Source organism: Hordeum vulgare, chromosome 5H, assembly GCF_904849725.1.
Source record: "Hordeum vulgare subsp. vulgare chromosome 5H, MorexV3_pseudomolecules_assembly, whole genome shotgun sequence".
Lineage (NCBI taxonomy): Eukaryota > Viridiplantae > Streptophyta > Magnoliopsida > Poales > Poaceae > Hordeum > Hordeum vulgare.
In genome coordinates this window covers 170,225,734-170,297,822 of record NC_058522.1, presented here as the reverse complement: position 1 = coordinate 170,297,822, position 72,089 = coordinate 170,225,734, and positions in this window count along the sequence as shown.

The window sequence follows — 72,089 nt, the reverse complement described above, 5'->3', positions numbered from 1 at the left end:
AGCACATCCCTTGACAGGATATTGAAGAAGTTCAATATCGATAGGGCCAAGAAGGGGTTCTTGCCTGTATTATGAGGTGTGAGGTTGAGTATGACTCAATGCCCGACCACGGCAGAAGATAGAGAAAAGATGAGTACCGTCTCCTATTCTTGAGCCATAGGCTCTATTATGTTGCCATGTTGTGTACCAGACCTGATGTGAACCTTGCCATAAGTTTGGTAGGGAGGTACCAGAGTGATCCCGTTGTGGATCACTGGATAGCGGCCAAGAACATCATTAAGTACCTGAAAAGGGCTAAAGATATGTTTCTCGTGTATGGAGCTGCCAAAGAGGTCGTAAAGGGTTACGTCGATGCTAGCTTCGACACATATACGGATGACTCCAAGTCACAACCCGGATACATGTATATTTTGAATAACGGGGCAGTTAGCTGGTGCAGTTGCAAGAAAAGCGCATGTCAAACGGAGTATATAGCTGCTTCGGAAGCAGCACAGGAAGGAGATTGGACGAAGGAGTTCATCACCGACCTAGGAGTGATTCCAAGTGTGTCGGGCCCGATAACTCTGTTCTGTGACAACATTTGAGCTATTGCCATTGCAAAGGAGCCTAGTTTTCATAGGAAGACCAAGCACATCAAGCGCCGCTTCAACTCCATACGTGGATACAAAAAGGATGGATATATAGATATTTGTACAGTACATACGGATCTGAATGTCGCAGACCCGTTGACTAAACATCTTCCACGAGCAAAACATTATCAACACCAGTAATCTACGGGTGTTCGATTCATCACAATGTAACAAGATTATTGACTCTAGTGCAAGTGGGAGACCGTTGGAAATATGCCCTAGAGGCAATAATAAAGTGGTTATTATTACATTTCCTAGTTCATGATAATTGTCTATTATTCATGCTATAATTGTATTAACCGAAAACCGTAATGCATGTGTGAATATATAGATCACAATGTGTCCCTAGTGAGCCTCTAGTTGGCTAGCTCGTTGACCAATAGTTGATCATGGTTTCCTGATCATGGACATTGGATGTCATCGATAACGGGATCACATCATTGGGGAATGATGTGATGAACAAAACCCAATCCTAAGGGTAGCACTAGATCAAATTGTTCGTCTACTAAAGCTTTTCTAAATGTGAAGTATCATTTCCTTAGACCATGAGATTGTGCAACTCCCAGATATCGTAGGAGTGCTTTGGGTGTATCAAACATCACAACGTAACTGGGTGATTATAAAGGTGAACTACAGGTATCTCCGAAAGTGTTTGTTGGGTTGTACAAATCGAGACTAGTATTTCGCACTCCGTGTGATGGAGAGGTATCTCAGGGCCCACTTGGTAATCCATCATCATAATAACTCAATGTGACCAAGGAGTTAGCCATGGGATGATGTGTTACCAAACGAGTAAAGAGACTTGCCGGTAACGAGATTGAACATGGTATAGGGATATCGACGATCGAATCTCGAGCAAGTATCATATCGGTAGACAAAGGGAATTGCATATCGGATTGATTGAATCCTCGACATTGTGGTTCATTTGATGAGATCATCTTGGAACATGTGGGAAACAACATGGATATCCAGACCCCGCTGTTGGTTATTGACCGGAGAGGTGTCTCAGTCAGGTTTGCATGTTTCCCGAACCCGTAGGGTCTACACACTTAAGGTTGAATGACGCTAGGGTTATGTGGGAATAGTGTACGTGGTTACCGAAGGTTGTTCGGAGTCCTGGATGAGATCTTAGACATCACGAGGAGTTCCGGAATGGTCCTGAGGTAAATATTCATATATAGGAAGTGAGGATTTGATCGCTGGAAGTGTTTCGGGCGTCACCGGTAGTGTACGGGGACCACGGGAAGGATTCCGGGGTTCTAACGAGAAGGGCCACCAGCGCCGAAAGGGTATATGGGCCAAAAGGTGGATGTGAACCAGACCATATGTTGGCTGGTGCACCACCACCATCAGCCCAAGCTGCAAGAGAGGGGTGGTGGGCTAACCCTAGGCGTGGTGGTTTGCCCACCCTAGGGCGCCACCTCCTCCACCCCTTGGCTGCCGCCGCCTTGCCCAATCTAGGTCTGCCGCACCCCTTAGGGTGGGAAAACCTAAGGGTCGGAACCCTCATCCCTCTCCTCCTATATATAGTGGAGGGTTTGGGAAGTTTTTGACACACAATTGCCTCTCTCTTCGCACAGCCCTACTCCTCCTGCTCCTCCTCGTCCTCCGTGGTGCTTGGCCAGGCCTTGTCGGAGTACCACGCAGCTCCAGTGTCACCACGCCGTCGTGCTGCTCGAGCTCTCCCTCAACCTCTCCTCGCTCCTTGATAGATCAAGGCGTTGGAGACATCACCAGGATGCACGTGTGTTGAATGCGGAGGCATCATTGTTCGGTGCATAGATGGAAATCCACCGTGATCTGAATCGCTGCGAGTACTACTCCATCAACCGCGTTCTAGCAACGCTTCCGCTTAGCGATCTTCAAAGGTATGAAGATGATCTACCCCGTTGCTCGTTGCTGGTTTCTCTTAGATAGTTCCTTGGTATGGCGTAGGATTTTTTTTTAATTACTTCGTTCCCCAACAAGGTCATCCACTACGTATGCCAAAACAGATGTCTAGACAATTGTTGCTACATTTGGCACAGGTGCCCTGCACTTGCTAGCCAATGCAGAGGGAAAAATCAGTGAACCGGACTATGGAGCACCTAGTTTCTCTAATACCAAGTTCCTCTATGTCATAAAGTTTTAGTATTTTACTTCTTAGCTGCTCACCTTTGTAGACAAAAGTTGGCTCCACAAACTACTGAAATGGTGCCAAATAATTTTCTAATGACACCGCTAATGAAATGGTAACATTTTTAGATACTATGTAGAAACTGTGACACTGTCTTAATCACATCCAGACTAACATAGCACAGCGATAGTGTGTGAACCACATTTAACAAATGATTTATAACAATGAAAGTGGGTCTAACCTTCTCTTCAAATGCCAGAAACTTCCTCCCATTGTCCATAGATTCAAAAGCAACTAAATTCACACATGGAGATTGAAGGTGACAACAAGCAGTCAATTCTTCAGGCACCCCACTCCATTCGTTGCAACTGATGGTCCTAGGGAGCTACAAGAGGAAGAGATGATTCAAATCGCTCGCCGAGTTAAAATTCTTCATTTCAAATAATAACCCGAGAAAGAGATGCGAGGCATACCCGGAGGGTGAAAGAGTCGTCGTCAAAGGACGAACTGGTGGAGAGGTCATTCAAGAAGACCATAGCAACCGCGGTGGCAGGATGCAAGACAGCGAGAGTGAGTAAGCAAAGGAGAAAGCGTCTATAGCTTCGGAAGGAAGGAAGGAGGAAGTAGGGTAACTGTCACTTGTGGTCGGGGAGAAATGGGGGGTGGGGAGTGGGAGTTAGATATTTCGGTGGTTGGCCAAAAATTTCCAATGGTCGAGGGAAACTTCGCACGCAGAGACGCGGGAAAACGTTCACTTTCAATTAATGTGTGCATCGCAAACGATTCTTCTCCTTTACGTGCATGCGATGAGTTTGATCATTCAAATTTTGGTGGAAATTTCCCTGGCTGGTGTCCTCATACAAGTCATTGCATAATTTAACATCGCTTGCTAATTTCGGCACACAAAAGAGCCTACAACACACAGAACACACTTCCTGAAACAAGCAATTTTAGTAATTAAATAGAGCATGTTGACCCAAACATAGCTCTAACAAGATACCAATGTTATAAGCAAAGGCCAAGTACACATAATTTTAACCAAGCCGTTGCCGCGCTTCCCTATTCCTCGCCAATGCAAGATGAGACATCGATGAATTCTCCTCGCGACATGTCATCATTGGTGGATTGCGCGTCCCCCCGGGCTGAAGTCAACCCCGTCATCGATCCTGTCCTCGTCCTCGGTGCCGCCCGCAAGGTTGTACTACTCATAGTAGTGGTTGGGCTAGACCTTGCATTGGTACTCTACCATAGATTCCTCGATGGACGATCTCTTCTCTAACTCGTCCTCAGCCACGCACAACTCCTCCCCCGGCACTCCTCGATATCCGCCGCCTCCTACATCTCGACCTCATACTCGACAATCTCATGAGGAAGCAGGGGCTCCATGGCCTTCGCTGCCTTTTCCGACGTGGGTTGAATGTTGGATTCTAAGTTGACTGAGATTTCTTGGCGTGTGCGTCCTCGATCTTGGCGTGGATGGCCTCGACCGGGACAGGGCAACATTGATGGAACAGAGGGTACCTCGAGCGCTCTCGGTGTTTGCAGCCATTACCGTAGCAGCTACTACAGTTGTCTCGGCTGCTGATGCTGCTCTGTCGGCTAGCGTAGAGAGCCGCACTCTCGGCGTAGGCAGCCGCACTGTCAGCGTAGGCGGCGTCGCTCAGTGAGGACGCGGCCACCACATGGGCCCTCATGAAGCGTTTCCACGGGATAATTCATTGCAAGAAGGGGTTGCGGGAATTGGGATTGGGGATTTGTGGATTCGGGGGTGACCAACACTAGAGCAGACGAAGCTTATGGAAGAAGACTTAAATAGACCCATGAATTTTCAACACAAACGATTCCTATATCATATTGTGTATTATGTGTGAAATATGAATTTAAAGTACATTGGCAACGAGTGGTGTTTTAAATGTATGAGAAAAAAAGGAATACTAGTTAAACTGTCATGTCAATCTTTCGATCATTTCAAGGGTCATTTGACCTTTTTAAGATATTTAATTGACTTTCTAGCCATTTTATTGTCGTAATTTAAATTTGGACTACATCTACATGCAGCAGCTAACCTTAATGGTTTGAAAAGTCATATTTTTGAACTTGTGTGCGACTTAATTCCATGTGCAATAAATTGATAGAATTTTCAACCATATCAGTGGCACGGTAGGACGCAAAGCATCGAGTTCTTACCATGGAATTTAAATTCTGAAATAATAAAAAATGGTTAGAAACACATGGTACCTTGCTTGACATAATGGCGTGGAATGAAGATGGTCTGGTTAAAAAAATGGCCTGTTCGTCGAAAGTTTCGACACACATCCCTCACAAACTAGAGCAACTCACTAGAAGGCTCGTGGTTCCGAGAGGGCACAATGCATGTTTGATGACGAACCAGCGATAGCTTTCCCTTATGGCCTTAAAAAAAATTCAACACTTAACATGCACTAATACAACTATCATTTCAAGTTTTGGAAACTTTTAGGAGTCATTTGACTTTTCCATCACATTTATGTGATTTGCTAGACATTTAATGACCGTAATTCAAATTTGAACTACATGTACATGCCACTACTAACCATAACGGTTTGAAAATCAAAATTGTGTACTTGTATTTATGTCATGGCTTGAACACAAAGTAAGGAGTGCCCTGGCATTGGAATTCCAAAAAAAATAAAAAATGATCAGAAACGCGTAAAACCTTGCTTCACGTAATGGCATGCCTCCAACATGATGTGCTAAAAAATTGGCATGTTTGATGAAAATTTGGACACACACCCCTCACAAACCTGAGCTACTCGCTAGAAGGCTCAAGGTTTCGAGAGGGCATAATGCATCTTCGATGACGAACCGATGATAGCTTCCTCTTGTGGCCTTCAAATAAATTCTACAGTTAACGTGCACTAATACAACTATCATGTCAAATTTTAGAAAATTCCAGAAGTCATTTGACCTTTTTAGGAAATTGAAGTGATTGATTAGACATTTAATTACAGTAATCAAAATCTGAACTACATGTACATGCAGCAACTAACCATAACGGTTTGAAAAATAATATTTCTGTACTTGTGTGCGAGTTCATTCCATGTGTAGTAAAATGGAAGGAATTTTCAAATATATTGGTCTCACGACTTGGACACAAAACAAGGAGTGCGATGGCATTTAAATTCCAAAAAAATCAAAAATAATTAGAAACGCATGAAACCTTTCTTGGCGTAATGGCATGCCACCAAAAAGATATGGTAAAAAGTTGGCATGTTTGATGAAACTTTGCATCTTTGCTGACGAACATGTGATACCTTCCTCTTATGGCCTTAAAAAAATTCTATAGTTAACATGCACTAATAAAACTGTCATGTCAAAATTTGGAAAATTTCAGGGGTAATTTGACCTTTTAAGGACTTTTAAGTGATTTGCCACCCATTTAATGTCAATGATTTAAATCTGAACTACATGTACATGCAACATCTAAGCATAATAGTTTGAAAAATCATATTTGTGTACTTCTTAGTGAGTTAATTCCATGTGCAGTAAATTAGAAGGATTTCCAAACATATTGGTGTCACGGCTTGGACACATCGAGTGCCATGGCCTTTAAATTCTAAAAACAATGATCAGAAACACATGAAGCATTGCTTGATGTAAAGGCATGCCACCCAAGAAGATGTGGTAAAACAAATTGCTATGTTTGACTAAAGTTTGGACACACACCCCTCACAAACCAGAGCAACTGAATAGAAGGGTCATGGTTTCGAGAGGGCACAATGCATGTTATATGACAAACCGATGATAGCTTGTTGTTATAGCCTTCAATTTTTTTCTACAGTTAACATGCACTAATACAACCACCATCTCGAAATTTGGAAAACTATAAGGGTGATTTGAGCTTTTTAAGACATCTAAGTGATTTTCTAGATATTTAATGACAGTAATTCAAATTTGAACTACATGTACATGTAACAGCTAACCATAACAGTTTGAAAAATCATATTTATGTACTTGTGTGCGAGTTAATTCCATGTGTAGTAAATTGGAAGGATTTGTAAAACATATTGGTGTCACGGCTTGGACACATTGAGTGCCATGGCATTTAAATTCCAAAAAATATGATCAGAAATTCATGAAACCTAGCTTGACATAATGGCATGCCACCAAGATTATGTGGTCAAAATTTGGCAATGTTGACCAAAGTTTGGGCACACACCCCTCACAAACCGAAGCATCTCACTATATAATCATATTTATGTACTTGTGTGCGAGTTAATTCCATGTGCAGTAAATTGTTGGAAATATGCCCTAGAGGCAATAATAAAATAGTTATTATTGTAGTTCTTGTTTCTAGATAGTCGTTTATTAATCCATGCTATAATTGTATTGAATGGAAACACAAATGCTTATGTGGATATATAGACAAAGCAATGTCCCTAGTGAGTCTCTAATTGACTAGCATGTTGGTCAAGGATAGTTAAGGTTTCCTTGCCATAGACAAGTGTTGTCAATTCATAACGGGATCACATAATTATGAGAATGATTTGATGGACAGGACCCAAACTATAAACGTAGCATGTGGTCGTGTCATTTTCTTTCTATTGTTTTCTGCATGTCAAGTATTCATTCCTATGACCATAAGATCATGTAACTCACTCACACCGGAGGAATGTCTTATATGTATCAAATGTCGCAATGTCACTGGGTGACTATAAAGGTGATCTACAGGCATCTCCGAAGGTGTCCTTTGAGTTAGCATGGATCAATACTGGGATTTGTCACTCCGTGTGACGGAGAGGAATCTCGGGGCCCACTCGGTAATACAACATCACAAACAAGCCTTGCAAGCAATGTGACTAAAGAGTTAGTCACTGGATCTTGTATGACGGAACGAGTAAAGAGACTTGTCGGTAACAAGATTTGAATAAGTATGGAGATACCGACGATCGAATGTTGGGCAAGTAACATACCGAAGGACAATGGGTATGATGTACGGGATTGTGTTAATCCTTCACATAGAGGTTCAACCGATAAGATCTTCGTAGAATATGTAGGATCCAATATGGACGTCCAGGCCCCGCTATAGGGTATTGGCCAGAGAGTGTCTCGGTCATGTCTACATAGTTCTCGAACCCGCAGGGTCTGCACACTTAAGGTTCAGTGACATTTTCGATATAGTTGAATAATTGATGTTGGTAAATGAATGTTGTTCAGAGTCCTGGATGAGATCCTGGACATCACGAGTGTCTCCAGAATGGTCCGGAAACAAAGATTGATCTATAGGATTGTTGCATTTGGCTTTTGGAAAGATTTCGGGCATTACTGGTAAAGTATCGAGATTGACGACTGGGTTACTGGGTTTTACCGGGAGGGGCCACCCACCCGGGAGAGAACCTAATAGGGCCATGGGTGGTGCACCATCCATTAGTGGTATGGTGAGGCCAGCCCAATATGGCTATTTCGCCTAGAGCAACAATAAAGGAAAAGAAAGAAAAAAAGGAGAGGAGATGGGTAAGAAGGAAAGGACTCCTCCTCCAGACCGAATTTGAGTAGGAAACCTTCCTCCTTGGCTCAGCCGACCCCTCCTACTTGGAGTAGGAGGCATGGCAGCCACCCCTTGGTTCCTCCTATATATAGTGGACGTTTGAGAGGGTTTTTGCACCTCAACCCTTTGTGCAAACCTCTCTCCCTCCACTACTTTGTTACACATCGTATATAGATCGGTACGGCACCACGAATCTCTGCCGGAGTAGCTCCACCATCATCATCACCACGCCATTGTGCTGCCCGAGAATTCATCTACCTCTTGGTCTCTCTTGCTAGATCAAGAAGGCGGAGATCGTCATCGAGTTATACGTGTGTTGAACACACAGGTGCTGTCCATTCGGTGCTACATCGGGACGGATCGTGGGACGGCGGCGATTTGGATCGCGAAGACGTTCCACTACATCAACCGTGTTTTCTAACGCTTCCCGGTTAGCGATCTACAAGGGTATGTAGATCTGATCTCCCTCTCGTAGATTATCATCACCATGATAGGTCTTCGTGTGCGTAGGAAATTTTTTGTTTCCCATGCAACGTACCCCATCAGTGGCCTCATGAGCTAGGTTCATGCGTAGATGATATCTCGAGTAGAACAAAAACAGTTTGTGGGCGTTGATGTTCAATTTTCTGCCCTCCATAGTCTTTTCTTGATTCAGCGGTATTGTTGGATTGAAGCGGCCCGGACCAACCTTACTCGTATGCTTATGAGAGACCAGTCTCATCAACTCACATGCAGCTTGTTGCATAAAGATGATTGGTGGGTGTTTGTTTCTTCAACTTTAGTTGAATCGGATTTGACCGAGGCGGACCTTGGAGAAGGTTAAATAGAAAATTTCATATCTCCATTGTGGTTTTGCGTAAGTAAGATGCGATCATACTAGATAACCATAGCAGCCATGTAAAACATGCAACAACAAATTAGAGGACGTCTAACTTGTTTTTGCATGGTATGCATGTGATGTGATATGGCCAAAGACATGATACGATATATTGGATGTATGAGATGATCATGTTGTAATAGTTAAATATCGACTTGCACGTCGATACTACTGCAACCGGCAGGAGCCATAGGGTTGTCTTTAAACTAACGTATGTGCTTGCAGATCCGTTTACTATATTGCTAGGTAGTAGCATTAGTAGTAATAGCATAGATAGAACGACAACCTCGATGGTGGCACAATGATGGAGATCATGGTGTGGCGCCGGTGACGATGAAGATCATGCCGGTGCTTTGGTGATTCTGGCCATATCAAGTCACTTATGATTTGCTTGTGATCTTAATCCCTTTATGCACCTTATTTTGCTTAGACAGTAGCATTATAAGTTGATCCCTCACTAAAATTTCAAGATAAAATTGTGTTCTCCCCGACAGTGAACCGTTGCGACAGTTCGTCGTTTCGAGACACAACGGGATGATCAGGTGTGATAGACTCAACGTTCACATAAAACGGGTGCAAAACAGTTGCACACGCGGAGTAGCTCCACCATCATTACCGCCATGTCGTCGTGCTACCGGAGAATTCAGCTATGTCTTCGTCTCTTTTGCTAGATCAAGAAGGCGGAGATCATCATCAAGCTATACGTGTGCTGAACGCGGATGTGTCATCCGTTTGGTGCTAGATCGGGACGAATCGTGGGATGGTGGTGATTTGGATCGCGAAGACATTCCACTGCATCAACCGTGTTCCTTTACGCTGCCCGCTTAGTGATCTACAAGGGTATGTAGATCTCATCTCCCTCTCGTAGATGATAATCAGCATGATAGGTATTCGTGTGCGTAGGAAAATTTTTGTTTCCCATGCAACGTTTCCCACCATAAATTGGAAGGAATTTTCAAACATATTGGTGTCATGGCTTGGACATGGAGTGCCATGTTAACACAAAATAAGCTTTTCTGCCTTATATATAAGGAAATAAAATGTAAATATATGGCAAGACAACCGAGCCCCCCACGATTGACACTTTATTCATCCCTCGACATTTTGAAGCCGAGTGGTGCAGGTTATTAATCAGACGCGGTTCTCTAATGGAAATCATCAGCTTAATAGTACAATACTCATAAATTCCAGCGACCGGCATGTGTATATTCCTGTCGATCTAGATTCGTCCAGCAATCAATACTACCTTGCTCACGTCGTCTCGCATGCATTCTCATATACATCCTCCCCTCTCTCGCCCTCTCTCTCTCTTAAATATGTGCCATGACGCCGCCAATCAGCACATGCACCGACGAGGAGGCACCAGCCCACGAGGACATTTAGTCAAAGAGAGGCGACGAGGAGGACCCGTACAAGCCGCCGGACGAGCTTGCGTCGGACCCCCCATCTTTGGATTAGTTTTTGGGCATGTACATTCTTTGTTTGTGGAAGTTGCTGCCATCGGCGGAGAAAGCTAGTCATGTGGCGTTCAAGAAGGAGATGGTGGAGGAGAAAGCCAGGTAACAGGCAGCGTGGAAAAGAAGGTGTCGGAGCTTTGGGGGTGAGCGCGTTGTCGTGCGTAGGAGGTCTACGTAGACGGGTACTTCGGGAGGAAGGTCAAAGGAGCTAGGTGCCTCATTGCTACATGGAGGTGGGCCGAGAAGTTCCAGCGTACCACCGACGAGGAGCTCCAGTGGGCGCCCAACCGAATGGCAAGATCGTTCGCGCTCGTCTGCTAGCAAGAGGCAGATCGGTATGCCAAGCACTATGAGGCAGAGGGGGTGAATTACTGCCTCCGCGCTGGGAAGACGCCGCGCACCATGGAGCTGGTGGTGAGGGGCTACAGGTATACTGCCCGCAGGAGGGATTACTAGTTTTAGTATTGTTCGTTTTAGATTTCATGCATTGTACATAGTAGTTAAGTATCATCACGTATATGTGATGAACTAATGAACAATTAATATATATTATGGATTACATTGTTCAATATGTTTTCATATACTACTTTGTATATAGTTGTTATCACCCACATATACACAATGGAAAGCATATATACACTCATTAGAACAGAACATATAAGAATGCAAAACAGAGTACACGTATTGAAACACAACAATATTATGATTATTGTGATTACATCGCGATCCATGTCAAAATGACTCAACGAAATAAAACATGTCCATGACCAGCAGACCTTGCCTACGGTAGCCCTTGGCTCCACCTGAATGCGTGCATGCATTCTTTTAAGCAGTTGACACGCTCGCAGTACATTTGGAGCGCGATCTCGAGCTCAAAGTTGGCTATTTCATCAGAGATCACCATCTCGAGGATGCGACGGCCATGCTCCTCTACGGCGCCTAGGTGAACACTGCTACATCTTGAGCTTGCGTTGGTTTTTCCCTTGAAGAGGAAAGGGTGATGCAACACAGTAGAAGTAAGTATTTCCCTCCGTTTGAGAACCAAGGTATCAATCCAGTAGGAGCATCAAGACAAGTCACCAATGTACATGCGAAAAACAAACAAACTTACACCCAATGCTATAAAGGGGCTGTCAATCCCTTCAGGATTATTTGCAAGGTGAGATCTGAAGGTGGAAAGTGCAACAAAGTAAAAGTGTAGAGCTGAAAATATGATGTGAACTAGACCCGGGGGCCATAGTGTTCAATAGAGGCTTCTCTCATGATAACAAGTATTACGGTGGGTGAACGAATTACTGTCGAGCAATTGATAGAACCGCGCAAAGTCATGATGATATCTAAGGCAATGATCATACATATAGGCATCACGTCCGAGACAACTAGACCGATACTGTCTGCATCTACTACTATTACTCCACACATCGACCGCTATCCAGCATGCATCAAGTGTATTGAGTTCATAACAAACAGAGTAACGCCTTAAGCAAGATGACATGATGTAGAGGGATAAATTCATGCAATAGATATAAACCCCATATCTTTAACCTTGATGGCAACAACATGATGCGTGCCTCACTACCCCTTCTCTCACTGGGTGAGGACACCGCACGGTTTGAACCCAAAACCAAGCACTTCTCCCATTGCAAGAATTATAGATCAAGTTGGCCAAACGAAACCCACAATTCGAAGAGAATTACAAGGATACGAAATCATGCATATAAGAGATCAGAGGAGATTCAAATAATATTCATAGATAATCTGATCATAAATCCACAATTCATCGGATCTCGACAAACACACCACAAAAGAAGATTACATCGGATAGATCTCGATGAAGATCATGGAGAACATTGTATTGAAGATCCAAGAGAGAGAAGAAGCCATCTAGCTACTAGATATGGACCCGAAGGTCTGTGGTGAACCACTCACGCATCATCGGAGACGAAATGGTGTTGATGAAGAAGCCCTCCGTGTCTGAATCCCCCCTCCGGCAGGGCACCAGAACGTGCTCCAAATGGGATCTTCCGGAGACAGAAGTTTGCAGCGGCAGAAAAGTATTTTTGTGGCTCTCTCTGGCTGTTTTGGATCTTTAGGGAATTTATAGGTGGAAGAAGTAGGGCAAAGGATCCACGTGGAGCCCACAAGCTTGGTAGGCGCCCCCCAGGCCACGGCTAGGGGGCTTGTGACCTCCCCCGGGGTCCTTTGCCTTGGTTCTCAAGTTCCCTGCGTATCTTCCATTACGAAAACAATCAGTCCGAAGGTTTTATTCCGTTTGGAATCCGTCTAATATTCTTCTCTGAAATGGGTCAAAAACACGAAAAAAATAGGAACTGGCACTTGGCAATGAGTTAATAGCTTAGTCCTAAAAAAGATATAAAATAGGATAATCATGCATACAAAACATCCAAAGTTGACAAAAAATAATAGCATGGAACCATCAAAAAATATAGATACGTTGGAGACGTATCAAGCATCCCCAAGCTGAACTCCTGCTCGTCCTTGAGTAGGGAAGTGATACAGACTGAATTTTTTATGTGGAATGCTACCAAACATATTTGTCCTTTGTAACTTCTTTCTTGTGACATGAATGTTCAGATCCGTGAGATTCAAAACAATAGTTTACTATTGACATGAAAACAATAATACCTAAAGCATACTAGCAAGGTGATCATGAACTTTTGAAATAACAAGGCCAAAGAAAGTTACCCTACAAAATCATATAGTCTGGTTGTGCTCCATCATCCCCACACAACGAATTTAAATCATGCACAACCCGGGTATTGGCCAAGTAATTGTTTTCGCACTCTTACTTTCTCAAACTTTTTCAACTCTCACGCAATAAATGACCGTTAGCCATGGATATTGCACTATAGGTGGAATAGAGTGTGGTGGAGGTTGTGAGGCAAAAAGGAGGAGATGGTCGCATCGACTCGGCGTATCAATGGGCTATGGAGATGCCCATCAATAGATATCAATGTGAATGAGTATGGATTACCATGCAACGGATGCACTTAGAGTTATAAGTGTGTGAAAGCTCAAAAGGAGAACTAGTGGGTGTGCGCCCAACTTGCTTGCTCACGAAGGCCTAGGGCAATTTTGAGGAAGCCCATCATTGGAATATACAAGCCAAGTTATATAATGAAAATTGCCACTAGTATATGGAAGAGTCAAAGTGTGGAAAAAGATAGTAGCACTGTCCCTTCTCTCTTTCTCTCTCTCTCTCTCTTTCTTTTTTTCTTTTTTGGGCTCTTTGGCCTCTTTTCATTTTTTTTGGTGGGCATCTTTGGCCTCTTTTCTTACTCACATGGGACAATGCTCTAATAGTGATGATCATCACACTTTTATTTACTTACGACTCAACACTTAGAGCAATGATGACTCTATAGGAAATGCCTCCGGTAGTGTACCAGGATGTGCAACGATCTTGCTTAGCGTATGACATTCAAACATCTCGCTAGCTATCTTACGATCATGCAATGGAAATATGAAAGTGACGGCAGAAGTCATGAGACGGAACGGAGGGAGTTGCATGGCAATATATCTCAGAATGGCTATCAAAAGGCCATAATAGGTAGGTATGGTGGCTGTTTTGAGGAAGGTATATGGTGGGTTTGTGCACCGGCTAAACTTGCGCGACACTAGAGAGGATAGCAATGGTGGAAGGTGAAAGTGCATCTATACCATGGAGTCACATTAGTCATGAAGAAGTCATATACTTATTGTGAAAGTTTTATTAGTAATCGAAACAAAGTGCTAAACGCATACTCCTAGGGGAAGGGTTGGTAGGTTTGAACCATCGCGCGATCCCGACCGCCACACAAAGGATGACAATCAATAAATCAATTATGCTCTGACTTCCTAATATAGCGGTTCACCATACGTGCATGCTACGGTAATCACTAACTTCAACACAAGTATTTCTAGATTCACAACACCCTACTAACATAACTCTAATATCTCCAAATCCATATCTCAAAACTTAATTATTAGGAATCAAACTTCTCTTACTAATCAATGCACTTGAATATCAAAGTATTATCCTCTTTGGATGCCTATCATCTTTATGACTCTTTCATGGCACACGCCAACTACCAAGTTACTTAGAGAGAGGACTCTCAAAAAGATATAAGTGAAGATCGAGAGTTTTTATTTCTCAAAAATATGACACCGCCGTGCTCTAAAAAGAACTAAGTGAAGCACTAGAGCAAAGTTATCTAGCTCAAAAGATATAAGTGAAGCACATGTGAGCTAAATTGCCTAACTCAAAAGATATAAGTGAAGCTCAATGAGTATTCTAGAAAATTCACGATGAGTGCATGTCCCACTCAAAAGGTGTGCAGAAAGGATGATTGTGACACAAAAGAAAAATACTCCTATAATACACGATGCTCCAAGAAAAACACATATCATGTGGTGAATAAAAATATAGCTCCAAGTAACGTTACCGATGGATTGAAGACGAAAGAGGGGATGCCTTCCCGGGGCATCCCCAAGCTTAGGCTTTTTGGAGTCCTTGAATTTGTCTTGGGATGCCTTGGGCATCCCCAAGCTTGGGCTCTTTCCACCCTTTATCCCATTGTCCATGAGAACATCACCTAAAACTTGAAAACTTCACAACACAAAACATAAACAGAAACTTGTGATATCATTAGCATAAGAAAACAAACCACCACCTCTTTAGGTACTGTAGCAAACTTGATATATATTTATATTGGTGTTATATTACTGTGTTCTCACTTTTCCATAGCTAGTACCCCCTGATACTATCCATAGTTTCATCAAAATAAGCAATCAACACAACAAAAACATAATCTATCAAAAACAGACCAGTCTATAGCAATCTGTATACTTCGTATACTTCTGGTATCCCAAGAATTCTGACAAATTTTGAAAATTCGGGAAATTAGCTCTTTCTGGATAGGAATTAAAAATAATTTAGTGAGCGCAAAGTTGCTGACTTTTCAGCATGATCAAACAACCATCACCAAAACTAATCATAAAGGTTTTACTTGGCACAAACGCAAAAAGAAATATAAAAAACACAATCATAACAGAATTATGATGGTCTGGACACAACAAAACAGAAATCAAAAAAGAAAAGATAAATTCATTGGGTTGCCTCCCAACAAGCGCTATTGTTTAACGCCCTTAGCTAGGCGTTGATAATTCAATGATGCTCACACAAAAGACAAGAATTGAAGAACAACGAGAGCATCATAAAGCATGTGAAAATCACATTTAAGTCGAACATACTTCCTATGCATAGGAATTTTATAGGAAACCAAATTGTCAAGACAACCAATAGTTACCAAATGCAAGGAAGAAGAAAGAGACAATAGCAATCTCAACATAATGAGAGGTGATTTAGTGATATGAAATTTTCTACCACAATATTTTCTTCTCTCATAACAATTACATGTGGGATCCTATTTAATTCAACGATATAGCTATCACATAGGATATTCTTTTCATGATCCACATACATGCAAAGTTGATGATCTTCAAACCCACTTTCAATATTATTGCAAATATCATATTCATCAGGAGGCTTAAACAAAATTTTATGATCATAAGAAAAATCATTACCCCAATCATGATCATTGCAACAAGTAGTGGACATAGCAAAACTAGCATCCCCAAGCTTAGGGTTTTGCATATTTTTAGCATGATTGAGATTAATATAATTCGTAGTGGAACCATTGCAATCATGCTTTTCATTGAAGGAGCCCTCGTGAAACACTTCATAAATTTCTTCATCACAATTTTCAGATTCACGCATCTCAAGCAAAACTTCATAAAGATAGCTGATATGTCGCCAACGTATCTATAATTGTTTATGGTATCATGCAATTATCCTGTCAAACTTTGGATGTTTTGCATGCCTTTTATAATTTTTTGGGACTAACTTATTAACTCAGTGCCAAGTGCTAGTTCCTGTTTTTTCCATGTTTTTGACCCCTTTCAGAGGAGACATTGAAAGGGAGTCCAAACGGAAGAAAATCCCCGAAAAGATTTTTTCTGGAACGGAAGAAGATCGGGAAGCTTGGGAGCCAAGGCAGGGGAGCCTCAGGGGCCCCACAAGCCCCCACCCCGCGGCTAGGGGGGAGGCCGCGCCATAAAGGCTTGTGGGCCCCCTGGACGCCCTTTGCCCTAGGTCTTTCGCCTATATATTCCCATAAATTCCAGAAAAAATCAGGATATCATCGAAAGTACTTTTCCATCGCCGCAAGCTTCTGTCTGCACAAGATCCCATATGGGGCACGTTTTGGTGCCCTGCCGGAGGGGGGATTCGGACACGGAGGGCTTCTCCATGAACTCCATGACCTCTCCGATGATGCGTGAGTAGTTCACCATAGACCTACGGGTCCATAGCTTCTTCTCTTTCTTGGATCTTCAATACATAGTTCTCCATGATCTTCATGGAGATCTATCCGATGTAATCTTCATTTGTCGAGATCCGATGAATTGTGGATTTATGATCATATTATCTATGAATCTTATTTGAGTTTCTTCTGATCTCTCTTATGCATGATTTCATATCCTTGTAATTCTATTCGAGTTGTGGGTTTTGTCTGGCCAACTAGAACTATGATTCTTGCAATGGGAGAAGTGCTTGGTTTTGGGTTCATACCGTGCGGTGACTTCACCCAGTGACATAACGGGTAGCGAGGCACGCATCATGTTGTTGCCATCAAGGGTAAAAAGATGGGGTTTTCATCATTGGTTTGATATTTTCCCTCTATATCATGTCATCTTGCTTAAGGCGTTACTCTGTTCGTCATGAACTCAGTACACTAGATGCATGCTGGATAGTGGTGGATGTGTGTAGTAATAGTAGTAGATGGAGAAAGTATCGGTCTACTTGTCTCGGACGTGATGCCTATATGTATGATGATTGCCTTAGATATCGTCATGACTTTGCGCGGTTCTATCAATTTCTCGGCAGTAATTTATTCACCCACCGTAATACTTGCCATTTTGAGAGAAGCCTCTAGTGAACACTATGTCCCCCAAGGTCTACTCCACACCATATTTTCAGCCTTACACTCTTTACTTCGTTGCCCTTTCCGCCTTCAGATCTCACTTTGCAAACAATCTTGAAGGGATTGACAACCCCTTTGAAGCGTTGGGTGCAAGCTTGTTTGTGTTTGCGCAGGTACTCTGGACTTGACGAGACCCTTCTTTTGTATCGATACCTTGGTTCTCAAACTGAGGGAAATACTTACTGCTCGTGTGCTGCATCACCCTTTCCTCTTCAAGGGAAAAATCAACACAAGCCCGGCCTCTGTCAACGTGTCAATTCTGGCGCTGTTGTCTGTGGGATAGCAGAAGAATTTCTGGCACCGTTGCCGGGGAGGAAGATCAAGTCAAGAACTCATCCAAGTAGGTGTCGCAAATCATCTCTTGCATTTACTTTGTTTGCCAGTTGCCTCTCGTTTTCCTCTCCCCCACTTGACCAATTTGCCTTTTTCGTGTGCCTTTTTCGTTCGCCTTTTCATCACCCTTTTTCTCACCTGCTCTTTGTTTGCTTGTGTGCTTGCTTGCCTACTAAAGCCCGAATGGCCCCACTAAGGGATTTTGATGCTGACTTTGCCAAGTTAGCAGAGATTGAAACTAGTGTTAAAGGCTTCATGTCTACACAGTTTGAATATAATAGTTACTACCGTAGAGAGGTGAAGGAGCAAAATTCTTTTTTGACTTTTATGAGTAGTGAAGTTGATGATATGGCCAAAGAATTCCTTACGCTGAATTCTCAGTTTGCTCGTCTTGAAAAGCTAGTGGGCCAGATTTCTGATAAGCAAGCTACTTTAGTCAATAAAATGGCTGCTAAACCCGAAACTCGTGATGAGAATCACGAAGATCTTAAAGTGCTTGGTGTGACTCCCATTGAATCTTTATTTTCTTGTGTCAAACCTAATGATTATGGGGCTGGATATGAATCCACTTTGATTGAAAAGTGCCCCAATGATTCAGAGTCCATCTATCTTGATGAGAAAAACATTAAAAGTGGAGTAGAAGACGTTAAAACTTTGAGTAGTAATGAAATTACTACCGTGGATTTCAAGGAATTCAATTATGATAGTTGCTCCTTGCTTGAATGCATTTCTTTGATGCAATCCATGTTGAATTCTCCACACGCTTATAGCCAAAACAAAGCCTTTACCGATCATATCGTGGAAGCTATGATAAAATCTCTTGAAAGAAAGTTGAATTGGAAGTCTCTATCCATAGAAAGCTTCATGATGAGTGGGAACCTACCATCAAAATCAAAATCAAAAACTATGAGTGCAATGCTTTGTGTGATTTGGGTACTAATGTTTCTGCGATTCGAAAGTCTTTATGTGATGTTCTGGGTTTTAATGAGATTGAAGAGTGTTCTCTTAATTTGCATCTTGCTAATTCTACTGTCTAGAAACCCATGGGAAGGATCAATGATGTTCTTATTATTGCAAATAGGAAATATGTACCCGTGGATTTCATTGTGCTTGACATTGATTGCAATCCTACATGCCCCATTATTCTTGGTAGACCTTTCCTAAGGACTATCGGTGCTATCATCGATATGAAGGAAGGGAATATTAGATTTCAATTTCCTTTAAGGTAGGGCATGGAACACTTTCCTATAAAGAAAATAAGATTGTCTTATGAATCCATGATGAGGGCCACTTATGGTTTGAGCACCAAAGACGACGATACATGATTCTATCGCTTCTATGCCTAGCTAAGGGCGTTAAACAATAGCGCTTGTTAGGAGGCAACCCAATGAATTTATCTTTTTCTTTCTATTTTGTTGCTTCCACACCATCATAATTCTGTTGTGATTGTGTTTTTCGTCTTTTTTTTGTTTGATCCAAGCAAAGCCTTTATGACTAGTCTTGGTAATGGTTGTTTGATCCTGCTGGAAAAAGAGAGAAACTTTTCTTTCACGAGATGATTTTTAGTTTTTATTCAGAAAGAGATTTTGAGTTGATTCTTTTTGCAGCTGATTGATATTATTTTTTCCTAGGACTTCGTAATTGTTCAGATTTTTTGAGGTACCAGAAGTATACGAAGTATACAGATTGCTACAGACTAGTCTGTTTTTGACAGATTCTGTTTTTGTTGAGTTGGTTGCTTGTTTTGTTGAAACTATGGTTAGTATCGGGGGGTACTAGCCATATAAAAGTGAGAATACAGCAGCCCATCATCAATATAGATGGAATTCAAGTTTTCTACAGTACCAAAAGAAGTGGTAGTTTGTTTGCTTGTACTAATGTTATCACAAGTTTCTGTTTAAGTTTTGTGTTGTGCAGTTTTCATGTTTTGGGTGATGTTCTCATGGACAAAGAGAAAATGAGTGGAAAGATCTTAAGCTTGGGGATGCCCAAGGCATCTCAAGCCAAATTCAAGGACACCAAAAAGCCTAAGCTTGGGGATGCCCGGGGAAGGCATCCCCTCTTTCGTCTTCAATCCATCGGTAACATTACTTGTAGCTCTATTTTTATTGACCACATGATATGTGTTTTGATTGGAGCGTCTTGTATCATAGGACTATTTTCCTCTTTTTGTGTCACAATCATCCTTGCTGCACACCTTTTTGAGAGAGAGATACATGCAGTCATCGTGAGTTTGCTAGAATGCTCATAGTTCTTCACTTATATCTTTTGAACTAGATACTTTTGCTGTTGTGGTTCACTTATATCTTTAGAGCACGGCGGTGCGTGATTTTGTAGTTGGCTTATGCTATGAAAGTAGTCCCAAATGTGCTAGGTACCCAAAGAGGATGCAAAAACCTCCATCTTCATGTGCATTGAGTTGAGAGAGAAGTTTCGATTCCTCTCACTTAGTTTTGAGACGTGGGTTCGGTAATATTGAGAGTTATGATAGTAGGGTGTTGTGAATCTAGAGATACTTGTGTGGGAGTTAGTGATTTCCTTAGCACGCACGTATGGTGAACCGCTATGTTAGGAAGTCGGATCATAATTGATCTATTGATTGTCATCCTTTGTGTTGAGGTTCTCGATCGCGCGATGGTTTACACCTACCAACCCTTCCCCTCGGAGTATGCGTTTAGCACTTTGTTTCGATTACTAATAAAAACTTTTGCAATAAGTATGTGAGTTCTTCATGACTAATGTGAGCCCATGGTATAGATGCACTGTCACCTTCCACCATTGCTAGCCTCTCTAGTGTCGCGCAATTCTCAGCGGTGCACAAACCCACCAAAGTCCTTCCTCAAAGCAGTCACCATATCTACCTACTATGGCATTTTCATAACCATTCTGAGATATATTACCATGCAACTCCCACTGTTCCATCTCATGACTTGTGTCGTCACTCTCATATTGCCATTGCATGATCATACGATAGCTAGCGAGATGTTTCAACGTCATACGCCATGCTAGATCGTTGCACATCCCGGTACACTGCCGGAGGCATTTCCTATGGAGTCATCATCATTGTGATCTTTGAGCTGTGAGTAAATAAAAGTGTGATGGTCATCATTATTAGAGCATTTTCCCATGTGAGGAAATAAAAAAACAGAGGCCAAAGAGCCCAAAAACAAAAAAAAGAGAGAGAAAAGAAAAAAAGAAAAAAAAGAGGCCTAAGAGCCCAAATGAAAAAAAAGAAAAGAGTGAAAAAGAGAGAAGGGACAATGCTACTATCTTTTTCCACACTTGTGCTTCATGTTAGCACCACCATCTTCATGATTGAGAGCTTCTTGCTTTGTCACTACCATATGCTAGTGGGAATCTTCATTTTATAACTTGGCTTGTATATTCCAATGATGGGCTTCCTCAATATTGCCCTAGGTCTTCGTGAGCAAGCAAGTTGGATGCACACCCACTAGTTTTCCGTTTGAGCTTTCACATCCTTATAGCTCTAGTGCATCCTTTGTATGGCAATCCCTACTCATTCACATTGATATGTATTAATGGGCATCTCGATAGCCTATTGATACGCTGAGTCAGTGTGACCAACTCCTCCTTTTTGTCTCACAACCACCACCACACTCTATTCCACCTATAGTGCTATATCCATGGCTCACGCTCATGTATTGCGTGATAGTTAGAAAAAGTTTGAGAAAGTAAGAGTGCGAAAACAATACTTGGCCAATTCCGGGGTTGTGCATGATTTACATTAGTTGTGTGAGGATGATGGAGCATAGCTAGACTATATGATTTTGTAGGGATAACTTTCTTTGGCCTTGTTATTTTGAAAGTTCATGATTACTTTGCTAGTTTGCTTGAAGTATTACTCTTTTCATGTCAATAGCAAACTATTTTTTTGAATCTTATGGATCTGAACATTCATGTCACATGAAAGAAGTTGCAAAGGACAACTATGCTAGGTAGCATCCCACATGAAAAATTCATTCTTTATCACTTCCCTACTCGAGGACGAGCAGGAGTTAAGCTAGGGGATGCTTGATACGTCTCCAATGTATCTATAATTTTTGATGGTTTCATGCTATTATCTTGTCAAACTTTGGATGTTTTGCATGCCTTTTATATATTTTTTGGGACTAACTTATTAACTCAGTGCCAAGTGCCAGTTGCTGTTTTTTTCCATGTTTTTGACCCCTTTCAGAGGAGATTTTAAAATGGAGTCCAAACGGAAGAAAATACCCGAAAAGATTTTTTCTGGAACGGAAGAAGATCGGGAAGCTTGGGAGCCAATGCAGGGGAGCCTCAGGGTCCCCGCAAGCCCCCACCCCGCTGCCAGGGGGGTGGCCGCGCCACCTAGGCTTGTGGGCCCCCTGGACGCCCTTTGCCCTAGGTCTTTCGCCTATATATTCCCATAAATTCAAGAAAAAATCAGGAGATCATCCAAAGTACTTTTCCACGGCCTCAAGCTTTTGTCTTCGCAAGATCCCATATGGGGCACGTTCTGGTGCCCTGCTGGAGGGGCGATTCGGACACGAAGGGCTTCACCATCAACTCCATGACCTCTCCGATGATGCGTGAGTAGTTCACCATAGACCTACGGGTCCATAGCTTCTTCTCTCTCTTGGATCTTCAATACATAGTTCTCCATGATCTTCATGGAGATCTATCCGATGTAATCTTCATTTGTCCAGATCCGATGAATTGTGGATTTATGATCAGATTATCTATGAATCTTATTTGAGTTTCTTCTGATCTCTCTTATGCATGATTTCATATCCTTGTAATTCTCTTCGAGTTGTGGGTTTTGTCTGGCCAACTAGATCTATGATTCTTTCAATGGGAGAAGTGCTTGGTTTTGGGTTCATACCGTGCGGTGACCTCACCCAGTGACAGAAGGGGTTGCGAGGCACGCATCGTGTTGTTGCCATCAAGGGTAAAAAGATGGGATTTTCATCATTGGTTTGAGATTATCCCTCTACATCATGTCATCTTGCTTAAGGCGTTACTCTATTCGTCATGAACTCAATACACTAGATGCATCCTGGATAGCGGTCGATGTGTGGAGTAATAGTAGTAGATGCAGAAAGTATCGGTCTACTTGTCTCGGACGTGATGCCTATATTTATGATCATTACCTTAGATATCATCATGACTTTGCGCGGTTCTATCAATTGCTCGACAGTAATTCGTTCACCCACCATAATACTTGCTATCATGAGAAAAGGGGCCATAGTGTTCGATTGATAGAACCGCCGAGCAATTGATAGAACCGCACAAAGTCATGACGATATCTAAGGCAATGATCATACATATAGGCATCACGTACGAGACAAGTAGAACGATACTGTCTGCATCTACTACAATAACTCCGCACATCGTCCGCTATCCAGCATGCATCTAGTGTATTGAGTTCATAAGAAAGGGAGTAATGCCTTAAGCAAGATGACATGATGTAGAGGGATAAATTCATGCAATAGATATAAACCCCATCTTTTTACCCTTGATGGCAACAACACGATGCGTGCCTCGCTACCCCTTCTGTCATTGGGTGAGGACACCGCATGGTATGAACCCAAAACCAAGCACTTCTGCCATTGCCAGAATTATAGATCTAGTTGGCCAAACTAAACCCACAACTTGAAGAGAATTACAAGGGTACGAAATCATGCATATAAGAGATCAGAGGAGACTCAAATAATATTCATAGATAATCTGATCATAAATACACAATTCATCGGATCTCGACAAACACACCGCAAAATAACATTACATCGGATAGATCTGCATGAAGATCATGGAGAACTTTGTATTGAAGATCCAAGAGAGAGAAGAAGCCATCTAGCTACTAGATATGGACCCGTAGGTCTGTGGTGAACTACTCACGCATCATCGGAGAGCCAATGGTGTTGATGAAGAAGCCCTCCATGTGTGAATCCCCCTCCGGTAGGGCACCAGAACATGCCCCAGATGGGATCTTGCGGAGACGGAAGCTTGCGGCGGCGGAAAATTATTTTCGTGGCTCTCTCTAGCGGTTTTGGATTTTTAGGGAATTTATAGGCGGAAGAAGTAGGGCAAAGGAGCCATGTGGGGCCCACAAGCCTGGTAGGTACCCCCCAAGGCTGCGGCTAGAGGGCTTGTGACCTCCCCCGGGGTCCTTTGCCTTGGTTCTCAAGTTCCCGGCATATCTTCTGTTACGGAAAAACTCATTCCGAAGGTTTTATTCCGTTTGGACTCCGTTTAATATTATTCTCTGATAAGGGTCAAAAACACGGAAAAAACTGGAACTGGCCCTTGGAACTGAGTTAATAGGTTAGTCCCAAAAAAGATATAAAATAGCATAATCATGCATACAAAACATCCAAAGTTGACAAGATAATAGCATGGAACCATAAAAAATTCTAGATACGTTGGAGACGTATGAAACACCTGGGCCAAGGAGGCAGTCGACCCTAGCGACCAACGCATTGGCATCAAGTGGGTTGTGGACAAGGCGAATGGTGCGATCCATGCAAACGACGCGTCGGGCATCCGGTGCAAGTACGGAGTGGCCGACATCTGGTGCAAGTACTGCAGAGACGGCCTCTACCCACTGCTAGAAAGGAATGGGGGTAATAACGAGACATGTACCCAGCTGCGACACCCTATCGACAACAGGAAAGTGCTGATGGATTCGCTATTGCTGTGCGGCGTGCCGTGCCTCTCACTCTATGGTGCTCCAATAGTCTCGCTATGTGGCGAGTCTTAGCCTATCACCGCACACGTGCGTAGCTTGCTCTGCGGCGCACCATCGATCATGTTGCGCGGCGAGCTGTAGCCTCTCGATGCTGACCTGCCTTTCTTGATCTACAGTGCTGAAGTAACATGCATGAAGGGTCTAGTCAACCCTAGCGATGACGCGCAGCACGATGTTGTCCATCACGTTGCCGCGGAGCACCTCGTCTTCGACAGGCCGTGGTGCCTCCTCATTTTCCTCGTCGAGGAGGTTGATGGCAGAGGCGGCGCTTCTGTGGGTTGGCATGCAAAGGTGGATGCTCTACAGGTTGCGCTTGTTGCGTTGGTGTGTAATGCACCACCTAGGATTTTCCACAAATATCGTTGGGTGGCAGTGCGACACTAGTGATGAAATGGTGGGAAACGGTAACGTGTTCATAAAACGCCATGAGTTAAAGCAAACATAGAATAGAAGGAACATCGATCTAGCACGACGCGTGCGGGAAGATTTCTTTCCTGCAACACCCAAGATGCGATCGTATCCTTATTTTGGCACGAGGGCCTCGACTGGGATAGATGTGCATCTCGTCGTTTCGCGAGAACGGATATCACTACAAGTACATGTATAGAAGAGATCAGTATTTGGAATTGGCTTACACTCGCCATGAGCTACATGAAGATCACATCAATACAATAACATATTCAATCAGCATGTAGAAGAGCAGGGTCCGACTACGAACAAAAACAAACGAGAAAAGAACGACGTCCATCCTTGCTATCCCAAGCTGCCGGCCTAGAACCCATCTAGATTGAAGAAGAAGAATAAACTCCAAATAACACAATCATCGCGCTCACGTCAATCTGTCACTTTCTAGTACCTGCAATTGTTGTCGTAGTAATCTGTGAGCCACACGGACTCAACAGTCTCATTTCCAAAGGTGTAAAGACTAACAAAGCTTAATGGGAGAGGTATGGTTAAGTGGTGAGGCTCCAGCAAGCGACCAACATCGACCTTTATTTTCTTCACACTTGCACTATACCAATCCCCTTAGGGGTGTTTCCCTCTTGTGCTAATTCTTCTTGCCTAATCTTGTTGTTTGACTTGGCTACTCCAAACAGTATGGTGACTGCAACCTGCACCAACACTTTTGGCAACCTCAACATCGGCAACTCCAGCCAATAGCCACAGGCTGGTGCGTCGGCTCAAGCTTGAGATCACCAGGAGCAGAAACAAGGCGGCATTCCCCCGCCACCACATCCATCGGAGAGCATGACCATAGCTCAGTTTATCCAAGCTCTTTGGGGTGAATGCCAAGCTAATTCTGTTGCTATCAAGCATATTGCTCAAGCCGTTGTGAACAACCAGCACTAAGGCAGGAACGACAATGGTTGTTCCACTCTATTAGAGTTCATGAGGAAATCGCCCTGAACCTTCACGGAGACTGCTGAAAACCTCTCGATGTTGATGACTATATCCGCACCATCGATGACCTCCTTGCATTGGTCAATTGCAATGATGATCGTGAGAAGGTCATGCATACCTCTCACTGCCTCGAAGGTACCGCCAGGACTTGGTGGGTTGGATCCAAGGTCATGCAAGGCGACCATGTGATCACCTGGGTTGACTTCAAGCAACGATTCCGCAATGCCCACATTCTTCTCGGATTATTGCTATCAAGAAACGTGAATTTCGAGCACTAAATAACGGAAGTGAATAACGGAAGTGAATCCTCCATCACCTCACCCCCATGCCACGACGGCCAGCTCGCCGTCCTTGCTCCAGTGGTAAGCCCGTGCCTCCTCGCTTCAGGAGAGCTCGGCAACGCTCCTCGCTGGCCTATATAAGGCGCTGCCCGAACCCCTCCTAGCCATCGCCCCTCTCCTCCACCCCTGGATTAGCCCTAGAGACCCCCAGCAAGAGCCGGGAGCTCGTCTCCATTAGCTTCGGCGAAAGGCTCCGCCGCCAAATCACCTGTGTTGCCAACCATCTCCACCGTTCCCCAGTCGAATCTGAGGCCGCCATCGAGTTCCCCTGGTCTCCCTGGTCCTCCTCGAGCCTTCGGTGAGCCAAAACCCTGCCGGAACCGTCACCGTCGATGACCACCATAGCTTCCACCCGCCAGAGAAGAAGGGGGACGCCGTCCGTCCACCTCCGGAGGAGCTACGGGTACAGGGTGAACCGTCATCGAGTGCCCGATCAATTCCCGTCATCTCCCAGCCCCGCCGCCGTCTCTATCGCCGGTGAGTGCCGCCGGTGAGCCGCCCTCCTCTGTTCACCTCCTCTCTCTTTGTTTTAAAAGGGAAGGCCCCACCTACCAGTGTCTGAGGCCCGCGGCCAAAGCGGTAAGTGGAGGCGCCTTCTTCACTTTACACCTTCGACGTGGTCCGGTTTAGGTTTTAGTATTTTTGATTTAACTTCATATTTGACTAGTAACTTTGACCCTTTATAACTTTTTATTCCTAAGTCCAAATCAATTGGTTCTTTTTGCATTGAGTTGGTACTGATCCCCTCTAGTTTCTGGTAGATTTTGGTATTTTTCCCATACTCACAGAATTTATGGTTAATAAAAAGGTTTTGTTGGAGCAATGTTGGTCCACCCGAATGGGATCGCGAGGTCAGTGCTCCATAGTGTGGGTAAAGTGTGCAACCTTTGCAGAGTGTCAAACCTATTGGACAGCCCGACCAGGCCTCAGTAGATGGTCAACCAAGTATGTGTTAGTAATGATGGAAGAACTCTTCAAATGATTAGAGATGCTCGATGAGTATTCTGGGTGTTGTGAGACAACCCAGACATGAGTAAGTTGATAATTGGTACAATCAGTAATCTTGCTTAATAATTTGTTATATTGATTGCCATGCTATTGTTTGCTGCATTACTTGGTTGTTGTGAGCTTGCGAGTACATTACAAGTACTCACCTGGCATATCATGCCAGATGCAAGAGAAGCCGAGGACGGAGGTCCTCGTGGTCCGTTCTAGGAAGTGTCCACAACAGTGTCCATGTGGATGGAGTTCCGCTATGTTCCACTACGTCGTAGAAGTATTAGTAGTCCAGAGGCCCCACTATGTTTCATAAATAATGTAGATAGTGTTGTAGCACCGAGGGTTCCTTGGCCTCGCTATCCTTGTAAGATATGTACTTGTAACCATAAGCTATCAATAAAGTGAGTTCAGTTTGGTTCCAAGTTGTTGTGTGTTTCCAGAATACATGATCTCTGGGTTGGAAACACTAGTAATCCGGTTCTCTTAGCTGGGGTGCCACAACGCTTGGTATCAGAGCCACGCTGACAGTAGGACAACCTAGTTAGTCGCGTTAGCATGACAAGTAGTATTGCCATGCACAAGATGCGATCCTATCATCAATTTGGCACGAGGGCCTCGTCAGGGATAGAAGTTCATCTCGTCGTGTCGCATGAATGGATATCGTTACAATTATATGTACTGAAAGGAAGAGATATATAGAATTGGCGTACACTCGCCATAAGCTACATCAAAGTCGCATCAGTACAATACATAATCATCATGAATAAGAGCAGGGTCAGACTGCGGACGAAACCAAACGCGAAAAGAAGAACGACGTCCATCCGTGCTATCCCAGGCTGCTAGCGTGGAACCCATCCTAGATCGATGAAGGAAAAGAAGAAGAAGCAACTCCAAATGATATATCAACACGCTCGCGTCAAGTAACCTTTACATGTACCTGCAATTGGTGTTGTAGGAATCTGTGAGCCACAGGGGACTCAACAATCTCATTTCCAAAGGTATCAAGACTAGAAAAGCTTAATGGGTGAGGTAGGGATAAGTGGTGACGCTGCAGCAAGCGACTAAGCATAATATGAGGTGGCTATCTTACGAGTACAAGAATAAAGAGGGGGAATATCTACACATAACAGAGGTGAACTACTGATGATCAAATGAATGATCCTGAACACCTACTTACGTCAAACATAAGCCCACCGTGTCCTCGATCGGAGAAGGATCTCATGAAAGAGACAGTCACGGTTACGCACTCAGTTGGCATGTTTTAATTAAGTTAACTTCAAGTTATCTAGAACCAGTGTTAAACAAAGTTTCCACGTTGCCACATATCCGCGGGCATGTCTTTCCGAAAAGATTTAAACCTACAGGGGTGCACAAACGAGTCCATCACAAATTATCCCAAGCCGCATAAAAATCCTCGATCACGAAGCTCGCGATCTCGTCGAACTCCTTAGTGGAAAACCTCAACTCTGAAATTACCCAAAGCATCACCGGAATCCCGATGAACAAGATATCTTGTGAAGGTAAAACTAATCCAGCAAGGCCGCCCGACGTGTCGACGACCCCGATAGGAGCTGCGTATCTCGTTCTCAGGACACGACGGATGAGCTAGACGTTGGGATCTCTAAACCCTGGGTGACCAGGGGGCGCCGGATTTCGCTCTGGTGGGACCAACACTCATGCGGAGCATTGGCCCGGGGGTTGATTAATTATCCTCGGGGTCCAGAAAGTCCCTATGCAATTTTATTAGGTTATTAGGCAAATGTAGTACAAAAGTTGGGTCTTGTCAGACCAGCTTTAATCTATAACGAATTATCAAGGGCGTCCCCATAACAACCCCGATCGTGTTAGGAGCGCTCAATTATGGAAAATATCACTGGTAGCCGAAACTAAGGGGGGCAAAGGTGGAACAAAACACCAGGCTAGAAAGGTCGAGCCTTCCACCTTTTACCAAGTGTATAGGTGCATTAAAATAAATAGCAATTAATATGGTGATATAACAAGGAACCCATGTTTTCACATGGAACAACTTCACCTGCAAGTAGCAACACTAACACGAGGTTAAGCAAGCAGTAACATAGCCAATCAGTGGTTTGCTAGGTTGAATAGGTTGAAGGTTTTCATGGGATTGTTGAGAGGCTGATATTTAACAGGTGGTAGGCAACGAGACATAATCGATAGAAACGGGAAAACTAGCATGGCAATGACAGTATGCGGAAATGGTCATCTTGCCTGAGATCCCGCTTGGAAGAAGAATGACTCCGTGAAGCAGACGAACCGACGTAGTCGAACAGGTCCTCACATCCGACACGCTTGCAGAACTCTATCGAAGCGAAGCAAACCGGAAACAAGAATGAACACACGATATTCACCATGGCATATGCACGACAAGATGCAATCCACATATGATGCATGAACGGCTGAATACATGCAAGTCACGGCATGGCAATTCACAACAATCAAACACTACACATTAAGTGAAGTTCAATATGCAACGAGTTGCATATTGACGAAACTCCACATATGAATTATTTAGTTCTATCCCGATTAGGTACTCGGGAATATTAAATGTTATTAAACATGGCAAGAGGTGAAGCGCAATTAATCTACCTATCTAGGCATTTTAAATGAGGTCGGAAATGACATATGGCACCTCCGAAACGACCTCACATGTTAAATTACAATTCGGTCCAGATCTGAACTAACATGTTTAATTAGTTGTTAAACAGCAAACCAAATAGGTTCACGTGATTCTACGTGTCATTACAAGCAATTTACACAAAGAGAACTTCTCCAACGGAGCTACGGTTCAAAAGATACGGACACCGCAAGATATGATGGCATGAATGCAAAATGTGTGCAACGATAGTCACGAGCACTTCAAAACATACAACCAGCAAGATAAAATGAAACTACACGAGATTCTAAGCAAGTTTCATATAGGACACGATCAAAACGGAGCTACGGTTCAACAACTACGAGCTAAACAAGAAATCACTACAATCTGCCAAAATTAGCCACATAGCATTTTCTACAACCCACAACTACAAGCTACACAAAACCAATATGCTCAACCATGCCATGAGACGATAGAGGGCAAGAAGCACTACAACATACAACTAACAACACCTAGCACGGAAGCATGGATCACTAGGAAAAGAAGTCACAAAATGGCTTCTCATACACAGTTTCAAACTTAGTGAAAATAACAGTTTAAGAAACTCCAGTTTTTGATGTGAAGGCATATTGACAGCAGCAAAACCAAAAGCTACAACACTCCAAATGGCATGAAAATTGATAGCATGCTAGAGAATATAACAGATCACAAGATAAACTCATGCAAAGACAACAACAAAATATAACATCTTTCAGACTCAGCAATATTTTAGCATCTCTAAAACAACACTATTTCCTAGCAAGTAAAGAACAAGAAAACAACACCTAAACATGGATTTCTATTGCAAACAAAATTACCAGGGGCTAGTCTAAACATCCAAGAACAACTCTCTAGTTGACAACTTAATCATAACAAGCACGGAATAAATCATACAAAATAGATAAGAGGGCAACACGGCAAAATATCACGGGAACTAACATGCTCTAAAGCTAAAACTAAATTCACAGTTAAATCCTATGTATTTTTCTACCCCGAAAACATATAAAACATGTGGGGTTGGAACACAAAAATATTGCCACACGTGAATGCGAGATATTATCCTAAACACGGTATAATAATCTTGCGTCGGAAACATACATGCAAAAATACAAACAACCACACTAAAATACATGGAAATAGGGTTCCTAAAACATGAACATTGGGACCGCACGTAAAACTATGCATTTGGCACGTCAAACTATGTCAAACAATTATGCAAGTTATAAATTTGTAATCTACGGCAAAACTACACAAGATCCATATCTAAATCATCGCGATCCGACTTACGGTTTAGAAACTACGGGCGTTTTAATACACCTCTAATATCTGGAATTATAATTCCGAAAATCCTAATAAACTACACGGGCCGAAACCATTCCTAATGGGCTATACCACAGCGAGCAACACATAGCTATAATGCGCCACGGGCGCTGGTTAGGGGGCAGGCTCACCTGGACCGGCATGGAGGGAGGAGGATGGGCCAAGGGATGGTGGCCGACTGGGCGGTGAAGCAGCTGGGCCGGCGCAGGGCCCACTGGCGTGCGCTGGAGGGTCCGGTCGAGGCGGGGTTGACGCTGGCGCTCGGTTGGACGGGGCGGGATCCCGATCTGGATCGACCGTCGTCGGAGCTCGCAGTGGTTGGCAAGGAGGGACCACGTCGGCCTCGGGCCCACTGGATCGGCGTGGGAACCGAAGGGCGGCCTGGCGGAGCGCAACAGGGGCTGCGTGGCCGAGGCTGGGCGCGCCGGTAGGGGTAGGAGGCGGCGCGACTGACCGACGGGAGCCTGGAGCAGCGTGCGGGGGGGCTGCGCACGCTCTAGGGCGGCGGCTCGCTATGGGCAGGGAGGCAGGGGCTCGGACAGCAGGAGAAGAGGGAGCTAGGCGGCACAGCCATGTGCGATGCGGGCGTGCAGGAGGAGATCGGGAGGCTACGGGCTGCACAAGAAGCTCATGTGGTCGCCCGGACATTGTCCACCTGGGTGGACATTGTCCGGTAGGTGGGATTTGCGTCTTCTATGATCCATTAGATGTGAATCTAATGGTCAGATTTGTTCAGAGGGTTTGGGCTGTGGGATTTTGAAGGGTGAGGGCTAGCAGGTGGAGTTTTTGAGGGGGGTGGCTGCAAAAATGACTAGGGGAAACCCTAGTGAAGTGAGAGGGGTCTCTCCATGGGGCTGCTCTTATATAGGCTTGATCTCTAGTGGGGTGGACGTCGTCCGTCCGATCGCGATCCGACGACCACGAACGGAGGAAGTGGCTAGGTGGCACTCCTGGCCTGTGTAGGTGGGCTATGTAGGGATGAGAGGGAAATAGCGCGGGGCGGGAACACGGTTTAAAACACCAAAACACGTCCAACGATACAGCGAATACGGTGCCGCTAGGGTCGACCGTCGGGTACCAGACGGACTCAGATTGCGACGAAATTCGACAAGCGGCATAGCAATATTAAAATAAGACCGCACGTCAAATTTCAAACCAATCAGAGAAAGTTTTACACACACTTCTAAAAACAAGATTCGAACGAAGCTGCGGGAGCGCACGTGTGCGGTCGGGCTCAGAACGGACAACGACGAGAACCGGCAACTAACAATGGATGCAAGTTTTGAAAACTAGCGGCAATGGAGATGCCGATGCAATGTAGATGATGCGAATGATGCGATGATTATGCCACAAATAAAAATAACCACATGACGAAAACGGAATAGAAGGGGAATCTTCTGGAACGTCGGTCTCGGGCTGTCACAACTCTCCTACACTACAAGAGGATCTCGCCCCGAGATCCAAGAATGAAAGGCGTAGAGGATGAGAAATAACAAGAGGTAAAAACTTTGTCGCTTCTTTGACAAACGAGTGAAACCAACGATCCTTCAAGGTTTCAAAGAGATGATGAATGATATGATATACAAGCAAGAATTCACGAAAAATTTGGCAGCACTTCGGTAGGAAAAAGGGACAATAAATTCGATAAGATGGGAGAATTAGACAAGATTCATAAAAAACAACTAAATACAACAAGGGAACACCATGATCTTGATAGAACAACATGATTGACCCAAAAGAGCAACAACACAATGCCTCCGGAACAAGAGAATGAAACTAGATCATTGGGATGAAAGAAAGAATAAGAGAATGACAACTACTATCACAAGAATCTTGAAGAACACCTGAGAATGGACTGAAACTTGATGAACCACCATGAAGGACCTCCGTATACAAATGAATGATGCAAAGATGTGATGGTAGAAAAGAACAAGATTATGACCTTGCCTAGATTTAGATGAATCCTCACAAAGAGATACTTAAAAGAACTTGGAACTCTAGAAAAGAAAGATAAGCACATGGGATAAGAATTGATATGATGAGCCGGTCCGGAAGAAGAATTACAAAATACTAAGAAGAAGAATAAGAATTATGTTAAGCTTATCCTTCATCAAGTTTAATTGATAACAAGCAACGGATTTCGCATACAACTTATTCTTCTTGAATGAAACTTGAAGAGAGAGATAGATATGCACCACATGAAGCATAATTGAAGGAAGCACCGGTAAGAATTTACAATTGAATGGGAAAACCAAGAATTAATGGAGATACATGAGAATGAAGAGATCGTGAGCCACCTGAGAGAAAACTTGAACAAGGCCCCGGAATAACCGAGAGACGAGCGAAGAGACAACAATTGAGAAGATTTTAGAGAACGAAAGCTGAAAGCTGAGAACGAAGAATCTTCTGAAATTATGGCCTTCGGAGGATCGAGAATGAAAGCAACTCAGAACAGCACCAGATAGCAAGAAATAGATTCTCATGATTGGGAACAAATCAAGATGATGCCACAAGACTGAAATAATGAATCTGCAAGAGAATGAACCAAGATTTGAGAGAAACACTTCTTCGTCTTCCAAGCTAAAATGATGACGAGAAACAACACCACCAAGAATAACTGAGACACTCCGAAATAAAGAAGAATGCAAGGTTGAGCCAAATAAGAGAATTAATTCAAATTGATCTTGAAGAAGGGATATGACTGATGAAATTCATACTTATGTCATAGTTGTAAAGAATTAAAGATCTCCAGAAAGATTACAAGAGCTGTTAAAGATAATGGGAAAGAACCTGTGGGTTATGGGCCCACTCAAGAAACCACCGTTGAAAAGATTGCTCAGAGGGAGAGATATTGCACCGGTATGAAGAGAACTAGATGAGGTTAGCACCTCAAAATAATTGAAAGAATTGATAACAAGAAACTACTCGGATATCGTCAACACTCCGGATAAAATAGAGAAGAAATGAATAACAAGATAGGCTGATAAGAATCTCCGACATAGAAAGAATTACAAGGATGACTAGGATATAATGAACACGGACAACCAAATTGAATTCATCAAAAAAGATAAGAATATTGAAGGAATGATGAACTAGAACTCCTAAGAATCTTCACAATGAATTACCGGTTACGAAAGGAAGAAGAGCTAGCGGAAGCATCACTGAAAATAAAGGCACTTGGATGACAATTGAATCACTGAAGAAAAGGGCGGGAGGGCGGGAAAAAAAAGACAACTTGGGACAGATGAGACAAACTCCCGTAAGAATTGAGAGAATGATCTGCAAATATTGGAGAGGATTGAATTCAATTGAAGAGAAGAACACCGGTTGGAAAAGAATTAACATGGCAACTCCGGTTAACAGAATTGATAAGACAATTGATTTGAGCAAAATAATTAATTAGCATTCCCATAGAAATATGAGAACCGCTCTTGGAAAGATATGAAATCACCATTTGACATCGAAGCACCTCGAATTACCATATTCCAACAAAAAAAAGCGTGAGGCTTATGAAACAAGCCAGAACAAACTCATGAGAGAGATTTTCGTTCGATATTTTCGTGGACAGGATCGCACGGGCTCGATACTACAGTAGCTATCATGTGCAAGGCAGTGCATACAACATACGAAGCATCCCCGAGTTGTAGCAAGCCACGAGGACTCTTTAAGACACAACGAGAACCGCTGTAAGTCTTCCGTCAACAAACGAATCCACTACATGTCGAACCCCAACCTAACATCATGCATTTGTTGGAAGATTGTCCTATAAGTTACTACTTGAATTCCCACCTAAGAATTCCCGAAATTTCTGGTCATGCAATCTCGTACACGGATACAAGGAGTAATATGTCACACAACTCCTATACTAACCCATCCAATGTATCACATCTGCCAACACACAACCAGAATCTCGGACCTTCATCTACAACAAACGCTCGTGATCACAACGATACAAAGTATGGCAGTACTCCCGAACAATCTGCACCAGTACTGGGGACATCGGGGTTATCTCGCCACTACTAGTATTGAAGCAATTACGAACATCCTTTGTTTTGAGATACTAAGAAATCTGAATGATAACGATGTGCTCGAGAATCCCGTGGAGCTCAACTCCCCGGAAGAAATCAAGTGAGACTGGAGGCACCAAGACAGAACTCCATCACATCGACATCATATAGATTCCAAAAATATCCGCGTGATCCTAAATTTTTTTTGAGTGAGAAGAGGAGTAGAATTGAATTTATTACGTCAAGATTCCTCACCAGAGCACATAAGAGGAGAAAAAAAGAATCCTACTCTCGATATATAACTAGACTCGACTCGGCCAAGTTTGATCAATCAAGGGGGCTCCTAGGTCGGTACTGCTCTGATACCAACTTTTCATGCCCAAGATGCGATCCTATCCTCAATTTGGTACGAGGGCCTTGTCAGGGATAGAAGCGCATCTCGTCGTTTTGCAAGAATGGATATCGGTACAAGTACATGTACTGAAAAGAAGAGATATATAGAATTGGCTTACACTCGCCACAAGCTACATCAGAGTCACGTCAGTACAATTCATAATCATCATGAATAAGAGCTAGGTCCGACTACAGACGAAACCAAACGAGAAAAGAAGAACGACATCCATCCATGCTATCCGAGGCTGACGGCTTGGAACCCATCCTAGATCGATGAGGAAGAAGAAGAAGAAGCAACTCCAAATGATCAATCAACGCGCTCGCGTAAAGTAACCTTTACATGTACCTGCAACTTGGGTTGTAGTAATCTGTGAGCCATAGGGGACTCATCAATCTCATTTCGAAAGGTATCAAGACTAGCAAAGCTTAATGGGTGAGGTAGAGATAAGTGGTGAGGCTGCAGCAAGCGACTAAGCATAATATGAGGTGGTTATCTTACGATTACAAGAATAAACAGGGGGAAGATCTACGCATAACGGACGTGAACTACTGATGATCAAATGAATGAACCTGAACACCTACTTACATCAAACATAACCCCACCGTGTCCTCGATCACAGAAGGATCTCACGAAAGAGACAGTCACAATTATGCACTCAGTTTGCATGTTTTAATTAAGTTAACTTCCAGTTATCTAGAACCAATGTTAAACAAAGTTTCCATGTTGCCACATAACCGCGGGCACGGCTTTCCGAAAAGATTTAACCCTGCAGGGGTGCTCCAACTAGTCCATCACAAATTACCACAAGCCACATAGACATCCTCAATCAAGATGCTGGCGATCTCGTCGGACTCCTTAGAGGAAACCTCAACTCTGAGATTACCCAAAGCATCATCGGAATCCCGATGCACAGCATATCTCGTCAAAGGTAAAACTAATCCAGCAAGGCCACCCGACGTGTCGACGATCCCGATAGGAGTCGCGCATCTCGTTCTCAAGACACGACGGATGAGCTAGACGTTGGGATCGCTAAACCCTGGGTGACCAGGGGGCGTCGGACATCGCTCAGGTGGGACCAACACTCATGCGGAGCACTGGCCCGGGGGTTGATTAATTATCCTCGGGGTCCAGAAAGTCCCTATGCAATTTTATTAGGTTATTAGGCAAATGGTGTACCAAAGTTGGGCCTTGCCAGACTAGCTTTAATCTAAAACGAATTATCAAGGGGGTCCCCATAACAACCCCGATCATGTTTGGAGCCCTCAATTATGGAAGAAAACACCGGTATCTGAAACTAAGGGGGCAAAGGTGGAACAAAACACCAGGCTAGAAAGGCCGAGGCTTCCACCTTTTACCAAGTGTATAGGTGCATTAAATTAAATAGCAATTAATATGGTGATATAACAAGGAACCCATGTTTTCACATGGAACAACTGCACCTGCAACTAGCAACGCTAACACAGGGTTAAGCAAGCAGTAACATAGCCAATCACAGGTTTGCTAGGTTGAACAGGTTGAAGGTTTTCATGGCATTGTTGAAAGGCTGATATTTAATAGGTCGTAGGCAACAAGACATAATCGATAGAAACGGTAAAACTAGCATGGCAATGATAGTAATGGTATCTGGGGAAATGGTCATCTTGCCTGAGATGTCGCTTGGAAGAAGAGTGACTCCGTGAAGCAGAAGAACCGACGTAGTCGAATGGGTTCTCACATCCGACACTCTTGCGGAACTCTATCGAGACGAAGCAAACCGGAAACAAGAATCAACACACGATATTCTCCATGGCATATGCATGACAATATGCAATCCACATATGATGCATGAACGGCTGAATACATGCAAGTCACGGCATGGCAATTCACAACAATCAAACACTACACATTAAGTGAAGTTCAATATGCAACGAGTTGCATATTGACGAAACTCCACATACGAATTATTTAGTTCTATCCCGATTAGTTACTCGGCAATATTAAATGTTATTAAACATGGAAATAGGTGACGCGCATTTAATCTACCTATCTAGGCATTTTAAATGACGTGGGAAATGACATACAACACCTCCGAAACGACCTGACATGTTAAATTACAATTCTGTCCAGATCTGAACTAACACGTATAATTAGTTGTTAAACAGCTAAATAAATAGATTCACAGGATTCTACGCGTTGTTACAAGCAATTTACACAAAGATAACATCTCCAACAGAGCTACGGTTCAAAAGATACGGACACCGCAAGATATGATGGCATGAATGCAAAATGTGTGCAATGACAGTCACGAGCACTTCAACACATACAACCAGAAAGATAAAAATGAAACTACATGAGATTCTAAGCAAGTTTCATATAGGACACGATCAAAACGGAGCAACGGTTCAACAACTATGAGCTAAACAAGAAATGACAACAATCTACGAAAATCAGCCACAAAGCATTTTCTACACCCCACAACTACGAGCTACACAAAACCAATATCCTCAACCAAGGCATGAGACGATAGAGGGAAAGAAGCACTATAACTTAAAACTAATAACAACTAGAATGGAAGCATGGATCACTAGGAAAAGAAGTCACAAAATGGCTTCTCACACACAGTTTCAGACTTGGTGAAAATAACAGTTTATGAAACTGCCGTTTTCGATATGAAGGCATATTGACAGCAGCAAAACCATAAGCTACTGGACTCCAAATGGCATGAAACTGTATAGAAAGCTAGAGAATCCTAAAGTCTACAACTAACTCCATTGCATCAACCTCAAAAGAGCTACAGATCAAAAGATAAACTCATGCAAAGACAACAACAAAATATAACAGATTTCAGACTTAGAAATATTTCAGCATCTCGAAAACAACACTATTTCCTAGCATGTAAAGAACAAGCAAACCACACCTACACATGGATTTCTATTGCAAACAAAATTACCATGGGCTAGTCTAAACATCCAAGAACAACTCTCTAGTTGACTACTTAATCATAACAGGCACGGAATATATCTTACAAAATACACAAGAGGGCAACACGGCAAAATATCACACAAACTAACTTGCTCTAAATCTAAAACTAAATTCACACTTAAATCTTATGAATTTTTCTACCCCAAAAATATATAAAACATGTGGGGTTGCAACACAAAAATATTGCCACACATGAATGCGAGATAGTATCCTAAACATGGTACAATAATCTAGTGTCTGAAACATACATGCAAAAATACAAACAACCACACTAAAATACATGGAAATAGGGTTCCTAAAACATGAACATTTCATCTACGGTGTTCGATCAACCCGGACACGCGCGAAAAATAAATACAGGACGAATCCTATTGGGACAACACGTAAAACTATGCATTTGGCACGTCAAACTACGTCAAACAATTATGCAAGTTATAATTTCATAATCTACGCGCAAAACTACACAAGATCCATATCTAAATCATCGCGATCCCACTTAGGGTTTAGAAACTACAGGTGTTTTAATATACATCTAATATGTGGAAATATAATTCCGAAAGTCCTAATAAACTACACGGGCCGAAACAATTCCTAATGGGCTACACCACTGCGAGCAACACATAGCTATAAGGCGCCACGGGTGCTGGTTCGGGGGCAGGCTCACCTGGGCTGACCTGGAGGAAGGAGGATGGGCCTAGGGATGGTGGCCAACTCGGCGATGAAGCAGTTCGGCCAGCGCGGGCCCCACTTGTGGGCGCTGGAGGGGCCAGCCCAGGCGGGTTGACGCTCGCGCTCGTGTCGGTTGGACGGGGTGGGATCCCGATCTGGATCGGCCGCCGTCGAAGCTCGCAGAGGCTGGCGAGGAGGGACCCCGTCGGCCTCGGGCCCGTCGGATCCGGCGCGGGAACCGAGGTGCAGCCTGGCGGAGCGCAACAGGGCCCGCGCGGCCGAAGGCTGGCTGTACCGGCAGGCATAGGAGGCGGCGCGTCTAACCGGCGGGAGCCTAGAGCAGAGCGGCGGCGGGGCTGCGCAGGCTCTAGGGCGGCGGCTCGCTGCGGGCAGGGAGGTAGGGGCTCGGACAACGGGAGAAGTGGGAGCCAGGCGGTGCGGCCATGGGCGAGGCAGGCGTGCAGGAGGAGATCGGGAGGCTGCGGGCTGCACGAGAAGCTCTTGTGGTCGCCCGGACATTGTCCACTTGGGTGGACATTGTCTAGTAGTGGGATTTGGGTCTTCTATGATCCATTAGATGTGAATCCAATGGTCAGATTTGTTCAGAAGGTTTGGGCTGCGGGATTTTGTAGGGTGAGGGCTAGCAGGTGGAGTTTTTGAGGGGGTGGCTGCAAAAATAACTATGGGAAACCATAGTGAAGTGAGAGGGGTCTCTCCATGGGGTGGCTCTTATATAGGGTTGGTCTCTAGTGGGGTGGACCTCGTTCGTCCGATCGCGATCCGATGACCACGAATGGAGGAAGTGGGTAGGTGGCACTACTAGCCTGTGTAGGTGGGCTATGTAGGGATGAGAGGGAAATAGCGCGGCGCGGCAACACGGCTTAAAACACCAAAAAACATCCGACGATAGACCGAATACGGTGCCGCTACGGTCGACCGTTCGGGTACTAGACGGAATCCGATTGCGACGAAATTCGACAGGCGGCCTAGCAATATTAAAATAAGTCCGCATGTCAAATTTCTACCCAATCAGAGAAAATTTCACACACACTTTTAAAAACAAGATTCGAACAAAGCCGCGGGCGCGCGCGTGTGCAGTCGGGCTCAGAACGGACAACGACGAGAACCGGAAACTAACAACGGATGCAAGTTTTGACAACTGGCGGCAATGAAGATGCCGATGTATTGCACATGATGCAAATGATGCGATGATGATGCGACAAATAAAAATAACCACACGATGAAAACAGAATAGAAGGGGAATCTTCTAGAATGTCGGTCTCGGGCGGTCACAAGTATAGAGTCTTGAGTATGCATTTGCTTGTTGCATTTTGATTGCTTCATGTCAGGCTTCATGATTCATTGTTTTATAAACCTTTGGCTTTGTGAGTGCAGATGGAACTAGTCCCATATCATTTCCAGTATGAGCTTCCACCGTCCTCCTTTCCGGCACTGCTCTGGAACGTCTGGTTTCGACTATACCCTCACGGCGATGAACTAGTGGACCAGTTGTTTCGAGAGCAGCTTGCCGAGTCCGTGTACGAGAACCATGCACATGATTACTTGGTTGCGGGCTCGGATATTGGTAGCAACTCTCTCTCTAATAAGGGAGGAACGGCTTCTACTCCAGAGCTGGCAATCCAGTTTGCTGCAGTGGAGGCTCTCACTGACTTTCGCTTCCACGAGGTCGAGATGCAGACTAATCCACGTTTCTTCCACTATCCTACCATGTTACCTTTGACAGGGCAAGTCATTTTTGCTCCTATAGACCCGGCATGTGACCGTGTGACTGATGTGTTGTCTCACTACATGAACACCAGCTATCGCATGATTGTGTCCCTAGCTGAGGAGCTGTCTCGTCTCCAGGCGGCACTCGTTGTCGCAAGTGCAGTGTGACCTCCACCCAAGTGTGCTGTTCCACCCCCTATTCACCTCTAGTTCCACCCCCACCCGGTTTGGATATTCCCGCTAGCTCTTCAGTCCCGCAAAGCACTTCGTCTGGCAGCCGCCGTGAGACTCCTTCTGAGTGGGCCTCACTCCTAGCCACTCCTGCTGCTCCAATGCTCAGGGGGCGTGCTCCTTCTTCCTCGAAAGCAGGACCGTCCCGTCGGCGTCGTCGTGTTTCCTTTGGTCCTAAGGATGAGATTAACATCATTAGTTCCGAGTCTGACTCAGGATCAGATGATGAGGAGTCTGCAGTCTATCAGTGTTCGTGCCATCCGCGCTATGCATCAGATGATGAGGACTCAGGATCAGATGATGAGTCGAGGTTGGAGTTACTGAGCATGCATCTTTGCATATGTGAACTGCCGTATGAGCAGTCTAGTCATCATATTTCCCCTACTAGCTTGCCATGAATAATGTTGGGTCATATTGGATAATTATATTGTTTGCTTATTCGCTTTTCTCGTGAACTCTCTTTTGGTGTTTTATGGCCATGCTTTCCCTTATGGATGTTTCTCATCGATTTGGTATTTTGCAATGGGAACAACAATTTAGGATGAAGAGAAGTGGTAGCCACAATGGCGATGGAACCCCTATCCATCGATCCGCCAGACAGGCAGGTCAACAACCAGAAGACCTACCACCTCCACCACCCTAGGCACCGACTACTGATCAGATCATGAGGATGTTTTAGGAAAAGAGGAACCAAGATCTTATGGAACTTCCGAGAAGCACGTAGGCCATGGTAGGTGATGACCCACAAGTATAGGGATCAATCGTAGTCTTATCGATAAGTAATAGCATCGAACCCAACGAGGAGTAGAAGGCTCTAATGATCGGATTTCAGCAAGGTAATAACTGCAAGCACTAAAAGTAGCGGTAACAAGTGATTGCGTACCGAGGTGAAACGTAGCAAGCAAAGAGTAACAAGTAACAAGTAGTAGCAACATTGCAGCAAGTGGCCCAATCCCTTTTCTAGCAAAGGGACAAGCCTGAACAAAGTCTTAGAGGAGGAAAAACGCTCCCGAGGACACACAGGAATTTCTGTCATGCTAGTTTCATCATGTTCATATGAGTCGTGTTCGTTACTTTGATAGTTTGATATGTGGGTGGACCGGTGCTTGGGTACTTCCCTTACTTGGAAAAGCATCCCAGTTATGTTTAACCTCTCTTGCAAGCATCCGCAACTACAAAAGAAGAATTAAGACAAAGTCTAACCTTAGCATTAAACTAGTGGATCCAAATAAGCCCCTCCTGAAGCAACGCATAGACTGGGGTTTAAGCTTCTGTCACTCCAGCAACCCATCATCTACTTACTACATCCCAATGCCTTCCTCTAGGCCCAAATATGGGAAGTGTTATGTAGTCGACGTTCACATAACACCACTAGAGGAAAAACAACATACACCATATCAAAATACCGAACGAATATCATATTCACATGACTATTATCCGCATGACTTATCCCATGTCCTCAGGAACAAAAGTAACTATTCACAAGACATAATAATAATCATGATCAGAGGTGTAATGAATAGCATCAAGGATCTGAACCTAAACTCTTCCACCAAGTAATCCAACTAGCATCAACTACAAAGAGTAATCAACACTACTAGCAACCTTACAAGTACCAATCGGAGTCGCGAGACGACGATTGGTTACAAGAGATGAACTAGGGATTGGAGAGGAGACGGTGCTGATGAAGATGTTGATGAAGATTCGTCCCCTCCGACGAGAGGAGTGTTGGTGATGACGATGGCGACGATTTCCCCCTCCGGGAGGGAAGTTTCCCACGCAGGATCATCCTGCCGGAGATCTAGATTGGATCTGCTCAAGTTCCGCCTCGTGGCCGCGGCGAAACCACGAAAAAGTTCCCTGTTGATTTTTTCCAGACCAAAACCCTTCATATAGTAAAAGGGGGGAGCTAATGGACCGCCAGGCAGCCTAGAAGCTTGCCCTACACCACCAGGGGGGTGGTGGCGGAGTGGGGGCTTGTGGAGCCCTGGTGGCCTCCCTATGTTACAACTAGGATTTGCTCCTTTTCCAGAAAAAATCCAAGTAAATTTTCAGGGTTCTTTCGCCCAGTATTTTTAATATATTCCAGAAAAAATCCACGTAAATTTTCAGGGCATTTGGAGATGTGCAGAATAGTGGACTAGGATTTGCTCCTTTTCCAGTCCAGAATCCCAGCTGCCTGAATTCTCCCTCTTCAAATAATCCTTGCAAAATAAGAGAGAAAAGGCATAAATATGGTACCACAAGTAATATAACAGCCCAAAAAGCAATAAATATCAACATGAAAGCATGATGCAAAATGGACGTATCAACTCCCCCAAGCCTAGACCTGCTTGTCCTCAAGCGAAAACTAAGTTCCATAAACATGTCCGCATGTTTGGGGACGAAGGTGTCGAGAAAACATAATACGGACATGAGGGCATCATGATCACACATAGAACAACAATATATCATACAGATTCTTATGGGGAAGTAACAATTCCTTCACAAAGCAAAGCATGGAGCAAAAACCATACCGAGAAGTAACCAACAATAGTCCATAGTCATTGAAGCAATTGCAATTTATCACAACATGAGAAAGAGTCAAATAAGAGCTTGTAAGGCAAACCCACATAATCAATCATCTCTTTCGCTTTCCACAATTGTTACAACTCACATGGTACTCATGGTGTCAAAGTTTCAGATGGACACAGAGGAAGATAGGGGCTTATAGTTTTGCCTCCCAATGGTTTACCTCAAGGGTAAAGTCAAGAACAATAAAGAATAAGTACTCAACTCCAAGTTGACATATGAATATATATCTTTCCCAAGCACGTGATGGTAGCCAAGACAAAGGCAAAAAAGGAGTTGGTGAAGATCACCATGACTCTTACAAGGGCAAAAAGTAAAGGTACAAGATAGGCCCTTCGCAGAGGGAAGCAGAGGTTGTCATGCGCTTTTGAGGTTTGAATGCGTGTCCTCTTAGTGCGGAGGAACGTCACTTTATATTGCCTCCTGTGATAAATAACTTTATTATGTAGTCTGTCACTTTTATGTCTTCCTCATCACAGGTACGTACAAAGCTTATTTTACACACACTAATAGATCATACATATTAGAGAACATTTTTTATTTCTTGCACCGATGACAACTTACTTGAAGGATCTTATTCAATCCATAGGTAGGTATGGTGTACTCTCATGGCAAAACTGGTTGGAGGTTTATGGATGCACAAGTAGTATCTCTACTTGGTGCGGGAGTTTTGGCTAATATGAGGTGGAAGCAATCGTCACATCCTAAGGGATATCTAATCATATAACATTGTTTGGAACCAAGCAAACACAATTCATTATGTTGTCTTCCTTGTCCAACATCTACTCATAGGCATGTAATAGTTTGGTGAGTGCTCACAATTGTAAAAAGTGTCTAAGATGATATATTTATATGTGAACCTCTCTTTCCTTATTACTTCTTATTAATTGCAACAATGATAGAGGTCTATGTTGATTTATTCTCAAACAAGTTTCAATCATCATACGTGTCATAAGTGAAGTTATCAATTTCCATAAGAACGTCTCATGATCTTTCATGCTATCGTTCTTTTCATACTCTTTGATCATGGCACAAAGCAAAGCCCTTGACTAAGGTACTCTTTTTTATATAGCTCGTAAGCTCGAATACAGGTGGAGAGACAAAAGCAAAAGACTCAAACTAAAAACTAAAGACTTATTTCTCTAAAAGAAGAAATAAAAACTAAAAAGGAAAGAACTAAAATAGAGGAAAAAGAATAAGATGTAAAGGTGATACGATACCAGGGAAACTCCCCCAAGCTTGGCAGAAGCCAAGGGGATTGCCCATACCAATGGTTAGTTGTCTTCCTTTGGTGGTGATGGTGGTGGAGTTGTCGAAGCAGTCTTGAGCTTGTCTAATTTCCACTTGAGCAAAAAGTTCTGCTCCCTTAGATCGTCATTTTCTTCCTCAAGTTTCAACACTCTATGGCAATGTTCCTGCTTACTGTTCTGCCAGAAACGAGAAGGGATAAACAAGGTCTTAGGCTTCTTCCTATGGTCAGGAAGGCTTGACTTCTTGAACTCCACATGGGTGTTTGCAGGTTGAGGTAGAAGAGCCTCCTCTTCATTGGAACTCGTTTGCTCCTTCCCTTTGGGCTCATAATCCTCCTCCTCATCAGTGGTCCAGCCGTATGGTTCCAAGTCCCCATTAATCCTAGAGTTAGCACGATCATCGGCCACATAGATCTCTTCTTCTGAATCTTGAGAAGACATCTTGACCTAAATCTGCGGCAGACAACAAGCTCGAAACGAAAACAGAGGAAAACTGCGCGATACGGAGGTCAAAACCTTCGGGTGACTATATATTGATTTTTTCTGGGCCACAAGGAGTCCTCCGCAAGAAAACAGAGTCCGGGAGGCACACGAGGTGCCCACAAGCTTGCCCACCACCACCAGGAGGGGTGGTGGCGGAGTGGGGGCTTGTGTATGCCTTGTTCGCTCTCCGGACTGCCTTTTATTTTTCTAATTTTCCAAAAATTCCAAAACAGAAGAAATTTCATATTGGAAAAGTATCCGAGTCCAATTTCTTGCCGAAACAGACACATCTTCGTCTTCAAAGTCTGAAACAGGATGATAAACATCCCTTATGTATTCCTCTAGAGTTATGACATTGATGATATTGGTCTCAACATTTATGGGAGTACCAGAGATGTAATGCTTGATTCTTTGCCCATTTACCACTCTAGGAAAATTTCCTTCCGTGTTATTGATTTTGATGGCACCGGAACGATATACTTCCACGACAACATAGGGACCTTCCGATTTAGAGAGAAGCTTTCCTGCAAAGAATCTCAAATGAGAATTGTATAGCAAGACATAATCACCTACATTGAACTCTCGTTTCTATATTTGTTTGTCGTGCTATCTCTTAACCTTTTCCTTGAACAACCTGGCATTCTCATGTGCCTGGGCTCTCCATTCATCTAACGAGCTGATATCAAACAACCGCTTCTCACCGGCAAGTTTGAAATCAAAGTTGAGCTCTTTGATTGCCCAATAAGCTTTGTGTTCTAGCTCAAGAGGTAAATGACAGGCCTTACCGTAAACCATTTTATACGGTGACATGCCCATGGGATTATTATAAGCAGTCCTATAAGCCCATAGTGCATCGTCAAGTTTGCTTGACCAGTTCTTTCGAGATCTATTGACGGTCTTTTGTAAGATCAACTTGATATCCCTATTACTCAACTCCACTTGACCACTAGACTAAGGATGATAAGGAGATGCAACTCTATGGTTGACATCATACTTAGCTAGCATCTTGCGGAAAACACCATGAATGAAGTGTGAACCGCCATCAGTCATCAAGTATCTAGGGACTCCAAATCTTGGGAATATGACTTCTTTAAGCATCGTAATAGAGGTGTGGTGATCAGCATTTTTAGTGGGGATAGCTTCTACCCACTTAGTAACGTAATCCACAACAACTAAGATGTGAGTTTACCCATTGGAACTCGGGCAGGGTCCCATATAATCAAAGCCCCAGACATCAAATGGTTCAATGACAAGTGAATAGTTCATAGGCATCTCCTGACGGTTACTGATGTTCCCTATCCTTTGGCATTCGTCAGAAGACAAGAAAAACTTACGAGCATCCTTGAAGAGAGTGGGCCAATAGAAACCTGATTGCAATACCTTATGGGCAGTTCTATCTCCAGCATGGTGTCCTCCGTAGGCTTCGGAATGACACTTCTGCAAGATCTGTCCCTGTTCATGTTCAGGCACACAACGTCTAATAACACCATCTACTCCTTCCTTATAAAGGTGAGGATCCTCCCAAAAGTAGTGTCTCAAATCAAAGAAGAATTTCTTCTTTTGTTGATAGGTGAAACTGGGTGGTATGTATTTGGCTACGATACAGTTTGCATAATCGGCATACCACGGTGCACTAAGTGAGGTGCGGATGACATTTAATTGCTCATCAGGAAAGTTGTCATCAATAGGTAGTGGGTCATCAAGGACATTCTCTAGCCTAGACAAGTTATCTGCTACAGGGTTATCAGCAACCTTTCGGTCAACGACGTGCAAATCAAATTCCTGTAGCAGGAGAACCCATCTGATCAGCCTAGGCTTAGCATCCTTCTTCTCCATGAGGTACTTAATAGCAGCATGATCAGAGTGAATAGTGAATTTGGAGTCAACTATATAATATCTGAACTTCTCACATGCAAACACGACTGCTAAAAATTCCTTCTCCGTAGTGGCATAGTTTCTTTGGGCACTGCCTAGAGTTTTACTAGCTTAGTGAATAACATTCAACTTCTTGTCAACTCGTTTTCCTAGAACAACACCAACAGCATAATCACTAGCATCACACATGATTTCAAAGGGCAAGTTCCAGTCAGGTGGTTGAACAATAGGTGCGGTTATCAAAGCCTTCTTAAGTATTTCAAAGGCTTCCTCACAATCCTCATCAAAAACAAAAGGAACATCCTTTTGCAAGAGGTTGGTAAGAGGCCTAGAAATCTTAGGGAAGTCTTTAATGAACCTTCTATGGAAACCAGCATGACCTAAGAAACTTCGTATACCTCTAATATCTGTGGGACAAGGCATTTTCTCAATTGCATCAACCTTAGCTTTATCAACTTCAATGCCTCTTTCAGAGATTTTGTGTCCTAAGACGATACCTTCATTAACCATAAAGTGGCACTTCTCCCAATTCAAGACGAGGTTGGTTTCTTCGCATCTCTGTAGGACTCGATCAAACTTGCTGAGGAAATCATCAAAGGAAGACCCGTAAACGGAGAAGTCATCCATGAAAACCTCGACAATATTTTCAGAAAAGTGAGAGAATATAGCCATCATACATCTTTGGAAGGTGGCAGGTGCATTACATAAGCCAAAAGGCATACGTATATAGGAAAAGGAACCGAAAGGGTAGGTGAAAGTGGTTTTCTCTTGATCAGATTGTACAACAGGTATTTGCGAGAAACCTCAATAACCGTCTAGAAAGCAGAAGTGTGTGTGCTTTGATAGCCTTTCTAGCATTTGGTCGATAAACGACAAAGGATAATGATCTTTCCTCGTTGCCTTGTTCAGTTTCCGAAAGTCTATCACCATTCTATAGCCGGTAATAATCCTTTGTGGGATTAGTTCGTCCTTATCATTAGGAATGATGGTGATACCTCCCTTCTTAGGTACACAATGTACTGGACTTACCCAATCACTATGAGCAACAGGATAAATGATTCCTGCTTCTAGAAGCTTTAATATTTCTTTTCTAACGACCTCTTTCATCTTAGGATTTAACCTCCTTTGATGATCAGCAACTGGTTTAAAGTCAGGATCGGTTTTAATCTTGTGCTGACATTTAGTAGGACTAATACCCTTAAGATCATCAAGAGTATATCCAATAGCAGCGCGGTGCTTCCTCAGAGTTTTTAGTAACTTCTTCTCTTCGCGCTCTGAGAGGAGAGCACTAATAATGACAGGATATATCTCCTTCTCATCAATATAGGCATACTTAAGAGTATCAGGCAACTGTTTAAGCTCGAAAACAGGATCACCCTTCGGTGGTGGAGGATCTCCAAGCAGTTCAACAGGCAGATTATTCTTCAGAATAGGATATTGTTCTAAGACAATTTTATCTATCTCATCTCTCTCCTTCATATGCATATCATTTTCATGCTCAAGCAGATATTGCTCTAAAGGATCCGTAGGAGGTGCGGCAATAGAGTCAAGAGCAATGATTTCATCCCTACGAGACGACTCTTTTTCATGGGGTTGTCTTCCAAACTTGGAGAAGTTAAATTCATGAGACACACCCTCAAAACTAACAGTGACAGTCTGCTTAATGCAATCAATGTGAGCATTGACAGTTTTGAGAAAGGGTCTACCAAATATGATGGGACAAAAGCTATCTTGTGCAGTAGCAAGGACGAGGAAATCAGTAGGATACTTTGTCTTACCACACAGGACTTCTACGTCTCTCACAATTCCCAGAGGGCAGATAGTGTCTCTATTAGCTAACGTAATAGTGACATCAATGGGTCCTAACTCAGCAGGTGCAATCTCATCTTTGATTTCATCATATAAGGACCGGGGTATTGCACTAACACTAGCACCCATATCACATAAACCATGATAACAGTGATCTCCTATCTTGACAGAAACAACGGGTAGGCCAACTACGGGTCTGTATTTGTCTTTCGTGTGAGGTTTAGCAATTCTAGCAGAGTCCTCACAGAATTTGATAACATGCCCGTCTATGTTTTCGGCTAAGAGATCTTTGATAACTGCAACACTAGGTTCAACTCTAATTTCCTCAGGGGGTGCAAGTGGAGCTTTAGAATAATCCTTTTTCCTAGCAGGGTATGGTGGTTTCTCAGCGTAGGCACAAGGAACAATAGGATAACTAAAGGCAATGACTTTCTCCTCAACTAGATTGGGTTTAGCTATGTTGAATTCTACTGGGGGATGATATTTAAACCACTTCTCTTTGGGAAGATCAAAATGAGCAGCAAAAGATTCACATAGAGAAGCTACTATCTCAGAGCCAGGTCCATACTTAGCGCTAAAATCTCTAGAAGTGTTTGTTTCAACAAAATCAAACTGGAAATTGATACCTGAATCCTTACCTTCCTCAAGCTCCCAATCTTCAGAGTTACGTTTGATTCTTTCCAATAAATTCCACTTGTGGTCAATATCCTTCTTCATAAAAGAACCGATATAAGAAGTGTCAAGTTTGTAACGATCTTCATGAGAAAGCAGAGCATAAAAGTTTTGAGTGATAATTTCTCTCGAGAGCTCATGATTGGGGCATGAATATAGCATTGATTTAAGCCTCCCCGAAGCTTGAGCTATGCTTTCCCAGTCATGAGGCCAAAACTTATAAATATAATTCCGATCTCGATGTACTAAATGCATAGGATAAAACTTTTGATGAAATTCCAATTTCAACCGATTGTAGTCCCATGATCCAGTATCATCACATAGCCTATACCATGTCAACGCCTTATCCTTCAAAGATAAAGGAAATAATTTCTTATTTACCTCATCCTCGGGCAAACCTGCAAGCTTAAATAAACCACAAACTTCATCTACATAGATCAGATGCAAGTCTAGATGTGAAGATCCATCTCCTGTAAAAGGATTAGCCAGCAGTTTCTCAAGCATACCCGAAGGAATTTCATAAAAGATATTTTCAGTAGGTACGTCAGGTTGACGAAAAACTCCTCGTGCTTCCGTTCTTGGTGAAGATACCCCGAACATCTTCCACAAAGGAACAGTTTCCATAGTGACAAGTGACAATAAATTTCAGCATAGTATATAAATGTTTCCTTACCAAATTCCACTTACCGAAGGCGCTTCACTCCCCGACAATGGCGCTAGAAAAGAGTCTTGATGACCATCAAGTATAGGGGATCAATCATAGTCCTTTCGATAATTAATAGTGTCGAACCCAACAAGGAGCAGAAGGCTCTCATAAATAGTTTTCTGCAAGGTAATAACTGCAAGCACTAAAAGTAGCGGTAACAAGTGATTGTATAGTGAGGTGAAACGTAGCAAGCAAAGAGTAACAAGTAACTAGTAGTAGCAACGGTGCAGCAAGTGGCCCAATCCCTTTTGTAGCAAGGGACAAGCCTGAACAAAGTCTTATAGGAGGAAAAACGCTCCCGAGGACACACGGAAATTTTTGTCATGCTAGTTTCATCATGTTCATATGATTCGCGTTTGTTACTTTGATAGTTTGATATGTGGGTGGACCGGTGCTTGGGTACTGCCCTTACTTGGACAAGCATACTACTTATGATTAACCTCTCTCTCAAGCATCCGCAACTACAAAAGAAGAATTAAGACAAAGTCTAACCATAGCATTAAACTAGTGGATCCAAATCAGCCACTCATGAAGCAACACATAGACTGGGGTTTAAGCTTCTGTCACTCCAGCAACCCATCATCTACTTACTACTTCCCAATGCCTTCCTCTAGGCCCAAATATGGTGAAGTGTTATGTAGTCGACGTTCACATTACACCTCTAGAGGAAAAACAACATACAACATATCAAAATACCGAACGAATATCAAATTCACATTACTATTATCAGCATGACTTATCCCATGTCCTCAGGAACAAAAGTAACTACTCACAAGATATAATCATAATCATGATCAGAGGTGTAATGAATAGAATCAAGGATCTGAACATAACCTCGTCCACCAAGTAATCCAACTAGCATCAACTACAAAGAGTAATCAACACTTCTAGCAACCTTACAAGTACCAATCGGAGTCGCGAGACGAAGATTGGTTACAAGAGATGAACTAGGGATTGGAGAGGAGATGGTGCTGATGAAGATGTTGATGAAGATGCCTCCCCTCCGACGAGAGGAGTGTTGGTGATGACGATGGCGACGATTTCCCCCTCCGGGAGGGATGTTTCCCCGGCAGGATCGTCTTACCAGAGCTCTAGATTGGATCTGCTCAAGTTCCGCCTCGTGGCGGCGGCGAAACCACGAAAAAGCTCCCTGTTGATTTTTTCAGACCAAAACCCTTCATAGAGCAGAAGGGGGGAGCTGGTGGGCCGCCAGGCAGCCCACAAGCTAGCCCTACGCCACCAGGGGGGTTGGTGGCGGAGTGGGTGCTTGTGGAGCCCTGGTGGCCCCCCTCCGGTAGTTCTTTCGCCCAGTATTTTAATATGTTCCAGAAAAAATCCACGTAAGTTTTCAGGGCATTTGGAGATGTGCAGAATAGTGGACTAGGATTTGCTCCTTTTCTAGTCCAGAATTCCAGCTGCCTGAATTCTCCCTCTTCAAATAAACCTTGCAAAATAAGAGAGAAAAGACATAAATATGGTACCACAAGTAATATAACAGCCCAAAAAGCAATAAATATCAACATGAAAGCATGATGCAAAATAGACGTATCAGTAGGCCAGAATAACAACAATGCGTCACGTTCCAAGTTGTCAGACTTCTAGCGCACTAAGCCACCAAACTTTGATCAAGCCGTGGATCCAATAGAAGTCGATGAGTGGCTAAGGACTATTGAAAAGAAGCTAGATATAGCCCGTTGCGATGAAGGAGATAAGGTTCCTTTTGCCACTCACTACTTAGAAGGGCCAGCAGCTATATGGTGGGATAACACAAAGGCAACATGGCCCTGTGGAGAAGAGATTACTTGGGAAGGATTCAAGGAAACATTCCGCAAATACCATATGCCTACAGGCATAATGAAGGTGACGCAAAGAGAATTCCTAGCTCTTACACAAGGAGGTATGTCAGTAGCTGAGTATGTGAACAAGTTCAAAAATCTGGCACGATACTCTACCCATAACGTACCCACTGAGGAAAGGAAGATAGATCGCTTCCTAGGACGACTGAATCATACCCTCCATTATCAGCTTTGTATGCTGGATTTTGCGGACTTTCAGACTCTAGTGAACAAGGCTTTCATAGTAGAACGAGAGCATAAGACCGGGTATGATGACCGCAAGAGGAAGGTTGAACCCAAGAAGGACAACAAGGAACATATTGCATAGAAGCCACGTCCCTGGCAACCAAGCACATCCGCATACAAGCCTACCTGGAACAATAGAAACAATACCAACAAGGAAGTGAGCCGGAACAAGACCTTCGGCAAACAGCAATACTAGAGGATTGCCACCGCAACAACACTTGCTTCACTTGTGGCCAAAGTGGACACTATGCCAAGTAGTGCCCCACCAACAACGGGAAACCATCCTCTGACGTCAAGCCGCAGGTCAACACCATTGGACGTCGCCCTAATCCCAACTATAACCAAGGACGCGTCTACCATGTCTTTGCCGAAGAAGCGTGTGAAGGTCCATAAGTCATCCTCGGTATGTTCTATGTTAACAACATACCCGCAGTAGTTTTATTTCATTTTGGGGCTTCCCACTCATTTATTTCGCGGAGTTTTGCCACCTTGCACAAGTTTTCCCCTTCGTTGTTGGATAACATCATGGTGGTACAATCCCCTGGCTATGTGCTCAGAACAAATCTCATATACCGGGATCTGGAAATACCGATACCAGGAGCTAAGTTCCCAGCTATACTTATTGTTATTGAACCCTCGGGTTTGGATGTGATACTGGGAATGGATTGGTTGACACACCATCAAGTGTGTATCACCTGTGCCACCAGGACCGTGACCTTGGTTAATCTGGCCAGACAAATCGTCCAATTTCTTGCCAGCAAGATGATGTCAAGGAAAGGAATGGAATACCAAGCTAATGTCATGGACATGAACTTGATTCTGGTGGTATGCAAATTCCCGGACGTATTCCCTGAGGAATTACCAGGAATGCCACCCGACCGGAAATTGGAGTTTGCAATTGAATTAGTTCCCGGCACTGCCCCTATTTAAAAGAAATACTACCGTATGCCAGGTCCGGTGTTGGCAGAGCTAAAGAAGCAGTTGGACGAATTATTGTAGAAAGGATATATCCGTGCAAGCTTCTCACGATGGGGATCACAAGTACTGTTTTCCAGGAAGGATGGAAGTTTGCGAATGTGCATAGACTATCGCCAACTGAATGAGGTCACTATTAAAAATAAGTACCCGCTTCCCCGCATGGATGATTTATTCAACCAGTTAAATGGAGCATGAGTATTCTCCAAGATTGACCTCAGGACGGGGTATCATCAGCTAAAAGTCAGAAAAGAAGATATACCGACGACAGCGTTCACCACCCGATATGGCCTGTTTTAGTTTACGGTCATGTCATTTGGACTGACAAATGCTCCATGCTATTTCATGAGCATGATGAACAAAGTTTTCATGGATTTCCTAGACAATTTTGTGGTGGTGTTCATTGATGATATCCTGATATATTGCAAGAATGAACAAGAGCACAAACGACATCTCAGTGTTGTCTTGGAAAGACTGAGATCCCATTAATTATATGCCAAGTTTAGTAAGTGCGAGTTTTGGCTGAAAGAAGTGGGATTTTTCGGACACATCCTGTCCGAACAAGGTGTGGTCGTCGAACCCAGCAAGGTAACAACAATATTAAAATGGAAGACACCAGTCATGGTGACCGAAGTCCATAGCTTCCTTGGATTGGCAGGCTACTACCGACGGTTCATGGAAGGCTTCTCGAAGATAGCTAAGCCATTGACGGAATTTCTTAAGAAAAATCAGAGATTCGTCTTGACGACAGAATGCGACAGCAGTTTTCTGGAACTAATGACAAGGCTAACGACATCACATGTCCTAGTCCTTCCAGACATCCACAAGAGTTTTGATATTTACTATGATGCTTCCCCAAGAGGAGTCGGCTGCGTGCTGATGCAGGAAGGAATGGTTGTAGCATATGCATCCCGACAACTACGACCGCATGAGGAGAACTACCCCACACATGACATGGAACTAGTAGCCGTGGTTCATGCCTTGAAAATTTGGACAACGGTGAAAAATATTCATGGAGCACAAAAATCTCAAGTATATTTTCACCCAACCTGATCTGAATCTCAGGCAACGACGATGGCTCGAACTAGTCAAGGACTATGACCTTGGAATCAACTATCGTCCGGGAAAAGCCAATGTGGTCGCATACGCTCTCAGTAGAAAGCCGATCAATGTGAATGCATTAGTGGGGAGCATGGACCCAAGGTTACAAGCGGAATTCGCTAGCCTCAACATGATATTATGCGGTCCAACTACTCCGAATACGCTGGAAATCACTCCCACTCTCATGGAAGAGATCAAGAAGGCTCAAGAATCGGATGAAGGAATCAAGAAGATCAAAGAGTAAATTCGGAAAGGGAAGGACAAATCCTTCCGAGTAGATGACCAAGGCATCTTATGGTTCGAGAAACAGATATGCGTCCCCGACCAAGATGGCCTGAGATAGAAAATACTCAGGGAAGCTCATGATTCCGCATATTCTATCCACCCAGGAGGTACGAAGATGTACCAGGATCTAAGTGAGACATTTTGGTGGTCAGGAATGAAAAGGGATATAGCCTATTATGTAGCCTGATGTGACATCTGCAACAAGGTTAAGGCAGAACACCAAAAACCCGCTGGGTTACTATAGCCGTTACCAGTTCCCAGTGCAAGTGGGATGACATATGTATGGACTTCATTGTCGGACTACAGAAGTGAACTAGGGGCAACGATGCTATCTGGGTCATTGTGGATATGCTCACGAAAGTATCCCACTTTATCCCGATAAAGACCACTTTCAACGCCAACCAACTGGCACAGCTATACATGTCCCGGACAATAAGCGTTCATGGAGTACCCAAATCTATCACCTCACATAGAGGCTCCCTATTCACCTCGGCCTTCTGGCTACGACTACATCAAGCTTTGCGAACCATGCTGAAGCACAGCACAACATACCATCCGTAGACAGATGGACAGACGGAAAGAGTGAATCAGATACTGCAGGACCCAAATGGGAAGATAGCCTACCCTAGGCGGAATTCTCGTACAACAATAGCTATCAGACAAGTCTAAAGATGTCACCGTTTGAGGCATTATATGGACGAAAGTGCCGCACACCATTGAATTGGTCCCAGACAGGAGATAGTCGCATCTTTCGCATAGACTCGATGCTGGAAGCTGAGAAACAGGTCAAAGACATTCAGGAGCGCCTTCCAGCAGCCAAGTCACGTCAAAAGAGTTATTATGATCCAAAGCACCGGGAAGTAACCTTTGAGCCCGAAGAATATCGCTAGAAGAGGCAGAGTATCATATCAGTTGGAATTACCGTCAGAATTGTCAGATGTACACGATGTCTTTCACATCTCACAGCTAAGGAAGTGCATCGCACTACCCATCAAGCAGGCAGATATGAGTGAGCTAGAATTAGCTAAGGATCTGACCTATGAAGAGAAACCTGTGAGGATTGTGGATGCGATGGAAAGGACTACCAGGAGTAAGGTACTCAAGTTTAATAAAGTACTATGGGAATATCATACCAAGGAAAAGGCTACCTAGGAAAGAGAAGATTTCTCGAGATCCGCATATCCATACTTGCTCCCCGAGCAACCGAATCTTGAGGACGAGATTCATCCTATGGGGGGCAGGTTTGTGACACCCTGATTTTTTTCAAATTTTTCTTTCAAAAACCTTTTGGAGTTTGACTTGCAAAACCTACTAGACTTGTAAATCTTTTCAACCAAGTTGGATTATGAGTCTCTAATTTTTTTTCAAGCAACCCAAAACCCACCTCCTCTTGCCAAAACCTTTCCTGGATTAATTTTCAAAATTTAATTATTTCCAATAATTATTTTCTTTACTTGAGGAATTATGGCATCACCATGGGTTGTGAAGCAACCTATAGTTTGGTTGACCTATAAACCCCCAAACTTTTTCCACATCTTCTCATCATCATATGATTCTAAAATCTCCAAAAATATTTCCTTGCCCAATGTATAATTTTGGCCAGAATATTTATTTCTTTTTTGACCAGAATTGTCCCATTATGAAGCAACCCTATTTTTCCTATTCTATAAAATTCCCAATAAATTTCCCCAGATCCTAGGGATCCTATTTAGCGCCAATAATATAAAACATGTCATGGTCCAGTACAAATTTTGAGCAATAAAGCTTTGTTAAGTTTATGTTGAATCTCGACCATTGCGAGGGAAGTGCTAGCTACGGGTGCACAAATGATCTATAAATTTTTGGGCATGTGTGCACTACCAAATAAAACTCCTCCACCAAGTTTTACCCTCAACAGAGCTTGCATGTGAGTGCCCCAAGCTCATTTCCATTCTGGACCAGAAAGATGGTTTTCAAAGGAACTATATTCAATTTTTCTTCAAACCATTTCAAACTTTGCCAGTTTATTGTATTTCCAATGTTGATAACCCCAGACATGTCACCTAGCTCCATCTCTATCTCAGTTGAGCTCTAGAACCTCCTCAAGTTGGCAGGCAGAACCTGTTATTGATTAGATCCATCAAACAAGAGGGCACCTAGTCGAGCCAGTGGCACAGGGAGGCTAGTTGGTCGCAGGACTACCTTGTAGACATGGTGCGCAGGCTTGCGTGGCCTCGTGGTAGCCGCACCCATGGTGATCAAGATGGCGGCATGCCACAGCGCGTGTTCTGTGCGGTGTCAGTGGCAGATGTTCTTGCCCGAGCCGTCTCTCGCTGTCCCCCCTTGTCCATTGGTGCCTACGTCGTCCCTGGTAGCCACGTGGCACCTCCCGAAGCCTTTGGGTCGCCGAAGAGGGTTGCCGCCGCTCCCAGCCAAGCTCCGCGACAGGCAGCACAGTGGGCTTCGGCCATTGTAATCGTCTGCAAGCCATTAATGGCTCCGGACCCGTCCCGTCACGCCCCTGCCCTCCTCCATCACCTCACCCCCACGCCACGACGGCCACCTCGCCGTCCTTGCTCCAGTGGAAAGCCTGAGCCTCGCCGCTTCAGGAGAGCTTGGCAGCGCTTGTCGATGGCCTATATAAGGCGCTTCCTAAACCCCTCCTAGCCATCGCCCCTCTCCTCCACCCTTGGATTAGCCCTAGAGCCCCCCAGCAAGAGCCGAGAGCTCATCTCCCTTAGCTCCGGCGAAAGGCTCCGCTGCCAAATCTCCTCTATTGCCAGCCACCTTCGCCCTTCCCCAGTCGAATCCGAGGCCGCCATTGAGTTCCCCTGGTCTCCCTGGTCCTCCTCGAGCCTTCGGTGATGCAAACCCCTGCCGGAACGGTCACCGTCGACGACCACCGTAGCTTCCACCCGCTGGAGAAGAAGGGGCGACGCCGTCCGTCCACCTCTGGAGGACCTACGGGTACAGGGGAACCGCCATCGAGAACCCGATCCATTCCCGTCATCTCCCAGCCCTGCCGCCGTCTTTATCGCCGGTGAGCGCCGCCATTGAGTCGCCCTCCTCTGTTCCCCTCCTCTCTCTCTTTTTTAAAAAGGGTACGCCCCACCTGCCAGTGTCTAAGGCCCACGCCCAAAGTGGTAAGTGGAGGCGCCTTCTCCACTTTACGCCGTCGACGTGGCCTCTATTAGGTTTTAGTATTTTTGATTTACTTTCATATTTGACCAGTAACTTTGACCCTTTATAACTTTTTATTCCTAAGTCCAAATCAATTGATTCTTTTTGCATTGAGGTGGTACTGATCCCATCTAATTTCTGGTAGATTTTGGTATTTTTCCCATACTAACAGAATTTTTGGTTACTAAAAAGGTCTTATGTGACATTTTCTTTTCTTTCGCAATTTCAAAATATTTTAGAGGGAAACTTTGGTGAAGACCGGGAGTGTTTGAACAACCCTACTAATCCAGGCAAGCGAGGATACCCATGTGATGTAGTATTTTCATAGCATAGCATATTTTCATGCATTATGCCCATTTATTTCCTATAAAATAGATGCATAGTAAATTATTCAATATAAATAATTGCTCATTGTTATAAACCACTATATTTGAAATAACTTGGTGGTTGATCTAGAGTCACATGTCCGGGCTTAACCGTGCAACCACATTTTGCCGGTACGGGGCGGACATGAATTGCGCTGATCGTGTGACCTTTCACCGGTACCTCCAAAGAGGGAGGGTTGTGCACGCGTGCTACCCTGATCAGGTAGGAGGCGATAACCCTGTGAGCCCAGTTCAGTTGTTTTGGGCCCGTTCCCGTTGGGGAAAGTTTAGTTTGGCCACCATGGTGGCAGGTGTCATCAGGACACAGGGCCACCCAGGGCAAGACTCCGAGGGAGGATGATGGTCGGTGGTACGATGAGAGAGTCACGGGTCAGTTAGGGTTCGTTGGAGAATTGCTGGTCCACCCGAATGGGATCACGAGGTCAGTCCTCCATAGTGTGGGTAAAGTGTCCAACCTCTGCAGAGTGTCAAACCTATTCGAATAGCCATGTCCACGGTATTGGACAGCCGGACCAGACCTCAGTAGATGGTCAACCATATCCGTGTTAGTAATGATGGAAGAACTCTTAAAATGATTAGAGATTCTCGATGAGTATTCTGGGTGTTTGGAGACATCTCAGACATGAGTAAGTTGATAATTGGTACAATCAGTAATGTTGCTTAATAATTTTCTATATTGATTGCCATGCTATTGTTTACTGCATTACTTGGTTGTTGTGAGCTTGCGACTACATTCCAAGTACTCACCTTGCATATCATGCCAGATGCAGGAGAAGCCGAGGATGGAGGTCCTGATTGTCCATACTAGGAAGTGTCCACAGCAGTGTCCACAGCAGTGTCCCTGTGGATGGAGTTGCCGCTATGTTCCCCTACGCTGTAGAAGTACTTAGTAGTCTCGAGGCCCCACTATGTTTCATAAATAATGTAGATATTGTTGTTGCATCGAGGGTGCCTTTGGCCTCGCTATCCTTGTAAGATATGTACTTGTAACCATATGCTATAAATAAAGCCAGTTTAGTTCTGTTCCAAGTTGTTGAGTGTTTCCAGAAGACATGATCTCTGGGTTGCAAACACTGGTGATCCGGTTCTCTAAGCCGGAGTGCCACAGCAGGACCCTTTTATAGGAAGACCTATAGGATGGGATCCGAAGAGTCTGCTGAAACTAAAGAAGAAACTAGTGGAGCAGCTTAGAAAATAATTTATTTTCCTTAGTGCCTCTTGTTACGTCAACAAAAGTCCTTCCCCGGAAGTGGTGCGAGAGATGCTTCTGACGTCTCTTGAGCTTGCGTTGGTTTTTCCCTTAAAGAGGAAAGGGTGATGCAGCACAGGAGCAGTAAGTATTTCCCTCAGTTTGAGAACCAAGGTATCAATCCAATAGGAGAATCTCGTCAAGTCCAGAGTACCTGCGCAACCACAAAAAAGATTGCACCCAACGCTTTAAAGGGGTTGTCAATCCCTTCAAGATTGTTTGCAAAGTGAGATCTCAAGGCGGAAAGTGCAACGAAGTAAAAAAGTGTAAGGCTGAAAATATGGTGTGGAGTACACCCTGGGGGCCATAGTGTGCACTAGAGGCTTCTCTCAAAATAGCAAGTATTACGGTGGGTGAACAAATTTCTGTCGAGCAATTGATAGAACTGCACAAAGTCATGACGATATCTAAGGCAATGATCATACATATAGGCATCACGTCCGAGATAAGAAGACCGATACTTTCTGCATCTACTACTATTACTCCACACATCGACCGCTATCCAGCATGGATCTAGTGTATTGAGTTCATGACGAATAGAGTAACGCCTTAAGCAATATGACATGATGTAGAGGGATAATCTCAAACCAATGATGAAAACCCCATCTTTTTACCCTTGATGGCAACAACACGATGCGTGCCTCGCTACCCCTTCTGTCACTCGGTAAGGTCACCGCACGGTATGAACCCAAAACCAAGCACTTCTCCCATTGCAAGAATCATAGATCTAGTTCGCCAAACAAAATCCACAACTCGAAGAGAATTACAAGTATATGAAATCATGCATAAGAGAGATCAGGAGAAACTCAAATAAGATTTATAGATAATCTGATCATAAATCCACAATTCATCGGAACTCGACAAACACTCTGTAAAAGAAGATTACATCCGATAGATCTCCGTGAAGACCATAAAGAACTTTGTATTGAAGATCCAAGAGAGAGAAGAAGCCATCTAGTTACTAGCTATGAACCCGTAGGTCTATGGTGAACTACTCACGCATCATCGGAGAGGTCATGGTGTTGATAAAGAAGCCCTCCGTATCAGAATCCCCCTCCGGCAGGGTACCAGAATGTGCCCCAGATGGGATCTTGCGGAGACAGAAGCTTGCGGCGGCGGACAAGTACTTTTGATGATCTCTTGATTTTTTGTGGAACTTTTGGGGATATATAGGCGCAAAACCTAGGGCCAAGGAGGTCCAGGGGGCCCACAAGCCTGAGGGCCGTGGCCTCCCCCCCTGGCCGCGGGGTGGGGGCTTCTGGGCCCCTGGGGACCGCCTGCCTTGGGTCTCAAGGCTCCTGATCTTCTTCCATGATGGAAAAAATGTTTTCAGGGATTTTATTCCGTTTGGACTCCGTTTCAAAATCTCCGCTGAAAGGGGTCAAAAACATGGAAAAAACAGGAATTGGCACTTGGCACTGAGTTAATAAGTTAGTCCCAAAAAAATATAAAAGGCATGCGAAACATCCAAAGTTTGACAAGATAATAGCATGAAACCATAAAAAATTATAGATACGTTGCAGACGTATCAAGCATCCCCAAGCTTAATTCCTGGTCGTCCTCGAGGAGGGAAGTGATAAAGAATGATTTTTTTATGTGGAATGCTAGCTAGCATAGTTGTCCTTTGCAACTTCTTTCACGTGACATGAATGTTCAGATCTTTAAGATTCGAAACAATAGTTTGCTATTGACATGAAAACAATAATATTTCAAGCAAACTAGCAAAGTAATCATTAACTTTCCAAATAACAAGGCCAAGGAAAGTTATCCGTACAAAATCATATAGTCTGGCCATGCTCCATCATCGTCACACAACTAATGTAAATCATGCACAACCCCGGTATTGGCCAAGCACTACTGGAATTCCTATATTTGCCGTCCTATTTCCAAATAACAAGGCCAAGGAAAGTTATTCCTATATTGTTTTCGCACTCCTACATTCTTAAACTTTTTATAACTATCACGCAATACATGAGCGTGAGTCATGGATATAGCACTATGGGTGGAATAGAGCGTGGTGGTGGTTGTGAGACAAAAAAGAGGAGATGGTCACATTGACTCGGTGTATCAAAAGGCTAGGGAGATTCCCATTAATAGATATCAATGTGAATGAGTAGGGATTGCCATACAACAGATGCACTAGAGCTATAAGTATGTGAAAGCTCAAAAGGAAAACCAGTGGGTGTGCATCCAACTTGCTTGCTCACGAAGACCTAGAGCAATTTTGAGGAAGCCCATCATTGGAATATACAAGCCAAGTTATGTAATGAAGATTCCCACTAGCATATGGTAGTGACAAATCAAGAAGCTCTCAATCATGAAGAACATGGTGCTATTATGAAGCACAAGTGTGGAAAAAGATAGTAGCATTGTCCCTTCTCTCTTTTTCTCTTTTTTCATTTGGGCTCTTCGGCCTATCTTTTTTTCTTTTTTTTATTTTTTATTTATTTCTGGGCTCTTTGGCCTCTTTTTTTGTTTCCTCACATGGGACAATGCTCTAATAATGATGATCATCGCACTTTTATTTACTCACAGCTCAAAGCTCAAAATGATAATGACTCTATAGGAAATGCGTCCGGCAGTGTACCGGGATATGCAACGATCTAGCATGGCGTATGACGTTGAAACATCTCGCTAGCTATCTTACGATCATGCAATGGCAATATGAGAGTGACGGCATAAGTCATGATTCGGAACGGTGGGAGTTGCGTGGCAATATGAAAATGCCATAGTAGGTAGGTATGGTGGCTGTTTTGAGGAAGGCATATGGTGGGTTTGTGTACCGGCGAGAATTGCGCGGCACTAGAGAGGCTAGCAATGGTGGAAAGTGAAAGTGCATCTATGCCATGGACTCACATTAGTCATGAAGAACTCAGATACTTGTTGCCAAAGTTTTTATTAGTAATCGAAACAAAGTGCTAAACGCATCCTCCTAGGGGAAGGGTTCGTAGGTGTTAACCATCGCGCGATGCCGACCTCAACACAAAGGATGACAATCAATAGATCAATTATGCTCTGAATTCCTAACATAGCGGTTCACCATACGTGCATGCTATGGGAATCACTAACTTCAACACAAGTATTTCTAGATTCACAACACCCTACTAACATAGCTCTTAATATTACCAAATCCACGTCTCAAAACTAATTGAGAGGAATCAAGACTTCCCTTTCTCATCAATGCACATGAAGATGGAGGTTTTTGCATCCTCTTTGGGTACCTATCACATTTGGGACTACTTTCATAGCATAAGACAACTAGCAAGTCATGCACCACCGTGCTCTAAAAGAAATAAGTGAAGCACATAGAGCAAAAGTATCTAGCTCAAAAGATGTAAGTGAAGCACTATGAGCATTCTAGCAAAAATCACGATGAGTGCATGTCTCTCTCTCTCAAAAAGGTGTGCAGCAAGGATGATAGTGACAAAAAAAGACTCCTAAGATACAAGACGCTCCAAGCAAAACACATATCATGTGGTGAATAAAAATATAGCTCCAAGTAATGTTACCGATGGATTGAAGATGAAAGAGGGGATGCTTTCCCGGGGCATCCCCAACCTTAGGCTTTTTGGTGTCCTTTAATTTGGTTGGGATGCCTTGGTCATCCCCAAGCTTGAGCTCTTTCCATTCCTTATTTCTTTGTCCAAGAGAACATCACTCAAAACTTGAAAACTTCACAACACAAAACTTAAACAGAAACTCGTGATAACATTAGCACAAGAAAACAAACTACCACTTCTTTTGGTACTATAGAAAACTTGAATTCTATCTATATTGGTGTTGGGATACCATATTATCACTTTTCCATGGCTAGTACCCCCGGATACTAACCATAATTTCATCAAAACAAGCAACCAACTCAACAAGAACAGAATGTGTCAAAAACAGACCAGACTGTCGCAATCTGTATACTTCGTATACTTATGGTACCTGAAACAATTTGAAAAATTACGAAGGCCTGGGAAAAATGCATATCAACTAGAAACAAAAATAATCAACTCAAAATCTCTTTCTGAATAAAAATGAAATTCATCTCGTGAGCGAAAAGTTTATGTCTTTTTCCAGCAGGATCAAACAACCATTACCAAGACTAGTCATAAAGGTTTTGCTTGTCTCAAACACAAAAAAGAAACACAAAAAACACAAGAACAACAGAATTTGGATGGTGTGGACGCAACAAAATAGAAAGAAAAAGATAAATTCATTGGGTTGCCTCCCAACAAGTGCTATTGTTTAACGCCCTTTGCTAGGCATAAAAGCGATAGAATCACGTATCGTCGTCTTTGGTGCTCAAACCATAAGTGGCCCTCATCATGGATTCATAAGGCAATCTTATTTTCTTTCTAGGAAATTGTTCCATGCCCTTCCTTAAAGGAAATTGAAATCTAATATATCATTGCTTCATATTAACGATGTCACCGATAGTTCTTAGGAAAGGTCTACCGAGAATAATAGGGCATGTAGGATTGCAATCAATGTCAAGCACAATGAAATCCACGGGTACATAGTTCCTATTTGCAATAATAAGAACATCATTGATCCTTCCCATGGGTTTCTTGGCAGTAGAATCAGCAAGATGAAAAATTAAGAGAACACTCTTCAATCTCATTAAAACCAGAACATCACATAAAGACTTTGGAATCGCGGAAACACTAGCACCCAAATCACACAAAGCATTGCATTCATTGTTTTCAATTTAGATTTTTGTGGTAGGTTCCCACTCTTCATGAAGCTTTCTAGGGATAGAGACTTCCAATTCAAGTTTCTCTTCAAGATATTTTATCATAGCTTCGACGATATGATCGGCAAAGGCCTTGTTTTGGCTATAAGCATGTGGAGAGTTTAACATGAATTGCGTCAAAGAAATGCATTCAATCAAGGAGGAACTATAATAATTGAATTCCTTGAAATCCACAGTAGTAATTTCATTACTACTCAAAGTTTTAACATCTTCTACTCCATTTTCAGTGCTTTTAGCATCAAGATAGATGGACTACTAATCATTGCGGCACTTTTCAACCAAAGTGGATTCATATCAAGCCCCATAATCATTAGGTTTGACACAAGAAAACAAAGATTCAATGGGAGTCACACCAAGCACTTTAAGATCTTCGTGATTCTTATCACGAGAACACGCCTTTTTAAGCCATTCGTGTCTAGCATGAATTAGGGCGGTTCTTTCTTGGCTCTCAATTATGGAAACACGCATAGATTTCAAAGTTTCATCCATGTTGATTTTGGGAGGAGCACATCTAACTTTCAAAGAATCAACATGACTAGACATTCTATCAACGCTCTTAGCCAAATCGTCAATTTTGAGTAGCTTTTCCTCTATGGACGCATTGAAAATCTTTTCAGAGTTGATGAACTCTTTGATATTACTCTCTAGATCAGCGGGTAATCTATTGTAATTTCCATGAGTATTGTTGTAGGTGTTGCCAAAGTTATTAGAGGAATTACTAGGAAAAGGCCTAGGAACATAGTTTCCTCTAAAAGCATTGTTGTTGCCAAAGTTATTCCTACCAACAAAATTAACGTCCAAGCTAGCGTTGCGACTCTCAATCAAAGAAGACAAGGACATATCACTAGGATCCAAAGGAGCACTTCTACTAGAACCAAATTCATTAACTCATCCATCTTAGAACTCAACGAGTTAATTTCTTCTATACCATCTACCTTCTTACTAGTAGGTGACCTTTCAGTGTGCCACTGAGAGTAGTTCGTCATGATATTGTCTAGGAGGTTTGTGGCCTCCCCTAACGTGATTTCCATGAACGTTCCACCTGAGGTGGAGTCCAACATATTTCTAGAAGCGAAATTCAAGCCAGTGTAAAAGATTTGTATAATCATCCAAAGACTCAAGCCATGAGAGGGACAATTTCTAATCATTAATTTCATACTCTCCCAAGCTTTTGCAACATGTTCATGATCAAGTTACTTGAAATTCATGATATCATTACGGAGAGAGATAATCGTAGCCGGCAGAAAATACTTGGATATATAAGCATCTTTGCACTTATCCCAAGAATCGATACTATTTTTGGGCAAAGAAGAAAACCAAGTTTTTGCACGAGCTCGCAACGAGAAAGCAAAAAGCTTCAATTTAATCAAGTCATTATCCACGTCTTTCTTGTTTTATATATCGCAAAGCTCAATGAAGGTATTGAGATGGGTTGCGGCATCTTCACTAGGAAGGGCGGAGAATTGCTCTTTCATATCAAGATTCAGCAAAGCAGCATTGATTTCGTATGACTCCGCACTAGTGGCGGGAGAAATCGGAGTACTAATAAAATCATTATTATTAGTATTTGAGAAGTCAAAAAGTGTGTTGTATTCATTCATGGTGACTTCGGCAAGAAAGCAAGCACACGAGTGAACAAAGAGCAAGCGAGAAAAAGGGCGATCGAAAAGGCAAACGAAAAAGGCAAATTGGTGAAGTGGGGGAGAGGAAAACGAGAGGCAACTGGCAAACAAAGTAAATGCAAGAGATGAGTTTGCGACACCTACTTCGATGAGTTCTTGAGTTGATCCTCCCCGGCAACGGCGCCAGAAATCCTTCTTGATAGTGCGTTATATCGACGAAAGGGGGGGTGAATAGGAGATTTTTAGAATTTCAACACTGAGGAAATTCCATTTGAGGAAATTCCCCACTAATGACTAACTTACAACGCAAACAGTAAAGGATCAGAAGTGCAAAGTTTCACAACAAGAGTTTTTCGGAGTGAGGAATGTGAAAACAGATTGCACAGTGAGCAGGCACGCAGAAAACAGATGAGGATTAACTCGCGTGAAGAATTTGGGGTTGAGGAATTTCAGAGAAAGTCTTCAGCAAATTCTTCAAACAGTAGCAGTGAAAGTCATCAACACATGATCTGAGGAAAGTAAGGAGTTGAGGAATTAGAACCCGTTTCACAGTGAAGACAGTAGTTGATGACCCAGTTCCAACTGCTGTGACAGTCGTACATCTGGTTTGGAGCGGCTTGGTATGGAAACCAAAGGACACACAGTCCTAGGACACACAGTCCCTACCGTGTTCTCCTTGGGCTAAGAACACACAGTCCTCGCCCAACACTCGTGGTAAGTCTTCAGGGCAGACTTCCAAACCCTCACAAACTTGGTCACCTGGCGATCCACAATTGACTGCTAGAAATCTCTAGACCATGACGCCTAACCGTTTGGAGGATGCACAGTCCTCAAAGGTAAAAGGCTTCAGTCCCACATAGGCACAACTTCTTCAGTGATGCTCAATCACTAGGTTTGATTTGTGGTTTCGGTGTATGGGGTATTTCCTCGCTGATGAATTACTCTCGAAGACTCTGACGAATTGGGTTGCTCTTATGACAAGTGTCAGTTTCTAACGAAGCAACCAACCAGCTAATGGTTGTGGTGGGCGGCTATTTATAGCCTGGGAGCATCCCGACATGATTTGACACTAATTCCCTTAAATAATATGACCGTTGTTGTGGATAAGACCGATGACTTGGCATGGCTATCAAAACGGTTGGAACCCTCAACTGTGAGAGTCCTCATGTCACTCGTATTCCTCACTTGATGCTTTTGGTAGGATTAGGCTTGGGTTGAGCATCATGAGGAAATTCATTCCAAAATGTAACTTCGACCCCCTTTAACAGTACGGTGTTCCTATTACTCAAATGCATAGAAAAGAAAACAGAAAGAGTAAATCTTCATGCTTCAAAGTCTTCAAAATGATTTTCTTCACGACACACCGAATTCCTCAATTTCACTATCTTCATGAGTAATATCAATTTCATCGCAGATTCTTCGCGATTCAATTCTTCAGCTTCAGACCAATTTCTTCAACCGAAGATATATATTTTTAGGGGTCAATATTCATCAAATATCTCAAACTCCTCAGTGACTTATAGATTATGTGTACACTCATAAACACATTAGATACTTAACCTATAAGTCTTCAAACCACCAAAATCACTAAGGGGCACTAGATGCACTTAAAATCTCCCCCTTTTTGGTGGTTGATGACAATTAGGTTAAGTATTCAACAGGGATCAAAAATATGAAGTGTAAATACTCATTTGAGGAATTTGAAGTCAAGATTCAGAGAGACTCCCCGTGAAGATGTGCATATCTTGAGGATTTTGCTTTTCACAGCAAATGCACATTGATGATATATATCATGGAGATCTCCCCCTGAGTCTTGTAAATCATGCATACATGTAACATATCGTATGAAGAAATGAAGATGCATGATGACAAATGGTATCTGACGAATTCCAGCATGCGTGCATTAAAACTTGAGGAATAAGCATGCGAAGAAAAACGTTCAAAAGCGTCAGAGTACCATCGGGCTTAAGTTACAACTCATTACAAAAAAAACTTGAGAAGAGCCAAGAGTTTGTAGCTTAAATATAGTTTATAAGCCCCGAAATATCCATCTTGAAGACTAACTCTCAAGTTTCTCCCCCTTTGTCATCAAGTGACAAAAAGGGACAAACTGAGGACTAATGCCCGTGAAGACTTCACTTCTTGGCGGTTGATGAAGAGGCGTGATGCTTCTTGGGAGTAGTCTTCTTCCTTAGACCGGTAGCAGTGTCGAGCTGTTCTTGATCAGTTTCAGGAGTGCAGAATGAAGAAAAGGAATTGTCTTCAAGGTTTGGAACTGGAATGGGCCTGAACTTCTTCTTGGGAGGCCACGACCAGTCAAAGTCTCGCTCAAAGTCCATTTCTTCAAGCTCTATCTAAGTCTTCAGATGTGCAAGTGTAGCCCAGGTGCGATCAAAAACCTCATGCAGATAGTGATGGTTAAGCTTCACAGAGTTCTTTGTTTCAGTGAGGGTTTTCACAATGGCGCCAAACTAGCATTTGACCCACTTGTGATTGCGATCCACCTTCTAATGAAGACCGAGGAGGAGTTCTCTTGTATTCATCACGCGAGGAGGAACGGGGCTTGCCGGATGAGTCTCAGTATCATCCCATGAAGAATAAGCTTCTGGCTCTCTGAACTAGCCATCAAGGGGCCTACTGCCTTCATCAATCACTGACTTGCCTTTTCCTTCAATGGGCTCGAAAGTCTTCTTGTTGACCCGGATAGGAGGCATATAACCAACATGGTTTTGGAAATCAGCGTGGAAGTTGATGCCTGTCCTTGTCCTGATGAATCTCATGATCCATGGAGCATATATCTTATGATCAAATGGACACATAGCATTGTCGGACAAATTCCTCAAGAAGAAATCATGGATGTTGATAGGAATACCATGGATAATATTGAAGAGGATATTCTTCATGATGCCTACGACATCTTCTTCATCATCATGGCCTTTGATCGGCGCGAGCACACTGCAGAGGATTCTGTAGACAGACCTTGGTGTATATTTGAGCTCGTGGACGAGGAAGGTTTTCCTCGGTGATTGTCCTTCAGCCAAAGGCTTCATGAGGACTTCCCTCATCCTGTTGGGCAGCTCACGCTCACCGTAAAGCTTCACAACCTCCTCTGAGGGAATTGGTACAGGTAGTTCACGGAGGAGCTCGGTAGAAGGAGCCTTGTAGTGAGTGTTTTGTGTCATCCAGTCAAACACCTAGGTGTTAATGTCTTCAGGGTTGCCAAATATGTGAAGAGTGGCATAAAACTAAAGAATGTGCTCACTGTTCCAATCAGAGATGTTGGAGCACATTGGCAGCAAACCAGCGTCATGGAGTACATTGAGGACTGGCTCTAGGCACGATATTGCTTCAAGTTCAACGTGAGGAATATGCATGTGCTGGAATATCTTGTTTCTTCCACACATCACAGAGGCATAGTAATTCAGCTGTGTCCTCGTCCAAAACTTGAGATGCCTCATTTAAGGCTTGTCATAGGGATTCTCTCCAGTGAAGTACATGCATTCTTCAAAGAAATTCTCCTTTTGAAATTGTGGTCGCTTGGAGAATGGCTGACGTTGAAGTGGCTGAAGATTTTGCTGAGGAACACGAGGGAGACAACAATTGTAGTCTCGTGGTTGAGCACGACGAAGGCATTGCCTTGATCAGGTGCATTTTCCTCAGCATTGTCCTCAGGGTGAGGAATTTCATCAGCTGGGGCTTCAGGCTGAGGAGCTTGCTCTGGCTGGGCATCAGGCTGAGGAATAGGTTCATCTTGCTCACGTGGAGGAGTTGGGTCAGACTGTTCCTCATCTTGGGGATTTTGCTTAGGTGGAGGAGTTTGGTCAGCGTGTTCCTCATCTTGAGGATTTTGCTCAGAACTTTGAATTTTATCAGCTCGAGGAATTTCACTTTGTTCTTCCTCAGCTGGCTTGGTGACAGAGGCAGTTTCATCAGCTGGTGCAGCTGATCCTTCTGCAGTGTCTTTGTGAGGAATGGAGGGCTGAGGACTGTCATCAATACGAATTTCTTCGTTAGTGTGTTCCTCAGAGGAGGCATCCTTCATTTCCTCATCTGTCCCTTTCGCTTGGTCATCAAGGATGACCATTTCATAACACGGAGCGACATTTAGGGGCACAGGGTCCAGTGGAGCAGTATCTTCAAGCGCTTTGAGGCGCTTGGCCTCTGTTTCTTCTTCTACTGAGGAGGCCTTTCTCTTTTTGGCTTCCTTCTCAACAACCCTGGTTTTCTTCACGTCTGATGCAGACGGAGTCATCTTCTTCACCTTCGAAGCTTTTGGTGAAGGGGTTCTATCGACACATTCTTCAGCTGGCTTTGAGGAAACAGCTGGAGCAGAGTCATCAGCTTGCGTTGATGATGCAGCTGGGTCAGGGGCAGTCTCACCAGCTGCATCAGGTTCATCAGGTGGAGCTTCCATGGTGATTTCTTCAATAGCCGGTACATCCATACGGCTTTCTTGGGGTATTTCCTCAGCTTGAGGACATTCATCAGCTGGCTCTTCAGTCAAGGGCGGGGGAGTTGGTGCTGGAGGTACAACCTTCTTGTTGTAGTCATCAACAGCTTTAGTGGCTAGCTTGATGAAATTTCTCTTGAGACTCTGATGATCTGACAGCTTGGAGTACTTATCAGCCAAATTCTTCAAATCAGCCTGTGTTGACACCAGTGCATCAGGCATCAAGATGAGGAGATTCTACTTGAGGAATTTCTCCTTTTTAAGCTTCGCAACCTTGGCCTGCTTGGCTTGCTGTTCTTTCCACTTGGCTTCATTGATGAATGTGGCGACCATGTGGCTGATGCCAGGGGGAAGTTTCAAATCATCAAGAGGAGTGTTTGGGTCCAAATACCAGATGTTTATGTAGTCTAGGAGGAGCTTAGGATCCATGGCCAGGGGAATGGCGCTGCTTGATGCTTGAGCTACCCTTTCCTGCTTGTTTCTCATTATCGCTTGCAGGGTTTGATCATCATATTCATCACTGCCCTCTGATGCAGACGGGACAATGATGATTTTGCTGGGGCTTGGCAGAGTTGCTCTTTCAATAGACACCTGAGTCTGCACAGGAGGTGGTGAAGACTTTGTCTGTGAGCTGGTTGAAGCCGGGAGTGAGGAGCTGGAGGTGGCGGTCACTGGCTTCATGACCGGCTTCTGTACTAGTATCTCTTGAGGCTTTGGTGGTGGTGCTGAGGATTTTGGAGCTGAGGGTTTTGGCGTTGAGGCTTTTGTAACTGATGCCTGAGCAGACTTCTCTTGAGGCTTGGAAGCCATTGGCTTTGACGACACAGACTGTGGTTGAGGAATTGCTGAACTAGAGGTCTCAGCGGCAGAGGAAGTAGCTGTAGTTGAGGCAGCAACTGAGGACTCATTGAATTTCCTCACTGCAACATCTGCCTGCTTCTTGAGCTTAGCCAGATGCTTTTCCTTCTCATCTGGATAGTCATCAATGGTCTTGAGGCTTGAGGGATGTGCTACTTGATGAGCCTCAAGTGGTGCCCGTTTGCGAGGAGGCTTCAGGGCGAATTTCTTCGCATACTTCGCATACTTGATAGTCCTTCCATTCCTTAGCCCACCGGCGTTCTATTTTCTGCAGCCGAATATTTCTCTTGGCCATTGTTTCATTTTCATCAGGTGTGCAATAGTCCAAGTTAATACCCTCAGGGATATCCAAAGCTGTGTTTTGCTCAAGTTTCTTTCCTCCCTTCTGCTTTCTGTCATCCTC